Source organism: Ricinus communis, chromosome 4, assembly GCF_019578655.1.
Source record: "Ricinus communis isolate WT05 ecotype wild-type chromosome 4, ASM1957865v1, whole genome shotgun sequence".
Taxonomy (NCBI): domain Eukaryota; kingdom Viridiplantae; phylum Streptophyta; class Magnoliopsida; order Malpighiales; family Euphorbiaceae; genus Ricinus; species Ricinus communis.
The window spans coordinates 10,023,339-10,095,427 of record NC_063259.1 but is presented as its reverse complement, the minus strand read 5'-3'; the positions used below and the strand labels follow the sequence as shown (position 1 = coordinate 10,095,427).

General features: G+C 32.7%; 1 protein-coding gene and 1 non-coding gene across 2 annotated transcripts; one reads left to right on the top strand and one right to left on the bottom strand.

Annotated features, from left to right (window-relative positions):
- Nucleotides 1–32,855: 32,855 nt before the first annotated feature.
- LOC112536335 lies at nucleotides 32,856–32,961 on the top strand. Its single transcript, XR_003080375.1, has one exon. It is a non-coding gene; the product is annotated as a small nucleolar RNA R71 (small nucleolar RNA).
- A 15,834-nt stretch (nucleotides 32,962–48,795) lies between these two features.
- LOC8265353 (exocyst complex component EXO70I) lies at nucleotides 48,796–51,095 on the bottom strand. The gene has a single exon (XM_002528247.4). The coding sequence runs from the start codon at nucleotides 51,006–51,008 to the stop codon at nucleotides 48,978–48,980; it is 2,031 nt and encodes a 676-aa protein (XP_002528293.2). The 5' UTR covers nucleotides 51,009–51,095; the 3' UTR covers nucleotides 48,796–48,977.
- Nucleotides 51,096–72,089: the final 20,994 nt, after the last annotated feature.

The window sequence follows — 72,089 nt, the reverse complement described above, 5'->3', positions numbered from 1 at the left end:
CACTTTATCAAGTGAAGATGAGGAAGTGGCCAACCTATGCTTCATGGCACAAGAAGATGAACCAAATGAGATATATTCTATATCTCATTCTTGTGATGACCATGAGTGTGAAAATGATTTTTATTGCATGGATGATGATGATTTGCTTGAACTCAAGAATTTAAAATGCAAAAATATGTTGTTTGAAAATGAAGGTTTATAAAGAAAAATGCTCAAATTTGAGCAAGATCTAAATGATCTTCAAAAAAAATTTCTATATTAAATCTTTCAAATGTTGACCTTAAGAAATCTTTGAATGAGCTCTCATCTCAGACCAGCTCCTTAAAATCTCTTTCAAAGGAGAATGATTCTTTAAAGGTGGAGGTTGAAGAATTAAGAAGCTCCATGTCAAAGTTTCATAAGGGAAATGAAGCTTTGGACACTTTAGTTATATCTCAAAGACCTCTTGTGATAAAATATGGATTAGGCTTTAATGGTGCATCATCATCATCTACCTTATCTCCTTTTACTTCTAAATTCATCAAGGCCTCAACACCACAAACCTCTTTAATTGAGGGTGTTGATATAAAGGCAAAAGACACGAAAGCTACACCTTCCAAAAGGAAGAAAAAAGCTTTACAAGTTTCAAAGGCTAAGCCTAAAAGAACTAATCATGCAAACATTATAGCAATTTAGTAAAAGATTTTTCTATCAATTTATACTATAAATATCAATAATGTGAATGCGAAAGTATGTGTGTTTTCCCTATAATCAAGTTTCTTATATTCTTTCCATTTATTTTCTTTATCGAAGCATTAATTTCCAAATTCTTGATCGTAGCTTGATTGCTTCCCTTAAGATTTTTATAGCCGTTAAATGGAGATTGAAAGAGATGCATGTTTTTTTTCTTGCTTTGTTGTATAATTAAGGTTTCTACGAAATCACTGCATTAGTATTTTAAGTGTAGTTAAAATAAATGAAAGTGTCCAGTCCAATACTTAGTTTGACAGTAAGTATATATTTAAATTGAATAAGATTTTAATTTCGAGTTTTAATAAAGAAAAATGTAAGCACCTACTTCCGAATTTAGATATCGAGAAAATTGTAAAAAATTCGATAATGAAAGTTGTTGTTCCTCCCGAATCTCACCGAGTTGAGGAAAGTTAGAATCTTGGTTAGGGTTACAAGTAATTAAGCCAAAGGATTATTTCTTGAAATCAAATTGGACTAAATTGACTAAAATAATTAAGTTTTGGGGTCAAAATTAGTCAAATTACCAAATATAGGAACTAAATTGCAGAAGCTTTTGAAATTTGCAAACTAAAGAGCCAATCGCCTTTGCATACAGCCAATCAACTGTACATAGTGCCAGTTGATCCATAACTCGGATTCTCGCATTCTCTCTTTCATGTTTTTCGATTTTAAACATCAATAATTATTAAAATGTACTTTCTAGAAGGTTTTATTCATAATTATCTAGCTTTTAATTTTTTTTTAATTAAATAAATTTTATTAATGGTTATTCCAAATATTTTAAAAGTCTGATTTATCGATCAAAAAAGATTTTCATAAATCGCTTTAATTATCATTGATTCTTTAGAATTCTCGATAATTAAAGGGATAATTATCCTGGTCTTTAGGATTTTCTCCACATTCTCTTTAGATAGAAAAGGAAACTTTAACCCAAAGGGTTAGCAATTTTTGGCAGGTAGAATGATTGGATACTGTGATTTAAGAAAAAACAAACACAAAATGTACTAAACACTCTGGATTCTTGTCGTATCTGCTAAATAAGGTAACAGCCTGAGGGTTTCTAAAACTCATATATCTCATCATTTTTCTATTATTTTATTCTTATGTAGCTTGACAACATGTTTAGGGTTTATCTTTTCTGATTTCAATACATAGATATAGGGCTGAATGTTTATGTGAATCTTGCTTTAAAACAATTCATGTGCTTAGAATTTTGAATCAGATGGCTTATATCAATGATTAAATAGATATGCATTGTTAGGATTTTGAATTTGATAACTTTTATAAGCTTGCATGTTTTTTGCTAGAATTATATGATTAGGTCTTAAAATTGTTGTTCTCTTAATATTTTGGATAAAGTAGCCATGTTTTGCTGATTATCTCTTAAAATCTACCTTTTATGTTAATTGCTTGTTGTTCAATTGTGTAAAGCTTGTTGATATTATTTATACTTATAAGTATTAGCTAATCTCTTTATTTTGAATTATTTTTCATATATTATTAATGTCTTGTGCTTATTTCTATATGTATATTGATTTCATGAGAGTTTTGGAGTTACTATCTACCTAAAGCTTGAATCGGCTTAGAGCTGATCGGCTTGCCCTACAACCAATCAACTATTTGTCCTTCATTCACCCGTTTTTACAGTTTTTGATGGATTTTCGCCATGATTGTATATTTCGCCAGTTTTTACCTATTCCACTAGTTGTTATTAGTTTTTGCTTATATTTATTTTTAGATATGTAATTTGTTATTTTTCTTGCCTTTTTTTGCTTTCCAGTTTTGTATATATGTAATCAGTAAAATAGTGGACAAATATCTGCTTGTTTGATTGCTAATAAAAATAATTCATATTTGACTTAGGCTTAAAAATTAGATTTTGGCATGTAATCTGTACTTTATTAGGTTAAAAAGATAGTAAATTGAGCCTAATATTAAAGCCTAATTAGACCTAGGTGGGCTTTGCCTTGTATAATTAATGAACTAACCCATTTAGACTTAGAAAATTATAACAGGCTTTTAGCATGTAAGATGTAGCTTATTAGGATTAAAGGTTGGTAAATTTGCACTTAATAAATAAAACTGGGCTAGACTAAGTGGGTCTTTTGCATGTATTTGAATAGCTAACCATGATAATCAATAAAGAGGGGTTTGGGTCAGGCTTAATAAATTGGCTAGAACTAGGAAAATCTATGCCATGCTGTATTAACTGAGTGTAGAAAATATTTTTATAATTATAAGGAATAAACTATTAGCTAATAGAATTAAAGGTTAGAATACATAATTAAGGAAGTTGTTTTCGAATTTATCTCTAGATGTGGCGATGCTTCCTTAAGGAATCTAGTTACGCCACTCAATTAGAAGAAGTGTCCCGATGATTTACTAGGGTGGTGACTCCCTTTCTTCGAGCTAGTCTCTGTGACTAGTTAACATATTTCCGATTAGGTTGAAAAGCCTTGTAGTGCTATAGTCACTAGAGACACTTGGGTGCATTCCCAAAATCGTCGCCTATAATGGTGACTCCGCTAAGGATAACCCATATGGTAATGACAGTAAAAATCTCCACTAGGTACCTAACTGCTTACTGTTTGAGGTATTTCCCTTATAAGAGTTTGGAGCCCACATCTTGGAAGGCCTTACCCCAAAACATGTAGGCTTTGCCCTTATAATGGAAAATTATCCACCTTGTTCATTTAAAATGCTTTGAGAGCTATTGGCATGCGCGTCGGTACTTACTATCCGTTATTGATAGTAAGCCTAAACTAGAAATTCTAGGAAAGAAAGACTCACCTTGAAACGTGTGCTAGAGTAATAAGGTCGGAAGGAATGATTGTACTATACCTTGTGTTTGCCTTATTTATTCTTGTTAACATTTTATTCCTGTTGTGCATTTCACCTGCATCAATCGTACCATGCATTTCATGCATCGCTCTAACTCTCTATTTTGAAGCCATATAGATTCTCCTTTGGGTTGGAAGAGATAAAAGAGTGGTAGGCTGGAGAGAGTTCCGATATCACCAAGAATCCGATCAGTGTAGGAATACTTAGAAAGACCAAGGAGTCAGATGTCTTAAACTGAGACTATGACTGAAACTGCAATTGAGACTGAAATGGCTAATGAAAGGGCTAATAAACAAGATGTTAACATCCTCAAGAACATTGACATTGATGACTGAGGGGTGTGATATGGGAAGAGCTCAAGCAACTCTTGGCTGAAATGGCTGCAAACCAAGCTCTTCTACCTACTCCAATATCCCCTGCAACACCTAATCCTCCTATTACTGTTGATCCCATTATTGATATTGCTGTTGAAAATATTACTGCCACTGCCACTGCTACTACTGCTGCTACCAATACTATTACAATGACCCCACTAAAAGAGGGGTGCCCAGGAACTTTTGGGAATTTAATGAGTTTATACTAAACCAAGCCAAGAAAGAAACTATTCTTGCTAGTAATGAAGCTCTGAGTGGCTTAAGTGCAAGATTGGACAAGATGCAAGGGATGCTGTGAGTCAAAGGTTTGGACCTAACTTATAATTTTAACAAGTTAGTCTTGAATAAGGATGACAAGTTGCCTTCGAAGTTTAGAATGTCCGAGATGAGCAAGTTCAATGGAACTACGGATCTGAAGGTCCATCTGAAATGATAATACGCTATCATGGGAACTACTCAACTATGTAAATCCTAAATTGTAAAGTTGTTTGTATTGTCCTTGGAAGGACCTGCTATAAACTGGTACCAAGGTTTAGAAAGATCTAAAACAGCCGAGTGGTGAGATTTGTGTAATTCTTTTGAAATGCAATATGACTATAATACATATCTCAAAGTTTCAATTAGAGATCTTAAGTCCACTAAGTAAAAATCGAAAAAGTCATTTTCCAACTTTCTAACCAGATGGAAGAATAAGGCTGGACTGATGAGGAACAAGCCTTCTTAAAAGGACCAAGTTTGTATAGCGGTCTGAAATGTACTTTTATCTTAGGTTGAGAGGTTTCAGATGATGAACCCTAAGATATTCATGGACTTGTACGATGATGGACTGCAAGTTGAAGAGATTGAGAAGGATAAGAGCAAGAATGTTCGTAATGTTGGAAGAATGAATTACCAGGCTGGAAGGAGTAGAATTGTTGATGTGAATGTTGTCTAGTAACTGAGAAGGCTCTCTAACTTATGCATCCTCTCTCAAAGATCTTCGAGAGGCAGGTACAACATGACCTACTGTAATTCACCACTCTTAGAAACCTGCCAAACCCTAGCGCACCCGGATATAAGCCAGATGCCTACTGCAAATACCACCAATCCCTAGGCCACCACACTAACACCTGTATTTGCCTCAAACAAAAAATCCAAGACCTAATCAACGCTAGGAAACTAACTAACCCTGACTAGTCCAGTACAAAAAGGAACCCTATATCAAACTACAATAATGCACCACCTCCAAATCAAGTTTTTGTGATCAATCTTGATTTCAGTGAGGAGGAGATCATGATTTCCTTCCAAGAAATAACTAACTTGAACAAACACCTGAACCGACATTCGAACCTGAACTTGAACTAAAATGCCTACCTCACAAATAGCCACAAAGAAATTTATTGAGCTGGGAGCACCATTATTTGTGGTGTTTGAACACTTAGTGAGAAGCATGAAGCTTATGCCTTTGACGTTGAGACATAGCCCACCTTTTAATGATTAGTATTGCAAGTTTCATCAAATCTTTGGACATGCCACTTGTCAGCACCCATTTTCCAAACCTAAACATCGAGGGAATTACAGAAAGCCGGATGATGAAAGTTACTACCTTTCTCGAGTCTCGAAGATTGAGAAAGGGTGGATCCGAGAGAAGACTGGGAATAATCGGATTTAAAATTACTTTTCTAGAATCAATTTGGACCCAATTGACAGAAAAGATAAATTTTAAGGAGTAAAAAGGCAATTTTCACAAGTTTAGGGACTAAATTGTCAAAATTTTTAGAACTCTTGCTCCTAAGAGCCAATTGGCTCTATGCATCACCGAATCGGATCTACACAGAGCTGATCGGCTTAGCATATAGTCGAACTGGCTCTTTGTAAAGCCAATTGGCTCTACACAGGGTTGACTAGCTATTTTTCAAATTTGACGTCGTTTTATGTGTATTTTTGACCTAAAACGCCAAAAATTGGTAAAAATAAGTTTTTAGAAGGTATTTATAGTAATTATTGAGATTTTTTAATGATAATTATTTAAAAATAAAAGATTAAATCCTTTTTATTTGATATTAACCTAATAAAGGGGAGGGATAATTACAGCTTATTTTTTAAATAATTAAATAATTATCAGTATCTTCTAGGGTTTCCTAACCTTCTATAAATAGAATAGTATGGCCTAAGTCTAGGATTAGTAGAGCTGAGCACAACAACTAGAGCAAAGATTTACATCAACATATACAAAGAAGAAACCCTTAGTAAGCCACTAAGAAAGAACTACCAAACTAGGAAACCCATTAAAAAATGTTAAATTTTTTTTTTGAAAAACTGGAAAGGTAGAACTAGATTATCATTGCTTCTTCGATTCAACACCTTTCTCATCTCTTGAGACTCACAGAACAACAACTAACAGTGATAACCTGAGGTTTTTCCTACATCAACATCATCAACATCTCTTCTCTTATTGCTTCAATTTTTTATTTTTATTTATAAAAACATATTAGAAACGTTCTTTAATTATTCTACATAATTCACATGATTAAATTAGAATTCTTTTCAGTTTAAAATGCTTATTTTATTAGATTTTGAATCTGATAATAAAAACACCTAGGGTTTTAAATCTGATTTAATTAGAATTTTGAATTTAACTGGTTAATAATAGATATATTAGGTTATATTTCTATTTTCTTATTAATTATATATTTTTTAACTAAATTTTTCTTCTGTTGTGCATGTAAAAGATCATTTCTAGGCGTAAAAATTGAAGAAAAATCGTAGAAAGCCACTTCAAGCCTCTAGAGCCGATCGACTCCTCATTCTGAGCCAATCGGCTGCGTACAAATATTAGGCTAATTTTCAATTTTTTGATGTATTTTGGCAATTTCATGCAGTGTAACATAGTTTTATGGGTTTCTTTATGTTTTCTTTTAATTGTAGGTGGGTTATAATAGCTAGGTCTATTTTCTGCTCTTTATTTTTGCTTGTATCTGTGATGGATGACAAATATATGTTGTATGACTGCCTAATTAAAATTGGTTAGACAGAGTTAGTCCTTAAAATTGGACCTGACATGTAAACTGTAGTCCAATAGCTTAATTAAGATGGTCATTAGGCTTTAACCTAAGATCCATATAGACTTAATGGGCTGTGCCATACTTTAGTTAGGTTAAGCTGGGGCATATTAGAATTAAGAGCACTAAATTGGACCTCTTCATAAAAAGTAGTCAATTAGGCTTAAAGGCTGGAAATTAAAGCATAATTTGTAATTGGGCTAGACTAGGTTGGTCTTCTACATAATTAATTAGCAAGTTAGGTTAATAACTTTGAGTATGGATTGGGTTTTAATAAAAATGGGCTAGACTTAGATGGATCTCACATGCTGTAGTGCTAGATATGTAGAAAAACTTATGCTGCATTTATAAGGAATAGCCCCTTAAACAATAAAATTAAAGACAAATATACATAGATAAAGAAGTTGGCTTCTAGATCCATCTCTGGATTTGTGATGTAAGCTTCCTTATAGAATCGAGAAACGTCACTCATTAGTAAAAGGGCCCCGGTTACCTGGGGGGCGAATCCCATCTTTGTTCTACTCTTTGTGGCTAGTTAGCCTGTTTCTGATTAGGTTAAAAAGCCTTGCAGTGCCGTAGTTGCTAAAGACACTTAAGTGCATGCCAGAAGCCATTGCCCATACCACTGATCAGTTCAATCGCATAAGGCACAAGATTCAAGACCTAATAGATTGTGGCGAATGTTAAGTAGCATAACTTTCTTAAAATACTGAAGCATTTGAATGTGAAAACTTATTGGGGCAACCATCTAGGACGTTTTATTACAAGGTTTTCTATTCTAAGCATCCTTCAGCTGACGTCTGAATTGAGGATATTATATTGAGCGAATGAGGTTTGGATAATGATAAGCACCTAGTTGGTGACTTTTGTATCATGGAAGTGTGGAAGCAAAGGGAAAGGAAGTTAGTCTTGGCTATTGACATCTGATATAGTTTCGAGGATGAGTGAGCTTCAAGATAATACTGCCAAGGATATTTAAGGTGATAGTGATTTTGATAAAGAGACTGGGCAAGAAGCCAAGAGCTGTGATAAAGGTTCACAAAATTTAAAATAAGTAGAGAAAGGCTAAAAAGAAGAGTCTTCAAAAGATAATGAGCTACTAGAAGAACTGAAGAAGAACAAGACGACTGTAAACATTTAAAAATTGATGATGCACTCACTAGATCAAGAAAGGTGCTGATTCAAGCCTTGTTTAGTATCACTATAAGTACATCATCAACCCTTAAGGAAATGATCAAGAGTGTAATGAACCAGACCAGTGGGATTATCACTTTCTCGGATGAAGACCCGCCATTAGAGGGAAGAGACCATAACAAGACTCTGTACATCTAAGCTGAAGTGAAAAGGAAAAGGGTTCCCTATATAATGGTAGATGATGGGTTAGCAATCGATATTTGTCCTTCTCACATCCTTACTAAACTTGGAATGATGGCAAAGGATTTGAGGCCTTTAGAAATGATTATAAGGGCCTATGATAAAATGAAAAGAGATGTGGAAGGAACATTATCAACTTTGGTGAAAGCTAGTCCCATCGAGTCGTAGGCCGAGTTCATAGTCTTGAACATCCTAGTGACTTTTGTATTGTTATTGGGTAGGCCATGGTTCCATGCTCTAGGAGTGCCCTCTACGATGCACCAAAAGGTCAAATTCCCTCATGAAGGAGAGACAGTCACAATTAATGCTGAGGGTACTAACGTCATTTCGAGCATCAAAGAGGCTGCCAAAGAACTTAATGCCTCGATTGAGTTTTAGGTTGTTGTGCTTTATGAGGATTACATGGATCATAAAGGGGCTAGCATGTTCAAGAAGATGAACTTCATGCTTGGAATGGGGATGGAAAAGGGCAGAAGGCTCGAAATAGCTTGGTTTGTAACAGAGAAGAAGATGAGAAAAAATCGAAGGGTAAGACCCTGAAGGAGGTCTTTGTCAAGGAATACAAGTCTTATTCTAGTGAGCCTGAGCTAGTCACTATAGCTGGGACCAAGGTGCCTAGTTTTAAAATTTTTAAGAGCTCGATCATCAACAGGATGGTTGAGCTGAGCATCAAGGATGCCAGAAAGAAGGTCACCACCAAGGTTGAAGAGCTAAAGCTAGAAGATTTCATTAGCCTACCCAAAGACTGGAGCCCTTGGAGCTTAGTTGCTTACTTGATATCTTTTATGAGGAAACTGATGTAATAATATTCGAACTTTATGAGGACGATGACATTTTTAATTCTAAGATCAATGATAAAAATTCTGATTTTACTTGTGTGATGTTCTTTCTAATGATAGTGTGTATTTTAATAACCATGACATGTGCATATTTGACATTAACTCTATACAAATTGATTTATTTAATTTAGGCACAAATAAAAATTGTAGGAACATCTTTGTTGCTCATGATATAACTCCTGAAGAAAGGAGAGAATCTATAAGAATATTTAAGAAAAAAATTACTATTTGCTTAGTTATATGATGATATGCCATGACATGTGCATATTTGACATTAACTCTATACAAATTGATTTATTTAATTTAGGCACAAATAAAAATTGCAGGAACATCTCTGTTGCTCATGATATAACTCCTGGAGAAAGGAGAGAATCTGTAAGAATATTTAAGAAAATAATTACTATTTGCTTGGTTGTATGATGATATGCCAAGGTTAGATAAAAAAAATCAGAACAACATATCCCGACCTACTTGCACATCAAGCCTATTAAGTAGAAGATGAGAAGGATGAGGCTGAAATAAGAAGAAAAAATAAGAGAAGAGGTTGCTAAGCAAGTGCAGACTAAGTTTCTTGGTATAGTCAACTATCCTGAGTGGTTGGCGTACATTGTTCTTGTCTCGAATAAGGACAAAAAGGTTAAGAATGTGTGTGGATTATAAGAACTTGAACAAGGCTTGGTCTAAGGATAATTCTTCACCATCTCAGATTGATGTGATAGTCAACAGTGCAATATACTCTTTCATAGAAAGATTTCCACATACAACCAAATCATGATGGCAGTAGTGATAAAGTTAAAGACGGCGTTCATCATAGAATATAGGACATATTGCTATAAGGTTATGCCATTTGGGTTAAAGAATGCAGGAGTGACCTATTAGAGGGTAGCCACCACCTTGTTTCATGATATGATGCATAAGGAAGTCAAGGTGCATGTAGACGATATGATGGTTAAGTCAGAACCAAGAGAAGGACACTTTTCAGTTTTAGATAGGTTTCTCGGATAAGTGGGATGGTATAATCTGAGGTTGAACACTAAGAAGAGCGCGTTCAAGTTAATATCAAGAAAGCTGCTAGGGCATATTGTGAGTCAAAGAGGAATCGAGATCAATCTAGACAAGATTAAAGCGATTCAAGAGATGCCAGCACCGAAGATAAAGAAAGATGTCAAAGGGTTTTTAAGACACCTACAATACATCAATCAATTCATCTCTAAGCTTATGATGGTTTGTGATCCTATCTTTAAGCTTCTAAGAAAACATCAACCCATTGTATGGGATGAACATAGTCGAAAAACCTTTAATAGAATTAAAGAGTATCTAATGAAGTCGGCTGTGGTAAAATCGCCAACGAATAAAAGGCTGTTAGTTCTCTACTTAGCTCTGGAAGAGGAAGCAATAGCGGTAATGGTAGCACAGTGTAGGCCCAATGACGTGGCGCATGCGGTTTATTACCTTAGTAAGAAATTAATATTTTATGAGTTAAAGTACAATCTTGTAGAGAAGACTTGTCTAGCTATGATATAGGCTACGAGAAAGTTGAGACATTACTTCCAATCTTACAAGGTTCAAGCAATTTCAGAAATAGATCCACTGAAGTATTTGTTCGAAGCTATGTCTTTTATAGGTACGTTGGCTAGATGGCTAGTACTTCTGATAGAATTTGATATCGAGTATGCCATGAAGAAAGTGGTTAAAGGAAGAGTCCTAGCGGAATTCTTAGCACAGAACACAATCGAGGGAGACGATCCTTAGCATTTGGAGTTTTCTAATGAGAATCTAGAGGCAATCATATCCGAAATGGAGGTTGTACTTCGATAGAGCGGTAAATACAAAAGTTGCAAGGTTACGCGTAGTCTTTATTACACTAGAAGGTGAGATGTTGCCAATGGCCAAGATGTTGGACTTCAAAGTCATAAAAAATATGGAAGAGTATGAAGCGTGTTTGTATAGGCTAGAAGAAGCTATGATAGGAGAAGGAATAGAACTAATGGTCTACGAGGACTCCATGCATGTAATTCAATTGTTAGAGTATGCCCTAAAGACAAGGAGTTGTCAGATGATCTGTGTTAATTTATACATTATATTGATGGCATGAAATTAAACCAAATGCATTGTTCAACTCTTAATTGTACGAGTAGTTATGGTATTATCAAGGAATAATCCAGACCGTTAGAGATGAATACCATGGAATGTAAAAATAAATGTAAGAGAAATTATTAAGCGAGTTAATAATAATGAGGTTCTCATTACATACGTTTCTAAGCTTTGTTCATAATCGATGTTTGATTAAGAATTAGATATTAATCGTTGGATATTAATCAAATGCTTGAGACTGCCATAATGTGTAATCAATATAAAGTAAGCAATTTGTCTCAAAAGGTTGAGGAATAGTGATTCTGAGACAAGCATATCGATGCTTGTTACAAGAATAAGTTCATTAAATACGACCCTATTGCGTAGTCCATATGAAATTTAGCCCAAGTATCTATGGACAATACGTGTGGGGGAAGGATTTCTAGTGTTTTATTATTTATTTTTGTCTATTGGTAACTAATTTTTCTTTCAAGCTTATTGAATTTTTAAAATATTTTTATGACTTATTCTCTCTCAAATGTTAAAGATAATATGGGTAATCATTCATTAAATTGTAATTTAGTTGGTTTAGTCTTGATTTGAGAATTGAACTTAACTCTCTTGCTAGAGTTTTTAATTGGTAATTGTTGCTTGATTATTTTACATCTTAAACTTTAGTTATGTTTATGCGCTTTATTTTTTGAATTTTTCTTCATTTTATTGAAGTAGACAGTTTATTATCCCTTTGTACTTTCTTATTCTTTTGTGTTGTTAAAAAGTATATTAAAAAAAATCAATCAAGTCATTTGCCCTCTATTCCTCTTTTCTCTAAAAGGGTCCAATAAAGAAAGAAGTGATAAATCAAAAGGAAATCCGAGAATATGAATAGTATTTTGGAATTGTGACTCAAGTTGAGTGACCGGGGGTTGGCATCATAAATGTCTATACTCGTGTCAAAAAATTAGAATTACAATTTCAAATATGCTCAAACTTCTCAGAAATTATAATGGAAAATAATAAGTACTTGTGCTTCATAAAGAATTTGTGTTGTGCTTAGGGAAAAAGTACTTAATTCTATTTCTTCAAAATCTTGAGTTGTTTGGAAAGAATGCTCATTTTTCTAACTTTAGGTGTCAATCTTTTTTTATTTTCTTTGTTTCCTATTATGAGAATACCCTAGTTTGTGGTTTATTGTTCGAGAATCAATTTTTAGCTAATGATTTTATGTTGTGTTATCATAAATGATTAACCATTAAATTATTTGATGTCTAAGTGTTGAGGAGAGAGTTTATCATTTCAATTTCTTGATGTTATTCAATTTTCTTAAGAACAAGCAATTGCTGAAGTATGGGAGAATTTGAGAAAGTGCTAAAAGCACTTACTATTGAGCTATATTTTATATTAATTTTACTTTTAATTGAGTTTAATTTATTTGTTTGAAGCTTGGTTTTCAGTTCTTTTAGACATTTTGAAGATATTATATATCAAGAAGGTGACTGGAATCGAAAAGCATGAGAATCAGGCAAAAAAAGTACAACTTTATTAAAGTTTAGAGTCTCACAAGGGTATGACATGGGAAGACACTTGCCCATCTTACAATTTGGAGCGAAAAGATTAAAGTGGTAAATTTTTTTCATCCTGACACTAGAAGCACACGACCATGTGGCTTGCTCGTGTTGATTGATCAAAATGGCAAATTGTGAAGGAGCTTACACAAGAAGGTGGCACGCCCATGTGTCTTCCCGTGTCGCCTAGTCAAGACTGGCAGATTATGCATAAGGCTCACACAGGTAGCTCACATGCCTGTGTGACCCAGAAGATGGATTTAGCTATGAAAATACTCAGAACATGACAGGGTCATGTGGTCCCCGTGTCAATCGTAAAAATTAATTATTTAAGGATTTATGGTTGTTTTGAGGAATGGGCAATAGTCATTATTTTCATTTCTAGAGAGAGAAACACTTAGAGAACTTGCTTTACTTTCATTTCTTAAGATTTTATTAGTTATTTTTCAAGGAAGAACATCATTTCCATCAATGTTCCAAGATTGAAGATTTTCATCTCTAATCATCCATGGAGAGTTTGAGATCTTATTTTCCTAATCTTTATTTCTTTATTGTAATGTTTAGGAACTAATCTACTTGGTATTTAGGTGTTCAACTTAAGTGTCTAACTAAGAGAGAAGCACAAGCAGTGATGGAAGAAATGCACAAAGGGGTGTGTGGCCTGACATGAATGGCATAATACTGACTAGGAAAATCATTCGTCAGGGCTATTATTGGATGACGAAGGAAATAATTGTACAGCCTTGGTAAGAGAATGCCATGAGTATCAGGTGTATAGTAACCTAAATCATCTGCTTTCGATAGAGCTTTATAATTTGATATTTCGATGGCCTTTTGCATCTTGAGAAATATATATTGTCAAAGAAATAAAGCCTCCTTAAAAAAATCATAGATATATAGTCATAGTTATCGATTACTTCTCGAAGTGGGTTGAAGTTGAATCATTCACTACCAACAAAGAAAATGGCCAGATTTATAGATAGAAACCTAATTATACGAGGTCCTGTATCATGTTGTGACAGATAATGGGTTACAATTTATAGGTGAGACAATGGATATACTCGAAGAATATAAGATCAAACATTGTAGGTCTTCCTCGTATAATCCTCAAGCGAATACTGCAGCCGAAGCGGCTAATAAGAATCTGAAGAAGATACTTTCGAAGATAGCATGAAATTATAAGGATTGGTCATTTTGTCTCCCTTTTGCACTCTAAGGATATCAGACCACTGAATGAGCATCGATGGGGCAAACCTTGTACTCTGTGATTTATGGGACTAAAGCAGTTCTACCAGTTGAGCTAGAGTTGAAGTCCCTAAGGATTGTGCTGGAAGCCGACATACTAGAATATCAGTGGGTTGAGTAGAGGTATGTGCAGTTGGCTCTGATCGATAAAAAAAAAGGATAAAGACCCTGTATCACATGCATTTGTACTAGAAGATGGTAGCCATATCAATCATTAAGTGAAGCAGAAAAGAATTAGAGTTGGTGATCTGGTGCTGAAGCACACAAAGCCTGCTGCATTCAAACCTAGAAGGAAGTTTAAGCCCAATTAGGAAGGCCCATACCTCGTCAAGAAAATTCTGCCTAAGGGGGCTGCTAAGATTTTAAACCTTGATGGAAATGAGTTAGAGAGTCTATTAATCTGGATTGTCTCAAGAAATATTATGTTTAAAAAAAAATAATAGATAAATAAAAAAGGGACCCGCTAATCAGAAAACTTAAATAGGCTGGTTAGGAAAATATAAAAGAAATAAAAGAGAGAAAATATTCAGCTTGAGAATCCAAAAGGACTGGCTGATAACAGGAGTTGTATCATGAGACTTGTTTGGGCCTTTATTGAATGAATAAAATTGCCTAGAGCTTTTATCAAATTTGCATATGAATGCTATTACTTTAAGCACTACTAAAAGAAAAACAAAATATAAATCCAAGGAAATCTATGAGATCTAAAATAATAAAAGCATTTCATTTTCTCGTCTTTGCACATGCATTCTTTGACTCAATAGATAGCTTTCGGGTCCTTTTATCCCATATGAATACAGGTGCAGTAGTAGTGTGAAGCAGAACTCAAGCTTTGAAGTTAACATCAGTGGTCGGGTCACCTTTAGCATCGATGTCGCGCTTTATAGTGCAGCGAGGCCACAACCTCTCACTCTTGTCTAGGAAATTTTGTCTCATTTGGAAACCTTCAAACTCATGAGGATATTCTAGAATTAGTTTCTTTTCCCTATCTGCTGATAAAGTCTGGAGAAAGTGTGAAAAGTGGTCTCTCGAAGTCCGAGCAAAGGGATACAAGCCCTGTATACTAGAAGCGTGACATTTTGAATCTTCTACCAAGGGCAGGTCCAATGAGTAAGAGTATTAGGCATTCATCCAGCTATCCTAACCTTTATGACCTCGAGGTATGGCTATACAGCAAACATGCACATGCTTCAACTCATAATTAGCAATGTCGCTTGGAACAGTCAACATCTGAAACTTCTTGCACAACCAAATCTAAAATAAGTGAAAAATAGAAAAAAAAATAATAAAGAAAAGGAGAAATAAAAAAAGGAAAATAAAGAAAAATAATAAAAGAAAAGAAAATGCTAAGTTGAAAACTCGAAAGGACGGCTTAGGAAAAAATTAAGACATAAACTAGAGAGAACAAAATGAAATTTGGTTGCATACCTATAAGAGGACAAGGCTACCAGCAAACTTTTGATAGGTTTTGTACTTATCTAACCTAATGATGGTTTCAACAAGGATCATTAGAATTAGATTAGCATTGCGCTCTACCTAGTTAATAATGCCACTAATCCGAATATCCCCCCCCCCCCCCCGAGGAGAAACTAGCAAGACTCGGGAATAAAGGTAGAAGCTCGTTATCCTAACCTAAACATATATATCCCTCTCTTTCTTGTCACAATAGGCAATCAGAGATATAATAGTGACATATTCACCAATAGTATGGAAAAGTACCTCAACTAAGGGCATGTTGAACAACTCCACAAGTTTTCCAAAAAAAGGATCATCAAAGCTTGGCAAGGCAATGAAATAGGTAGAATTACTAGGACCTCCAAGAATGGCGGTGAACTCTTTAATTATCGGGCATAGTTTCTAGTAATTGATATGGAAAACATGATATCTTAGGCACCAAAAGCTAGCAGCTAAATGAAGAAACCTATAGTCAAGCTTGATATATTGTAAAGCCTTAAAAATAGAAAGGCGGAATTTCCCAAGCTTGATCCATTCATCACCAGTTAGGGTTTTGAAGGCTTTTGCATTATATTGAGTCATATTTTCAGAGCTAGGATGAAGAGAATCATGTTTGGAGAAGCCATGGGTGTGCATGCATATTTATAAGACCAAAATTCAAGTCACAATCAGACTCGACAACTGCAAAGCCGATTGGCTCAGCTCTACAGCCGATCAGTGTATAATGTGGCCCAGTCTCGAAATTCTATTTTTGATGTATTTTTCTACTCTAATACTTGTACAAGTCATATATGTGTAAAAATCGACTTAGAACAATGAAAATATGCATCAAATTGAATTTAACATCAAAATCCAGTGTTATATAACCAACAGAAAGTGTAGTAACAAGTATCAGTGCAAAGCATGTCCTAAAAACAGACAAAGCTACAAAGTCAAAGGAAATCACTGAGGCCCTCCCCGGAATCATCCATCCCCTCATCTGAGTCGATCTCTAAGCTCTAGGTCCAAAGAGCAGATAGCTAGAGTGTTAAAGTCTCAATTCGCTGCTGTTGAGCATCAACATGCCCCTCCAAGCCCTTGTGGTACCTCTGCATGAACCCAAAGGATTAGACATGCATTGCATAACATAATATACATAACATACATATCATACATATTTTTAACTTACTCTCTAATCTTCATCAATGTTATCTCCTAGTAGTAGCAGCGAGCCAGTTTACGTGCTCAAACTAATCTCTTTGAATTTGTAAGATTATGTACATACATGTGTCACTAATATTTCAAGAAAGCAAAAGTAATAGGAAACAGCAAAAGGAAAAGCTACTCACATGAGTGCATCCACTCAAAGTGAACTTTGGAGGAAGGCTCGACTCGAGGGCTAGCTGGTGGTCTACAATACCATATGGACTCTAGTATGAAATAGTTGGTTATACGAGGAACAAAATGCTCCCAAAAATCACATTGACATCATTGTGGGAGGTGCCTTAGAAGTGCCGATAATAGATTAGCTGGAATCACGAGTACTACTAGGACGATAAGTAGGCCGCCGCTCCTCTGACTCTAACACCCTAGGAGCACTGGGCTGGAAGAACTGAATGCAACAAAGGAGATGTTTAAAGTATTGCATAATAGAATAGTGACAAAGTAGAGAAAAGCAATATGAAGTACTTGTGTAATAGTATCTCTATCCAAGGGCACGAACCCCAATAATTAAGTCATAAAGGACATATAATTATCCTCGACTTGATCGCAAGCTTCTTGAGGTCGTCATAACCCTCGAGGCACTCCTCAAGCTCCTTATCTGAAGGGTTATTTGTTTAAAACATGGATAGTGGAGGCGACCTAGGCAAACGTCGAAGAGTAGGCCTCTCTCCTAGCCATAGATACGCTCACCAAATACCATATGAGAAAAGCAGGCCCAGCAAGGAGTATCCTCCTATGCTCAATGTTAGTAGCAGACAACATATATGGATCCTAGCTCCTCCTATCTCTTCAATACAATGTCAGTTTGAAAAGACATAGAAAACCAAGTTCGATACATTTTACATACATCAAAGTCAAAATGAGGTACAAAAATGAATTTTTTCAAGGTTCGGGCCATATTTTAGTATGTGCAGTGTTGATCCGGCTTGTGTAGAGACGATCGACACTATATATAGCTGATCGATTTCTCATCTTAGGACAACTGATATATCTTTAATTTTTTGTAAATTTTCAATATTTTATGTGTTTTTTGAGTATATAAGGAGAAAATACCTCATTAGTGGCCAAAAAAGCCCGATGCATGCTCAATTTGGCAAAAAAGAGGAATTTCCTCCTCTTTCACCAAATCCAGGTCATTTTGGTGTAAAATCGGCAGTAAAACTTCTAGTCTTTGGCAAATGGGGTACGTCCCAAAGATTTTGATGAACCTGACACTTTGAGATAAATTTGTACGGATTTGGTCAAGGAACGAGAGAGAAATCAAAGAAAGAAGGTAGATAGACGTTAGAGAATGAGAAAAGAAAGGAGAAAAGTACAAGATATATGTTCTAAAACAGCAAATTACCATTTTGGTCCCTGACTGTCAAATTATATTTTGGCCCATGGTTGGCAAAATTACCAGTTTGGTTCTTGTAGTTGGAAAACCACTCTTCTTCATCCTAAAGCAAAAGTTATACAAGAAAGCAAATCACTTACCAGTTCAATAACCGGAAGTGGGAAATTTACAAAATCATAACCCAAAGTGAAAATTGTAACTCTTTGCTTCCTGAAGTAGAAGTAACAAAGAAAACTCCAGAAAATCAGCGGTGAAAGTGTCCACCCACCTAGAAATTCAAAGAAACATGCAAAGTCCCTAAATCAAAGCCAGATATAAAATCTGCATCATACCGGTTTTAGAAGAAAAAATTGCAAAGCTAGAGGGAAGTCTATGTATTTATCTTAAGAGGAGATCTTCCAGATGTGATGGGCGAAGTTCCTAATACAAGCCAAATAGAAAATGTGCACTAGAAAGCCAGAGATATTCTTAACACATAATTTGATCGTAGGAAGGTGCTCAAGATATTACGGGCTACTAAGTGAATCTTCTATAGCTCTTGGATATATTTTTATCGTATCTTTGATGTTTATGATTTTTCTCGATTTATTTAATCATGAATATGTTTATAAATCCCGATATATCAAGAGAAAATTGTAACCACCTGTTTTTCGAATCTAGATATCGAGGGAATTACAGAAAATTCGATGATGAAAGTTGTTCCTTCTGAGTCTCATGGAGTTGAGAAAAGTCAAATTCTTGATTAGGGTGACGAGTAATTGAGCCAAGGAATTGTTTCTCAAAATCAAATTGGATTAAGTCGACCAAAATCTTTAAGTTTTGGGTTGAAATCAGTCAAATTACCAAGTATAGGGACTAAATTGCAAAAACTTTAAAATTTGCAAACCAAAGAGCCAATCAGCTCCATACGAAGTCGATTGGCTCTGCATCGTGCCGATTTGCCCAAAAGTCAGATTTTCCGTCATTTTTTTGGTGTTTTCTGATTTTAAATATCAATAATTATTAAAATAAACTTTCTATAAGGTTTTATTGATAATTATCTAGCTTTCAATTAATATTTATAATTAAATAAATTTTTATTAATAATTATTCCAAATATTTTAAAAGTCTAATTTATCGACCAAAAAGGGTTTTGATAAATTCCTTTAATTATCAATAATTCCTTGGAATTATCAATAATTACAGGAATAATTATCCTAACCTCTCGGGTTTCCTCCACCATCTCTATAAATAGAAAAAAAATCCTAAGCCAGGGGATTGGAAATTTTTGGCAGACAGAACAATTAGCAAGTCTTTGAAGAATGTACTTTAATTTAAAAGAAAAAAACAAGCACAAAACCTACTAAATGTTGTAGATCCCTAGCCCAACTTTGGATCAGCTTTCTCCTCTACTCCTAAGATTCAATGATTTGCTCAATACGATGACAACTTGAGGGTTCCTAAAACTCATATATCTCATGATTTTCTTCTATGATTTTATTTTTATGTGTTTTAGCAACATGTTTAGGATTTATCTTTTCTGATTTCAATACATAGATCTAGGTTTGAATGTTTATATGAATCTTGCTTTAGATAAATTCATGTGTTTAGAATTTTGAACCAGATGGCCTATATCAATATTGAATAAATCTACATGTTAGGGTTTTGAATCTGATAACTTTTATGAGCTTCCATAATTAGATCTAAGTTTTTCCATGTTTCTTGCTAGAATTACAAGATTAGGCTTTAAAAATGTCATCTCTTAATATTTTGCATAAAGTTTCCATATTTGTTTGATTATCTATTCAAAAATCTAGCTTTTGTGGTAATTGCTTGTTATCCATCTGTGTAAGGCTTGTTGATATTCTTTCTATTTTAAATATTAGCTACTCTCTTTATTTTGCTTTATTTTTCATATATTAATGAATTTTTTATGCTTATTTGTAATGTATATCGATTTTATGGGAATTCTGGAGTTACTATCTACCTAAAGCTCGAATCGGCTTAGGAATCAGGCATATCTGTGTACAGTCGATCAGTTGTACATAGAGCCAATCAGCTTTGCCTTATAGTCGATTGGCTGTTTGTCCTTCATTTGCCCATTTTCGCAATTTCTAATGGATTTTCGCCCGTAATAGCAGATTTTGCCAGTTTTTGCCTATTTCACTCGTTTTTTTTAATTAGTTTTTGCTTATTTTTATTTTTAGAATGTAATTTCTTATTTTTCTTTCTTTTTTGTCTTTCAATTTTATATATCTATAATTTGTAAAATAATGGACAAATATCTACTTGTTTAATTGCTAACTAAAGCCAATTTATAGACTTAGGCTTAAAAATTGGAATTTGACATGTAATCTGTAGTCCATTAGATTAAAAAAAATGGTAAATTAGGTTTAATCATAAAACCTAATTAGACCTATGTGGGTTTTTCCATGTATAATTGATGAACTGACCTATTTAAACTTGAAAATTAAAACAGGCTTTTGGCATGTAAAATGTAGCATATTAGGATTAAAGGTTGGTAAACTTAGACTTAACAAATAAAATTGGGATAAACTAAGTGGGCTTTTTGCATATAATTGAGTAGTTAACCAAGATAATCAATAAAGAAAGGATTGGACCAAGTTTAATAAATGGGCTAGAACTAGGAAAATTTATGACATGCTGTATTGATTGAGTGCAGAAAATAATATTTATATATTTATAAGAAATAGACTATTAATTAATAAAATAAAAGATTAGAATATACAATTTTTAATTTCCGAATCCATCTACGGTTGTGTTGATGCTTCCTTAAGAAATCTAGTTACAACATTAAATTAGAAAAAGTGTCCTAGTAATTTACCCGAGTGGCGACTCATTTTCTCTGTACTAGTCCCTATGATTAATTAGTATATTTCTGACTAAGTTAAAAAAATTTGCAATGTTGTAAATGCTAGAGATAGTTGGATGCACGTTCAAAATCGCCGCCGAAAAATAATAATAATAATAATAAATGTTATGTAAACTAAGAAGGTTTAGGTTATTAGCATTAGCGCCATCCGATCACCGGAATCTAGCTTGGTGACTGGTGGCTTTAACACGCGATTATTCTCAAGTTTGAGATCCATCGCTTCTGAATTTAAGTGAATTGTTTCGATTTCTGTATGATCAAATTAATTACAACGAAAATAAAAATAAATTATTAAAATCATTTGTAGATTACCAATTATAACTAACACTTGTTACTCCTATAGCAGCAAACTAATTATGCGACATCATTCAGAATGAACAGAAAAATATTAAAATAATTTCTAAATGCTTGAGATCTCAATCTCAAGTTTGAATCCAAATCAAACTAATTAAAAAAAATTAATGAAATGTTAAGCATTGACTCGGACTAGAGTTTAAATTAAAAACTAATCTTTTCTTTTATTTTTTTCAGTAAAAGACAATAGCTCAAACTCGTTAAAATGTAATATATTTATCAAAAAGAAAAATGTAATATATTTATCAAAAAGAAACAGAAAGAGAAAGAGTTTGAAAAACATTGAAGAATGATGGAAAGGATTAAGCAGGAAAATGCTGCACTCAGGTATGTTTATATAAGAAAGAAATATAGATAATTATAAAACCACCTTTAGGTTTAGCCTAATAATTTGAAATACTTCAGCCCCTATTATTTTAAATTAATAAATTGGGTCCTTATAAAATTGCACAATCTGAGGGTTTAAAGTATCTAATAATATAATAATTTTTGAATACATAAATGACCTCCTGAATTTGTTCTATTTTTATAATTGGCCTCATGAACTCAATTTTAATTATTTAATTAGACCTCTTAATTTTACGGTTTGTAATTTTTAACCCCATCAATCATATACATTATACACATGTGCTTTACACCATTTAAAATGCATAAATTTGAATAAAATAATAAAATATTTAAATATAAAATAATGGCTCTGATCGGTCCAAATAATGTATAGATATTTAAGGGTATTTTAGAGCTTTAATGATATATTTCTATATATAAAATGGTAAAAATATGTACTTTTACCTCACTTTAAGTTTAATTGTCTACTTTCAGGAATATTAGCTAAAAGAGAAAAATATGGAGCTAAAAGAAGCTTAATAGGACATGTTCATGTTAAGGCCCAAGATTAAGACGCATTGACTGCTAATTATAAGGCCCAAGGGATATTTTAGTTATTTTGTATAATTATTAGGATTTATATTAAGAGTTATTTATGGGATAGTATTTGGTGGAGATTAAGATCCTTTAAGTCTTATCTATTAGATAGACTTATATTAATATACTTATCTCTAGAGATTTATTTAGAGGATGACTTTCCTCTATATATATCTCTGCAAGAAAACCTAATGGAAAAAGGAAGGAAGAAGGAGAGGAGTTTTCTCCTACCTGCTCTCTACACCTGCCACCATTATTCTCTCCATAATTCTCTACAGTTTTTCCATAAACATATAGTTTTAGTTTTTATTACTCTTTTTAGGATCTAAGGAGCTTTTCAAGAAATGGAGAGTGAGGATCAATCTTCTTTCTACTTGAAGAAATTCTTGATCTAGAGGGAATTTTTACTTTTTTATGTCTTTCTATTTAATACCATGATCATTGGATTAAATATGTTAGGCTAGTTTTCATAAGTGTTTAGTTTAGTCTTTTTACTTTTGTATGAACTTTGTTATTTATTTACTTAATGAATGATTTCTTTACCTTCATATCTTTATTAATTTCAGTTATTATTATTAGTTAACCATCATATTAATTTAGTAATAGTAATTGTTATAAAAATCTTTAGGTTTAAAAGTATTAGAAACATCATCTCTACTTTAATCTATGTTGGTATAAGAAAACTAGGTTGCATCATTAGCTTGAGTGACTTAGGGAAAAAGGCACATCATCATCTCATTTATTAGATCTAGGCTTAAAGTAAAACAAAGATATTACTAAGTAAATGACTAGACTAAATACTATTTTTAGCACATAGTTTTAGATCATAAGCATTTGCATTTACATTGCATATTTATTTGTTGTTTAGTTACTTTATTTTATGAACATTATTCTCTCAAACATACTGATTTAGAGTGTTTAGATTTACTTTTATTATTTTGTATTGATAATTAGTCTTTATAATAAGTGGCATCATAGTTCCTCGAGAGATCGACCTCGTGGTGAACTTACCCTTACTATAGGAACGGTTCACACACTTCGGAGTACTAAAGAAGACACATCAGGCTCGTGAAGGGTTTAAATACAAATGTTTATGAAGGATTTAAATATAAAAGCTCTTGAAGTTCATATGTCCAATTAAATCAAGATTGAGTTTAGAAAATCAATTACAAAAATAGGACAAGTTTAAAAGCTCAATTATGTATTTTATCTATAGTAATCAACAACTAAAAAATAAGTAAATTTTGAAATTAATAAAACTGAACATTATTCCTAATCAATAACTTAAAATTAGCCAATAAATTAAGAATAATTCAAATTGAATTTATGTGATAAGTTCATGAGCCAAATTAAACTGAATTTATGTGTTGTAACTTTTTTCAAATTAGCAGAAGTAATAACAAAGATAATAGAAGTTGATTGGTTCAAAGTCAAAAATGAAAATTGGGAATGAAAATAGAAATAGAAAGGAATGGGAATAAGAATGATTATCTTTTATATGTTATTTGGTTCAATATGGTATGTGTAGAAGATTTGATTTGTTATCTGTCTCTTTAACAGTATATATCTTATGTATCTATCTCATTCCATATAACTTCCTATTCTTTAGGTTCCTAAGTCGTACTAAAATAGGATTCTTGTAAATAAAAGTCTATATAAGTCCTTGTACCTAAGATATTCTAGATTATGAATGAATGAGTTGAATCAAGTTTCTTCATGGTATCAAAGCCTAGTTTCATAAAAGTTTTTAGTAAAAAAGGATCTTGAAACTCTAAGCTTTCAATTCAAACCCAGGGCCATTCCATTATAAAAAAATATCTTTCTCTCCATCCGAAACCCCCACTAAATCAACCACCATACAATCGCCACAAATTATCCATGTCAACTCTGAAAATTATAGCTTTAAACCTAGAATGAGCCTCACTGAAACCAATTATGATGCATGGTCTCAAACCATGGAGATGCATATCACTAGGCGTGAAAAATTGGATTATATTATAGGAGATTCTCCTCAACCCTAATTAACTGATTCGTTTTACTCCAATTGGAATGTTGAAAACTAGAAAGTTAAAACCCGGTTACTCATATCAATGACACTAGAACTCATGAAATGGTATCTTTATATCCGTACAATCGGTGAAACTTAAAGTGGTATTTCAAAAGCATTATATGATGAATCAGACGAAACTCAGATTTTTGCTCTTAATTAATGACATTCCTAAGTCGGCAGTCTAGCAGATCAGTTTTGACCTACTATGGCAAGCTAGTTTAGATATTCCAAGAACTTGATCATCGGGATAAATAAGAATGAAATATCCTGAGGACATTATTATATATAAAGTAGTTGTAGAGAAGTTAAGAATCCACATCTTCTTAAACGGATGCTGAGTTTGAACAAGTGAGCGGAGAAATCCTTCTAATGGATTCGAGTTTAGACCTTCAACGAACATATGCATATGTTCGCTAAGAAGCAAATTGGAAAAAATCTTGACTGGAGAAATGGCTTCCTCGGAGTCAGCTGCATTGCTAGCCAAAAAAACTAACTCGTCACCTCGGGATAATACTACTCATAGCTTTGATATTAGTAATAAATAGACCAATTCAATAAAGCAATATACACATTGTAGTGCGATAGGTCATACTCAAAGCAGATGTTATAATATGATTGGATATCCTGAATGGTGGGATCCTTCTAGAGCCCCGAAAAGAAAGTAAAAACTGGAAAAACTACATTAGTATCAACAATTGTAGCTGAACAAACTTCCTTGCTAGATGTTGTTGCCTTACACATATCTTTAGAATCACCTGGTAACTCTTTTTGTAATGCTGCCACTATTAGATCGTATACATGGATTATTGATTATGGATCAACTGATCATATGTCTTTTAACACACCTATCGAGCTAAAAAAATTGAACAATCCATTATATCTACAGCCAATGGTCTAGAAGCTAGTGTTACTTCTAAAGGGTCATTCACACCTGACAACCCAAATTTAGAATCTGTTTTAGTTGTTCCATCTCTAAATTTCAATTTAATATTTGTATCTCAACTAACCACCTTTTTGAATTGTGTAGTAATTCTTTGACTTGATTATTGTGTTTTTAAGGACATCAAGACAAAGAGGACGATTGGTTGTGATACTAGAAAAGGAAAGCTCTATTATCTTGACCTTGCACCATCTAGCTTAAGTGCCTTGACTGAATCAAGTTCGGGAAATAGTAACTCGGTATCGACAAGTATAGAAGATATGATCTGGTTATGGCATAAGCGCCTTGGTCATGCATCATTTGGATATTTAAAGTATTTTTTTCCTAAGTTGTTTTTAAAGCATCTACTTTAAACTTCAAATGCAAAACTTGTGAACTAGCAAAAAGCCATCGTGTCTCTTCTCTAACTATTTATTTAAATAAAAGTCCAGCAACATTTATGATCATACACTTTGATGTTTAGGGATCTGCAAAGGTACCAACCTTGAATAGAGCTCGGTGGTCTATTCCTTTTATTGATGATTATATTTGTATGACATAGATGTACTTAATGAAAAGTAAGCAGAAGGTTTGCTCATTATTCAAGAAGTTCTATTTGATGGTGCAAACTCAATATAAAACTTCAGTTCAAGTACTATGGACGGATAATGGAAGTGAATTTATTAATCATGAACTCACACAATTCCTTCAACAACATGGTGTAATCCATCAAACCACGTGCCTTTATTCTCCTCAATAAAATGGGATTGCAGAAAGAAAAAACTTGACATCTCTTGGAAATGGTACGAGCTATTATATTTGAAGCCAACATGCCTCTCTAATATTAGGGAGAAACTTTATCCTCAGCATCTTACCTGATAAACCGAATTGCATCTCATACCCTAGACTTTCATATCCCATGTGATACATTAAATAAAAGCCTTACTTCACCAGCATTACCAAACTTACTTCCTAAAGTCTTTGATTGCACAACTTTTGTTCACCTTCTTCACCACACAGGCTACAAGCTCCAATCTCATGCTATTTGTTGTATCTTTGTCGGATATGGTATTCATAAAAAAGGATATAGGTGTTATTATCCTCTAACTCAATGAATGTATGTCAGTATGGATGTCCAATTTCATGAATATCATACGTACTTCCCTAATGCAAGTCAGGGGAAGAGAAACATTAACTTGAAGCTCGACCTTCAAAGGAAACCCGACCTTGAATATTTTAACAACCTTCAAAGACAACCCAATCTTCCAACAAAGATTCCCGACCTTCTAACTGAAACTCTCAACGAGTCAAAACAAGCTGAGCATTATTCTCCCGACCTTGGATCAGCCGATCATTGCGAACTTGATATTCGAGGTCAAGGTAATAGAGTTAAGCTTGAGGCACCGTAAACAGTCTCACCTTTACTTGATGACTCATCCTAAGCTAAATCTTAAGTAACTCGTGAATCCTCTATTAGAATACTCCCAAATTGAATTACCCGAGGAAAGCCTAAATCAAGTTATGAACCTATGATGAACTCTGAGCCTAAATATCTAATAAATAATTATGTTTCGTACCATAGGCTGTCAAAGACATGTGAATCATTTGTAAATAAATTATCTTCTATACATGTACCTAATAGTATGCAAGAAGCCATAAAAGACTCGAGGTGGAAAGAAGCAATGGACAAAGAAATAAAGTCTCTTCGAAAGTGAAACCTAGCAGATTTGTTGATCTACCAAATGAAAAAAGAAAACCTGTTGAGTGTAGGTGGATCTATACTGTTGTTAAATTCAAGGCAGATGAAAGTGTGGAGAGATACAAAGCTAAGCTTGCTGCGAAAGAATATAGTCAAACATATGGGATAGAATATGTGGAAACCTTTTGCTCATATGGCCAAGATAAATACTGCCAGAATTCAGCTATCCTTGGCTGTGAATTTAAATTGGTCTCTATATTAATTCAATGTAAAGAATGTTTTTCTTCATGGCAATCTCCAAGAGAAAGTGTACATGGAACTACCTCTAGGATGTAGACTTCAGGTTGAAGGAAGTAAGCAAGTCTGTAAATTGAAGAAGTTTCTATATGGATTAAGAAAATCTCCGAGAGCTTGGTTTGGAAGGTTTACAAACTCAATGAAGGCCTTTGGCTATAAATAGAGTAGTTCCGGTCATACTCTTTTCATAAAACATAAGGAGGGAAGAACAACTATTCTTATTATATATGTTGATGATATAATTGTAACAGGAGATGAGGATGATGAAAAGATAGCCTTACAAAACTATCTTTCTAAAGAGATTGAAATGAAAGAACTTGGTGATCTCAAGTATTTCTTAGGGATTAAGGTACTATGAACTAAGCAAGGTATATTCTTATCTCAATGAAAGTACACTTTGGACTTACTTAAAGAGGTCAGTATGCTAGCTTGCAAACCAGTTGATACTCCTACTAGTGAACATACGAAGCCCAGCATATTTCCCGAGCAAGTACTTACAAATAAAGAAAGATACTAGAGACTTGTAGGTTAGTTAATGTATCTTGCTCATACTCGGCCGGATTTGGCGTATTCTCTAAGTGTAGTAAGTCAATTCATGCACTCTCCAAGTAAAAATCATATGAACGTCGTTCTTCGAATCTTGCAATACTTGAAATTCTCTCCAAGAAAAGGCATTATGTTCATCAAAAGGACAACTTTGTCTATTGAAGTTATACTAATGCGGATCGAGCTGGTTCTATTGATGATAGGCTATCTACAGTAGGTTACTTAACCTTTGTTGTAGGAAACCTTATTGCCTGGAGAAGTAAGAAGCAAAGTGTTGTATCTCGGTCCAGTGCAGAAGCCGACTATAGAGGAATGGCTCAAGGTGTTTGTGAGTTACTTTAAATCAAAAATTTACTACATGAGCTTCGAGTTTCACATATTTTTCCTATGATACTATCTTATGATAATAAAGTTGCATACGATATAGCTCATAATCGAGTTCAACATGGTCGGATGAAATATGTAGAAATAGACAAACACTTTATTAAGGAACAGTTAAAAGCTAAGATAATTAAAGTGAATCATGTCCGATCTGAAGATCAGCTCGCCGATATCCTTACCAAACCATTATCAAGGAAAATTTTTACAGAGCATTACACAAGTTGGGCATGCGAAATCCCTATACACTAACTTGAGGGAGAGTTAGAAGATTTAATTTGTTATTTGTCTCCTAAACAGTATATATCTCATGTACCTATCTCCTTCGATATATGTTCCTATTCTTTAGGTTCCTAATTTGTATTAAAATAGGAGTCTTGTAAATAAGAGTCTATATAAGTCCTTGTACTTAAGATATTCAAGATTATGAATGGATGAATTGAATCAAGTTTTTTAAGTATCAAATTCAAGTTCTATTTATTTTTTACACTAATAACAGTATTTAATTATTATAAAAAAAATTAATTATGCAATAAATATATAAAAATAAATTGCAAGGTATTAATTATTTTACTTGTTTGACTATTTATAATTGATTTGACTTGATTATTATAGGAATGAAAAGTTTGTTGCCTACGGGGAAGGGAGAAGGGGTAATTCCCATTGATGAGGGAATTGTTAGAAAAATTCCAATTAACTATTAATAAGAGTACAACATAACAAAAGTCAAATTAAAATTAATTTAAGGTTCCAGATCCTAAAACATATAGTATATCAGAACACTTGCATATATTAGATTAGACTATGAGATCCAAGAACATCATGGTATAGAGCCTTTTTTTTTCTTTCCTTCTTTCATTTCATCTAATTCATTTGCATCTCATATCTTCTTTTATGATTTTAAAGTTATTTTTTTATTTTGTTTTATTGTTTTTAGCTCTCCTTTTGTGATTGTAATCTTACATCTCTTATCATTAATGAAGTTATTGTTCTTTTTTCTATACTATCTTTGTGTTCTTTCTCTATTGTTGTCTCTTTTGCTCTTTTCAATATTGACAAAGGGGGAGAGATGAGTAAGAGAGATGACCAAGGGGGAGAGATTATTCTAATGGAGAAATTAGTTAAAGAAAATAAAATATATGCAAAGATTAAGTGGGAGCAAGAATTTAGGGGGAGTATAAATATATAACCTCTAAAAAGTAATTTTAGAAGCCTTTCAAAATTTTAAGTCTAAGTAACATTTACTTTATGTCTTTTCTCCTTTCACTCAATTTATTTGTCAAATTTAAAAAGGGGGAGATTGTTAGCCTACATGTTTAGTCATATGGCTAAAGTCTCTAATTTTGATCTCAACACTCAAATTGAATCTTGATCTACTAATATTTCAAGTGTTGTTTATGTAGCATTGAACAAGGTCAAAAATCCAAGTCTTCTTGAAAATCATGACTGCACCCTCTAAGGCGCAACTATGAAAAGCATAAATTTATGAACATAAGCTTTTAAAAATTTAAGAATAAAAATCATGACTGCACCTCGAAAGGCACAACCATGAAAATGAAAACTTCTAAAGCAGAAACAAAAACGTTTCCAAAGTTGAGAATTGCAACCGCATCCATAAAAGGTGCAATCGTAAAATTCATAAAAATTTATGACTGTTACAAACTGCCACCAGTTACTTTTGAAATGGTCAATGTCTCCTTTCCATGTCAGACCACCATTGGAGGCTTTTTAAGATTCACGACCACGAAGCAAGAAGTGTAGCCGCAAATGCACTCTGACAATGCATTTAATGCACTGTCTTAAAGCAAGAATTGGTGAAGTTTTTGAGAAAGAATGAGCAACGGATCCTTGAGGTTAGTAGAGTATATAAGGGCAAACAATAAAATTAACATCTTTAGCAAGCAAGTTAGTTAAAGGGCGAGCATTTTAGAGAAGACTATAATTAATCACCTATAGAAACTTGTATGGCCAAGAAAACTTCTAATACCTTCACCAAAGTGGGTGGTGGCAATTTAGCAATCAAATCAATTTTTGCCTTATAGACTTCAACACTTTTGTTAAAAACCTCATGTCCTAACATAATACCATATTTAACCATATATTGACTTTTTTCCAATTCAAAGTTAAATTGCATTAAGTGCATCTCTAAAGTACATGAGTTAAATTACTAAGACCATAAAAATCATCCATAAATACCTTGATGTAGCCTTCTAACATATTAGAGAAAATAGAAAGCATACATCTCTAAAATATTGTAGGTGTGTTACAAAGCCCAAATGAAATCCTTCTAAATGTAAAAGTAGTCTTATTTTTATGTTATGGCAATGTGTACCTGATAATAACCTGAAAGACCACAAAAAAATTGTAAAATCCATGTCTAGCTAAACACTAAGAAATTTAATCAATAAAAGAAAGGGAAAAATGATCCTTCTTTGTTGTTATATTTAACTTTTTGTAATAAATGCACATTTGCCATGATGTAGTCATCCTTGTGGGAACTAACTCTCCCTTATCATTTTTTACTATTATAATATCCAACTTTGTATGAGAATTAAGCCTTATTTGAATGTCTCTAATAGCTTTGGTATTGTCCTCTAAAATTATTTTATGCATACATATAGTCAAACTAATACCTTTGATATTAGACATTTCCCTAACCAATGACTTTTTATAAGCCTTTTTAACTTCTTAATGGTAGCTTCTTCTTTAGAAATGGAAAGATTGAATGCTACAATTATTGTGTATGTATTTTTCTCTCCTAGAAAAACATATTTAAGTGTTGAATGAAGTTTCTTAAGCTCAAGTTTAGATGGTTCATGAGTAACTTCTAACTAACTTTTAATGGGCAATTCTAAACTATCACCAGAGCTTTCGTCAAATGACATGGAAAATGCATCATCTAATTAATCATGAAAGTTTAAGATTTCATCATCTAAATCCTCATCTATCCTTTCTAATGTCAAAGCCACCTTAAACTTGTCTTCTTTTCCCTTTAAATAAGTGTCATAAATGAGACAATCTAAACAATCAATATATGAACATTGATCAATTGAAGCATTATGAGACAAAGTTAGAGGATCAAACACTTTAAATTCCAAAGTCTCTCCCAAGGCTGTCATTGTCAATTTCCCATTATACACATCAATAATTGTGTCTGTAGTTGCCATTAAAAGGTCTATCAATAAGTATAGTTTGTTCTTTATCTCTTATCGATGTGCTCTCCATATTAAGCACTAGAAAATCAGTATGGATAATCAACTTTCCTACTTGAATGAGGAATTCCTTCACTATGCCTCTAGGATACTATATTGATCTATCATCAAGTTAGAGATGATGATTGACTTTAACTCTCCCAAGCTAAGTTGCACATAAATCGAATGAGGCATCAAGTTGATGCTCATTCCTAAATCCAATATTGCTTTTGCAACTCTCTTGTCACGCATTATAATATCAATAGTGAAGCACCCAAGATCTTTTATCTTTAGGGGAAGTGGATGTTGAAGCACAATACTTGTTATTTTAGAAACCATCACTTTTTCATTATTCACATATCTCATTTTGTTAGAATTCAGCTCCTTGAAAAATTTTGCATGAGCTAGCATATTTCTAACATTATCCAATAACAGCAAATTAACATTAACCTTTTAAAGTTTTTTAAAAATATCAAAAATTGTTTATCATATTTTCTTTCTTTCAATATGCTTAAGAATGGAATAAAAGACTTGTAAGGCTCGGCTGCCTTATAAAACTCAAGTCCTGAAAATGCTTCATTTTCTTTCTTCTTAAGCCTAAGATTAGGCTCCACTTTTCTTCCTTTTGTATGCCCTTTTCATTAATTTCTATTTCAACTCATCCATTATCTTTAGATGTATCTACAAAAGAAGAATCTTTTTTAATTTGCGTCTTAACTTTATTATCAAATAACTTACCACCTCGAAGAATTGTGACTGATTTAAATTGTTCAGGTTAACTTGACAATTATTTTTCTTATTTTCTTGCACTGCCTCAACACTTTACCTAATCTGAGCCTTTAAACGCTTCATGAAAGCCTTAATGGGATCCATTTTCTTTTCATTCCTCTCCATCCCATCATTAGTAGCTATTATAAATGATTGAAGTGTCTCTTCCAAACTTCACTTTCTATACATATTAGGTGGAGAGGCTTGTCTTTGATTTTAAAATGAAAGGTTTGAATTTCTTTGAATTAAGACTCTTGATTCTAAGGCTGATTTGTGTTTCTCAATGTTTGTGGTGAGTTTTGGTTATTATTTCTCTAGAAAAAACTTGGATGGTTTCTCTAATCCAAATTATAAGTGTTGGAATAAGGATAATTCCTAAGCTGCCTGGGTTAATAAGATTACATCAAATTTGCTTGTTCATACTCATTTTATGTATAAGTATCAAAATATGAATAAATATTAACACTATCACCATAAATACTACAAACTCCATATACCTTATTACTTGGCATATTTTTTGTAGATGCAAGAATCTGAGATTGCTTAGTCAACTTAACCAATTGCGTAGTTATCTTACTACTAGTTGTTATCTCATTCTCTCCTGCTCGTTTCATCCTCACACTCTTCTGATATTAATTAGCTTCTAACATCTCAAATATGTCATAAACCTCATTAGATGTCTTTTCTAACATACCACCTCCAACTGCTTTATTAACTATATATTTATACTATTGTGTCAAACCATCATAAAAAATTATTGATTGGTTACTGAAAATGGGTATCCATAATGTGGCCATTGATATAAAAATGATTTAAAGCAATCTCATGCTTCATGATAAGATTCAGTATCCTTTTGATAAAAATTAAAAATTTAATCCTTAGTTTTTTGGTCTTTTAATGAGAATAAAATTTACTCATATACCTTCGATATACCTCATCCCATTTTCTCAAAGAATTAGGAGGCAAGGTCATTAATTGATCATTTGCTTTATCTTTTACTGAATAAGGTGAACACCTCATTCGCAATTGATCCTTACTAAGTCTAGATAATGGAGATGTATGAACTATGGCATAAAACTCTATAATAAATATTAATGCATCCTCACTAGGCATATCATAAAAAGAAGGAAACATATTAAAATAAAATATTTTTAATTTTATATTTTCTAGATGCATCACCTAACACTATGCATGAAGTAGTGTTACCAATTATAAGTCTTGCATATTCCTCCATAGCCATTTACCATTTAGCAGCTACTTCTCTAGGTGGATTCTCCATTATCTCAACTTCTTCTTCTAATTCCTTTTCAACTTTTTCTTCAATTTCTTCTTCTACTTTATATGACACAAACTCACTCTCCACTATATCTTCTTCTACCTTTTTCATTATTGATCTCAAATTATAGGGATTATGAGTTTATGAATCACTTGATTTAGTTTTCCTACTAGGCATATAAAATCAATAAAGAAAATTCATATCTAAACTTAAAATAATATTAAAGAAATAATAAAATTAAATGAACACAGAAGCAAAATAAAACATAAAACAAAACAAACTTAATATGAAATTTGACAATCAATCAATATAATAAAGATTTAAGCTCAGTTCCCCAGCAATGATGCCAAAATTTTAATATAGTCAACTTAGTGCTTGTAAATGCATGAATTGTATAATAATATAGCAGAAAAATATCTTGAGGTTGATTTCTCAACAAACTAATAGCAGATTTATTATATAAATTAATTATAAATTCAGTAATACTAAAATAAAGATCTAAACACTCTAATCCAGTTTTGATAAAGATTAAGAATCATATAACCAGACAATAGAAACAAAGATAAAATGCAAAAGCTTTTAGAAAAACTATATGAGATAAATGGTATTTAGCTTCGCTAAATATTTTATACTTCCCTTATTAATATATGATAGATGATTTTTCTTTTTTCCATTTAACTACTCAAACCAATTAAATAATTAAATTCTTAATCAACAAAAGTTATAACATAAATGATGTTTCTGATGCAATAACCTAAATAATGTTCATAAATATTGATGGCCAAATAATAATTATAAATAAAACTAATAAAGACATGTTGAAAAAGAATCATCTATTAAATAAAAAGACAGAAAAATAGAAAAACTTAACTAAATATCCATAAAGATCTAACCTAGTATTTCTAATCTCATGATTATAGTAATTAAAGAATTAAACATAGAAAAGGACAATGAAATAAAAACTCCTTCAAAATTCAAAGAATCTTCAAGGTATATCTTCAAACTTCAACATCAAAGAAACTTCTTTATATTCAAGAGAGAATAATTATAAAGAAATAATAATAACTAACTCAAAAATAAATTGTAAAAACTAATGTGAAAACTAATATAAAAATTAAGATCTCACAAGAGACTGGTCCTTCAAATATATAGATCAGGTCTAGATTTGCAGAGATATTTATAATGAGAGATATATTTTGATATATGTATTTAGATAATATATCTAGATATCTCTATATCTACCTCTTACTGTCTTTAATTAATAACTTAATGTAAATATTAAAATAAAAGTCAAAATGACTAAAAAATCTCTAGGTAAATAGTGAACATCGGCCAGTACAGTAATTCAGTAAGTCCCTTCAATCTCGAGTCTCGAGTCTTGGCATTAAAACTTCAATTGAGTTTTTAACTTCTCTTTTTTTTCGTTATTTTTGCTTCGAATATCTTTTCTTGTCTAATATCACCTAACACTAGACAAATACACTCTAAGTAAAATATTTATATAAATACAGCAAATTATACATAGAAAATATAATATTAAAGCTTCAAAAATCCTAAGTAAACTAATTTCATATATAATATTCTTTAACCTTTCAATAGTAACTTAAAGGGGCAATCAATTTCTATTTACCCCTAACTATATATGATATAATAATAAGTTAAACAGATGAAAATAATTAATACATTCTTACAAAGAAAATAATAAATCTAGGCATAGTAACATATTATAATCTGATAATTTATCTTGCTACTCAATGGAAGTTTTCGAAATTAAGTTGGGCCATGGGAGTTTAGCAGCCACTGAGATCTAATATGTGGCAACGCAGGCTAGCTAGAAAATTGATGGGGTAGATAATAAGTTGGTGGCAGAAAAGTCTGATAAGGAATTGGATGAACTAATTAATTGCTCAGAGTTAAATATAACCAACTCAAATGCCACTTTGTGCTTTCATCATTGAATTTTGTTTTTCAAGTTATATTATATTTGAATAGTAATTGATATGTTTTCGCAGTCATACAATATTAGATTTTCAATTTATACAAGAGTTAAATTTAACATATTCACATATGGTCAATTTTTAAACTACTCGAGATCAACTTAAAAAGTATTCACAATTAATTCGATGTTTATTTATTTGAGCTTGAACTCAACTAAAATAGTTTTGGTGAATCAGGCTTGAACTTTATAATATTGAGGATTTACACCGTCTATCCATTTTCTTATATTCTTTACTTCTACACATTGAGTTTTGAAAATTTATTGTTTTGCTAAATCTTTTTTTTTTTTTTATGCTTTTTACATTTAAATTTTTTATTTTTGCTCTTCAACGTTATCTACACCTTGTTCATCGCGATTTTTATGGGATTACATTCTGCTTATCGTGATTTTTCTTACTTTGATCTCTATTCTTAGTGAGTGTAAATATCATTTTTTTTCATGTTTTTACAGATTTTGATAAAATGCTAGTAAATCATATTACTTGCTTTTGAGATTTCTACATATTCTTTTTCAGTTTTGGGATTTATATTCTATTCATCCTAATTTTTTCTTGTGTTGATCTTCATCACCGGTGAGTATAATTATCCAATCTTTCTTTTGTCTTTATAGATTTTTGATCAAGTGTTAAAGCTTTGACTGTTTGGTTTGATTTTATCTTTTGAAAATTGATGATTTGGTGATTTAGGTTCTCTTTATTATGAAAGGACTCCCAATTGGTTTAACATGCTCAAAGAATTTTTGGAGTCCATTCTCCCCGTTGCTGTTGAAAAGACTAACTTCATTCTTTCTATTTTATTATATATATATATATATATATATATATATATATATATATATATATATATATATATATATATATATATATATATATATATAATGCAAAATAGTTGATTTAAAGATTTTGATTTTGGATTTGTGTTATCGATCAATGCACTCCAAGTATTTGATAAAATGCCAAACAATTATAATAAAAGAAAAAAAAATGTATGTGTAGTTTGAGAGTTTATAAATTGAGAAGGTAAAACAAATATAAAATAGGACAATTGAAAAAGGAGACAAAGAAAATTTTAGTTATTTCTTGTGGGCATTAAGACTTGAACTCCATATTATGCTCTCTATTTTCTTTCTTTTGTTTTATTGTTATTGTTTTGGTCTTAGTTATTATAAAGATAATGGTAGTAGATACTCATTATCTACTGATAATATACTCGAAATATATTATATACTATTAACTGCATTTTTTTATTTTTTATTGTGATTTTAGTCTTTTTTTCGTATTTGCTTGAAAACTATTGTTTAGTCAATTCTAATTATTCGTCAAAAATTGCGGCAAAAAGTCCAGTTTTTTTTCTATTCATGTGATATTATCTTGTTAAATCATGTTAATCCATCCATAGGACAACTAAAGTTTTAAATTTTAAAGAAGTAAAATGTAAATGTTGTTAGTTTATTTTTATTAGATCTTCCAAAAAATCAAAACTTTTAGCTTTTCTTAATTTTATTTTTCTTGCATTTTACTAGTTTTCCTTGTGTATGATTCTTTTTTATGGAAAAAAAATTAGGTGTAACTATGGTTTTTAAACAACAAGCTTACGAATATCGGAAGAAGCCTGCGATCATGTTGTTCTCTTATGTAAAATTTAAGGAAGATGAAGATTTTTGATAATGAGTTTAAATTATATGGCAAACTTAAGGAGGTCGATAGGACAAATAAGATTTAGAGGAGAAATTTGATGTGATTATCATGTAGTTTTTTTGTTGACGCATTGTACATGATGAACAAGTACTTTTATTATATTATTAATAGGAATATCGACTTTGATTCTAAATAGGTATTATTTTCTCATAGATATATTTTAAGTTGTCAATTTTATTTGTTTGAATTTTTATAAATGATTTATTATTTTTTTCAGTCTAAATGAATAAGTGGTTTTTTATTCATCAAAGGCATTTTAGATATATGTCAAATGTAAGTTGGATATTGTTGAACGAATGAATTCTGTAAATGATATATTGTATCATATTCTATCTCTAAAGAAGAGGAAATATATATACATTTACATCTAAGAAATCATGAGCTAAATTAAGAAGCAATTCTATTCTAAGGAAATAACAATCAGCCTATACAGGAAATTATAATCAATGAGCTATTCCGACACTTCCCCCAAACTTGGTGCGTGGATATCTATCATGCCCAACTTGCTAACCATATCATAGAAAATCTTTCCAGACACTGCTTTAGTTAGTATATCAGCTAGGTGCTGTTTTGAGCTGAGAAATGAGAACTGTACAATCTTTTGGTCGAGCTTTTCTTTGATGAAGTGATGATCAACTTCAACATGTTTGGTATGATCCTGTTGTACGGGATTTTAGGCAATCTCAAGGGCAGCCTTGTTATCGCAATAAAGTTTCATTGGACTTGCATTATCTATCCCCAAAGATTGTTGGACACTTTTAATCCAAAATAACTCATATAAACCATATGTCATTCCTCTGAATTCAGTTTTCACACTTGATCGTGCCACAATTTTTTATTTTTTACTTCTCCAAGTAACCAAATTTCCTTCTACAAAAGTAAAGTAGCCTGAAGTAGATCGTCTTGTTGATTGATCACCTACCCAATCAGCATCGGTGTACCCTGCAATGTACGAGCTGCCATTTGTTAAGAATAATAGCCCCGTGCTCGACGTCCCCTTTAGGTATCTCAAGATCCGGTATACTGCGTTCATGTGTTCTTACTAGTTATATGCATGAATTGACTCATAACACTCACAGCATATGCTATATCGGCCTTGTGTGAGTCAAATAGATTAATCTTCCAACCAGTCATTGATAACGTCCCACATCTGTTGGAACTTGTTCGAAGAACAAACTGAGTTTATGATTTACCTCTATCGGTGTTTCAACTGGTTTGCATCAAGCATTTCGATTTCAATCAACAAATCAAGAATGTACTTCCCTTGTAAAAGGAAAACTTCTTTTTCTGATGTTGCTATCTGAATTCCTAAGAAATATTTAAGATGTCCAAGATCCTTCATTGTAAATTCACTAGCCAAATATTCCTGCAACAACTTTATTTCATAAGGATCATCTCTAATCAAGATCATATCATCAACATACATTATTAAAGTTGTTACCTTCCCTTCTTTTTTTATTTGATAAACAAAGTATGGTCAGTATTACTTTGTTTATAACTGAATGTCTTCATTGCTGAAGTGAACCTCCTAAACCAAGCTCAAGGTGATTGTTTAAGCCGTACAATGCCTTTTTCAGCTTACAAACTTCACCTTTATATGAAGTATTATGTGTTTACTCCTGGTGGTAGCTCCATGTAGACCTCCTCTTCTAAATCTCCATTAAGAAAAGCATATTTAACATCAAATTGATGTAAAGGCCAATCTCGATTTGTTGCTATAGAAATTAGAATATGAATTATGTTGAGTTTGGCCACTGGTATGAAAGTCTCTTAATAATCTACTTCGTACTTCTGTGTAAAACCCTTCATGACAAACCTCGCCTTATATCTGTCAATGCTTCCGTCTAATTTGAGTTTGACGGTGTAAACCCATCTACAACTAACCGTCTTTTTTTCTTTGGGTAATGGAACGAGATCCCATGTATGATTCTTTTGTAAAGCCTCCATTTCTTCATTCATTGCTTTTATCCACTTTGGATCTGTTAAGGCATCCTGCATATTACTAGGAATAGATACTTGGGATAATTGATTAGTAACAAGTGCATATGAACTAGACAATCTATATGTCAAAAGGTAATTACTAATCAAATATCTAACATTGGTTCTAAGATCAAGTTCATATTATTTCTTTGGTATACCTTGATTTGATCGTTGTGGATATCTAGAAGGGAAATTTTCAGTAGAGATGTTTATTTCATTAAACTCATCAAATATAGGACCTAGGTTTACCGGCTAGAAGTATTGATATCCAAGACATTCTGAGATGATTCTTCGGCCAATGGTGTTAACATGAACGACTCTTCAGATGGTGATGATTCTATAGAAGATATTGGCAATTGTGAGACTCTAGAAGAAATTAATAACTCTTCATCTCTCTCTTCTTCAGGAACTTATTGTGATAGAGTTTCCTTGTTAAGAATCTCCCCCTAAGACTAAGTATCGACCTTTTCATAATAGTATGGTTTTGATTTGCGAAAGGACACATCCAAGGTCACATGTATTCTTTTCGTGAGTGGATTATAGCAATGATACCCTTTTTGAAAGACCGACCAACAAATACACATGGTTTTGTGCAGGGATCAAGTTTGTTTCGTAGTACCTCCGAAATATGGATATATACTGTATAATCAAATATTCTAGGTTTAAGATTTGGGACATGCGGCAGAGAGAAGAAAGTGGCAGAGAGAAGAAAGTTTACGTCTTTTGTTTAGGAGTTTGAAAATCAATAACTTGAAAAGGAACTCGATTAATTAGATACATAACAGATTTCACGGATTCTCCTCAGTAAAAACGAGGCATCTTCATGTCAAAGAGAGAGGCACGAACAATTTCCATAATCTGTCTATTCGAAGTATAGGTATTCGGGGTATAGGTATTCGAAGTATGATGATGAATCCCTCATTCGTTTAAGAACTTTCCACAAGCAGTATCCAAGAATTCTAATGCATTATCTGTTTGCCAAACACGAATTTGCCTTTGATATTAAGTGCTCATCATATTATGGAATTTTTTAAAAGCTATAGATACATCACTATTCTTATGAGTAAGGATGCCCATGTCATCCTAGTGCATAACAAAATAATATGCTTTAGAAAAAGAAGTAACCTTTGCAGGACCCCATATATCATAGTGTATAATCATAAAAGGTTCAGAATATTTATTCAAACTCGGCAAATAAGAAATACATGGCTTTGGGCTAGTTCACAAACATCACAAACAAAATCTAAAACATTCAAATTCGAAAAATTATGCGGTTGCAATTTCTTTAGATATCCAAATGACACATGTCCCAATCTCCGATGCCATAACCAAATAGCTGCTTGAGCTTTATCTCTACTACTCGTTTGACATGCATGACTAATTTTTTCTTTTCCTTTTTCCGTCAAATCTAAGTAATAGAGTATGTTCCTTTTAACACCATAACTAAGAATCCTCCGAGTCAGAATGTCCTGAAAAACACAAAAAGAAGGCCAGAAAGTTACAGTACAAGCAAGAGGAGATATTATTTAGCTAACTAACAAAAGATTATATTCAAGAGATAGGATAATCAAGACAGTATCTAGAGTAAGGGTAGTAGATAAGATGGCAGATCTTTTGCCAGTGATTGGAGAAGTACCACCATTAGCTATACATACAACTGATTGAGGCAATGGATGAGTGCATTTTAATTGTTCTGAATCTCTAGTCATATGATCAGATGCACCCGTATCAATAATCCAAGTAATATTCTTAGAAGCTATAGAAAAGTATTTTCTTTAGCAACAATACCTGAGTGAGCGACATTTGCTATAGATTGATATTTATTCTCCAGATTTTGTTTGACTTCTTCTATATCTATCATCATAACCTTTGCTGCAATCTTCTTTCTTGGTTTCTTTGAAAAGTCCCACCATTCAGGATACCCAACAATCTCATAGCATTTTGTTTTAAATGTCATGTTTCACCATAATGACTATAAACAAAAAATTAGACTTAGCACTTCAATTTTTTACTAAGCCAGGTGACACTGCTAGTTGAGTTCTCTTAGAAACCATAGCTGAACTTTCAGATATGATTCTAGATTCTCCTATTGTAAGTTTTTGTTAGCAATCTCTTCTGACATACGTATAAGTACTTTATAGATCGAGTTTGGGATCCTTTCGTAGAATTTCTCCATGAACTTAATCAAAATTAGGATCAAACCCACTCAAAAAGATATGGACCCGAAGCCTAGACATTGCAGAATGCATTTGGACCAGCCCTTCAACTGTTCCTTCTTGAGAGATCATTCGATGATCTATTTTCTGAAAAGAGCAACAAGTTTGTTACAGTATGTGGACAGTGGTCTACCATTTTGTGTAGTAGAGAAAGACTTCATGTTCAATTCAAAAAGACAAGTCTCATCTGATCCGTCATAGAAGGTCTTGGCTACTGCTTCCTAGATTTCTTTAGCGGTTGAGAGACGAATGAACCACTGCATCAATAATGGATTCGTTGATTCAATAAGCCAGCTTTTCACTTGTGATTTTCGGTGATCCATGTTGCATAACTAGGATCTTCGAATGGTGGTTTCTTCATTTCTCCAGTGAGATATCTAGCCTTATTTCGGGACCCAATACGCATCTCCATGAGTTGAGACCATAGTGGGCAGTCTGTTTCATCAAGTATAATACTGATAGGGAATGCAAAATTATGTTGGTGGATGATTATCGGTAGTGTTTGGTTTGTTGGCATAGCTGGAATAATGGAATTGGTGGTAATCTCAGCCATTTAGATTACTGAGTTTTTTTCAGGTAAGAAAGAAAAAAGATGGTGGTAGTTTCAAGATACAACATTCAGGAACAAACACTGCTCTGATACCATGTTGAACGAATGAATTCTATAAATGATATATTGTATCGTATTCTATCTCTAAAGAAGAAAAAATACATACACATTTACATCCAAGAAATCATGAGTTAAATTATGAAGCAATTATATTCTAAAGAAATAACAATCAACCTATACAGGAAACTATAATCAATCGATAATCAAGGCCAATAATCAAGGGATTTATTCTATAATCAAGAAGCTAATTCCAACAGATATATTCAGAATATACTACGAAAATATCCTTTGTATACTCAAAATAGACTTATAATATATTTTGATGATACCATTTATATACTAGAAATAAATTTGGTGTAAACTATATACTTATAATATACTCAGAATATATTATGTATTATTAACCATGAGGTTTAGAAAGTTATTATCTTTCGATATGCCAAAGTCCATTACATCAAAGCTTATATACCTCATATTTTCTTACCAATATCTATTATGGTAAAGAAAAGTAAGAATTATGGCAATATTTAAATTTTAGAAAATATATAAAATATGATTTTAAAATTTGAATGGAGAAAATTCAGTAAGAATTAGAGTATCACATACCTAAAATAAACTCGTTATAGACTTACTATATACTGTTTACTATATTCATTTAGGTCAATAATAACAATAGCAAAAAAATTATTTGGTTCTTTCCATACATGTATTTTATTAAACATCTAAGTTGCAATATCTAATTAACAAAAACAATTACATTTTCATAATTTGATAATTTTGAGTTCATGAAATATAATGAGAAAAATTCAATAAGAATCAAATATCATATATCTGAAATATACTTGTTGTATACTTATTATGAGTAATCAAAGTTATTCATTAGAATGTATACTACTTATGCAATAAATATATATAAATATTTTAATGAACTCAGAAATAGTAGTAGATACTTATTATATACTCACAATATACTCGAAGTATACCATATGTTGTTAAGTTTATAAGACTGTTGTAATATAAGTTGAATATACTCGTAATATACTCGACAATATCCTTTATATACTCGAAATACATTTGGTGTCAATTATTTTTCGCAATATTCATATTTTACTTCTCCAAATTTGTTCAACAACTTTTTTATTATTAGATTTGCATAGTCAACATAATCTGAAATAATTTTAATTTGTTTAGAGATTTTTCAAAAATTATTTTTGATTATTTATTAGAATCTATAGTACTTATGCACTAAATATATATATTTTACTGAATCAGAAACAGTATTATATACTCATAATATACTCGAGGTATAATATATATTATCAAGTTTAGAAGTCTGTTTCAATATAATTTGAATATACCCAAATATATTTTGATTATCTATTGTATACTCGAAATAAACTTGGTTTAATCTATTTATTGTTACTTCTCTTTATCCACTTATTTTATATATTTTAATGTTGTTGTTTTACATAATTTGTAATATATATATACAAGTCTATTTTTTATATTCTTTGATGTTTTTATGAACCACTTAATATTCTCATCCAAGCAATGCAAATAGTATTGCCTTTGGCGATATTTGGTTATCTTATATTAGAAGTGGTTGTTGATGTATAAAAACTTATGGCAGATTTCAAGGTCCCTTTGCTTGTATAAACTTGGCCAGGTTCAACTTGTTTAGGCTTTGGATTGGTTATGATTGATTTCACATCGTGCTTTTCCAATTTGTTCAACAATAGTTTTCATTATTAGACTTGCGTTGTCTTTTATTTATAATGGTGGCTAACCGTTTTTAGCTTGATATTGAATTTTCATTTTTGTTTACTCCATTTTGATTTTGATTTGTTGTGATATTATTTCCATGAGATTTGTAAAGTTGTTGTTTGGTATTAAATGTCCTTTGCATCAAAATTTTACATATCTAATGTTTTCTTTCCAATAGCCATTATGATAAAGAAAAATAAGTATTATATTCATATATGTTTATAAAAAAATATATATAAAAAATGATTTAAAAATCTGAACTGAAAAAAATCAATAAAAATTAAAATATCATAAGATAAACTTGTTATCTATACAATACCGTTTACTGTATACTTTAAAAAAAATTATTATTTTGTTAAGAAATTATATTTTTATAATATATAATTAATGAATCCTTTTATTTATTTATATTCATATTTATGGTTGAATCTTTGCACTAGTTGTACACAAAGAGCATTTAATAAAGTTACATTCTATCGACTTCAAACTCTAAATAGATTAAAAGGCTTGCATTGTCTTCTATTTGTAGTCGTGGATAATCATGTTTGACTTAATATCGAATTACATTTTTGTTTTTTTTGTTTTAATTTCTTGATTAATTTTTTAATATTATTTTCATGAGATTTTTAAAGTTATTGTCCTTTGGTATTAGAATGTCATTTACGTTAAAGTTTAGGTATATATCTCTTGTTTTCTTCCTAATGACTATTATAATAAAGAAAAATAGGTATTACATACCATATTTATTTATAAAAAAATATAAAAGATGATTTTAAAATCTAAACAAAGAAAAATAAGTAAGAATCTGAGTATCATATACCTTAATAAACTAGTTACATACTTAGTATATATTGTTTACTGTATACTTATATTTTATTAAACAATATTTTTATATATTGTATAATTGATAATTCCTTTTATTTATTTATATTTGTAAAATTGTCAATATATAAGAATTTCGCAAGATGTATGTCATACACATATAATTAAAACATAAATTTTAAAAATATATGCTTATGATATACATCTATATATTCTATATATATACTATTTACTGTGTTTTTTGTAAAATATATCTAATTTCTTAGTTTTCTATAGATCTGAGTTTTAAAACCTAATATCCACCTTTCACAATTTTTAAATCTTCAAAAACACATATAATATGGTGATGTTTGAAAAATTTTAATGTAATGAAATTTAAATTAATACAAAATCAACTAAATATATGTATGAAATTGGATTACCTCTTATGAAATTTGTCACGACCCCACCCGTGGGCCCGTGACCGGCACTAGGGAATGGGTAGGCTTAAGGCCACCGAAATCCGTAGTAAGCCTGACACTCACTGATTTAAACAAATCTCATCTCAAATTAATATTATTAAAACCACAAATTATCTTAATAGTTACACTTTACAAAATTTAATCGGTCTGCCAGAAGAACTAGGCGAGACCTGAAACTCAGAAAATTTACAACTGATACATTTACTATTATTACTGCGGAGAATCTAAGATTTACCAATTTACATACCAAATCAAATACATCACCCGATGATGAAGGAGTTCTTGAATAAGAGTCGCGGGAGAACTAAATACAAATCAAAAATAAAAATGAGGACTCGGGCCTCGAGAGTGAGTTAAAATCAAATAATCTAGGGACTATTGCTTCTTCTCAGAAAACATAGATTATTCAAATCATTATATCAAACCATACTATAATCATACCCTACTATTTCCTTCACATAAAATATTAATCATTCGAATCAATATATCAACCATGCACGTAAATACAATCCATATTATAATCATACCATAATAAATAAATAAATGAATAAATAAAAATATATTTTTATTTTTACGGGACGAGTGGCTCAGTAGAACCCTAACCCCAAATTCTAATAGCCTTTCGGCTCTCTTAATCCAACAGGTCTGGCGCCCAGAGAGCAAGCTCGATCAGGGACCTTAACTCCGCATCAATCAACTCAGAGCAATGCTCGATCGGGGGCGCATAAATCCATAATAATCTTATATCCATGATCATTACCGGTAAGACGCCGTCCCGATGTAACCCATCGAGCGGCATGTTCTACAAGCCACATTTCCCAAATCGCAATCACCACATTTAATAAATATCATTATCTGATGAACTCATCCAACACATATCGAAATAAAGATTAAAGATTTAAGATAAAACAACGTGTAATTTGTGAGGGGAAAAATAATAACGTTTGTCTTATTATGACATACTAATAATAATATTTATATTATTTCAAATATTAATAATCAAGTGAAATCATTTATCTTGCGATACTAATAATCATATTAAGCACAAATTCTAAATAGCATATTAAAATCAGACTAGCAATAGCGCAAAGATTAAATGACTTTAACTCACAGGATTGGGCGACCTCCTAGCTCTGCTCCGGTGCCTCGGTTGGAGCGAGCCGAACAGACAGATCATCTAATCACGGAAAACAATTTATCAAAACGATGAAACAATTACAATAGATCCTAGGTCTAGACTCCTAGGACTGACTGTCTAAGAATCTCGACTCGGGAGAATTCTACCGAACATCCGGCAGAACCTCCCCTACAACACGAACATTACCCCCCGTAAAAACGGGTCCAGGACCTGCCAGAAGGACACTTCCAATATCCAACAATTTAAACAACGGGAGTCGGGTCCCCAAACTTCACTATTTCCCGACCCCGCCACACAGCACAAAATACGAGGCAGACAAACTGACAGACAAATATTTATGACTCACAAATATCATCAAGTACTCAATATAATCCAATAGACACAATTAAACCAAGAATTTCTAAAATTAACGGGCCAAAGATAATTACCGAGACGCTCGATCGCTCGGTCGACTCGCCTCCAGCCGCCGGAGTCCGATCGACGATCCGAACACACCATCGGACTCACAACGACGCGCTGATGACGATCCCCGCTTCCGATTTTCCGATCTGACACCCGATCATCCGGAGAGATTTGCGAACGATCTCGACCGTCGATTCGCAAACGAAGCCCGATTGCCACGAAACCAGTGCCATCGCGAAGCTTGAGCAGAGGAGAGTCGGGATATGTCCTCCGATCATCCATCCTCCGCCGGAGCTCGCCGGAAAAGCCCAAAAACGCCGGCTGCCACCATTATCTCTCTCCACCGGATCTTCCGTCTCCGGCCACCACAGCGCCAAAGAAAGCTCGCCGTAGAGGAGCCGATCGCCACCTAACTCAAATGAAGCCGCCACACGCGCGATTCTCGCCGCCTCATGCTGGGCTTCCAACAGCCGCCTCCGGGCCACGCCCTACTTCGCGCCGCCTTCCTCCCCTTCTTCTTCGGCCATCGCCCTCTCTCTCTCTCTCTCCCGATCTACTCTCCCCGATTTCTTTCCCTTCAATATCGACATTTGACCCCTGAACGTTTCCTTATTACAATTTGGTCCCTCAACTTTCTTAATTACTTACAATATCATCCTGCATAATTCCAATTTGACCCCCAAACTTCTTTTTAGCCTTTCAATTAAGCCCCTAGCTATTTAATTTGGGCCAAATCCGAATTATTAAAAATACACAATTACAAAAATACCCCTGACCGACATATTTATTTACAAAAATACCAAGCTCACAAATTTCCATTAAAACCCCATAAAAATAACATTATACTTTCAATCCTTATTCCAAAATAAATTTCCAATTTAGTCCTAACACATAATTAAATTAAATAATCAATTTCCAACTTAAAATTTAATACTACTAATCAATTATAATACCAATTTTCCCAAAATTCTTTTATTAAAACATCCTTTATAATTTCTTCCAAAATTTTTCAATATATAATTTTACTTATATAAATGTGCATTTGGGAAAATTTGAATAACCAAAATATAATCATTTCTCAAATAATTTACTTGAATAATTTCTTAAAATTTCAAACTAATTGGGTATAGAAAATAACTCATTTATTTTATTAATATTAAATTTTTCATTAAATCATTTCAAATTAAACCCAATAATAATGAAGCTAAAATTAACTTAAATAAAAACTCATTATTAAATATATAAAAAAAAAAATTCCGGGTGTTACAAAATTGATTGATGAATCTATCTTTAAAAAGTTTCTAATATATCATTTTACTATTTGTTGTTATCTATTTATGATTTATTGATGAGAGCACTTTTTAATTTGGTACAATTTTATTAACATTTGGTGTTGCGATTATTTGGCTTTTAAATTGGATGATTTGCAGAAAAAAAAAAAAAACACTTGTCCTTTTAATACTGAATAAAAATAGTTAGTTTGTATCCTATAAATGTATTTTTGTTAAACTTTAGAGTTTTTAATATAAAAGTTAGTGGATTCAGTTTCCTAAGTATTTCTGTGAAAAATTCCCTACAATATTCATCTTGATAGACTCGTAAAATGAGTCAAGTGTTTATCTTTTTATTGTTTTACCTTTTTATATATTGAGTAAGTTTGAAAAAAAAAAAAGAAAAGATAAAACAAAACTGAATTTCATATTTTACAATTTTTATTCTTTTTCTTGTAGAGTAATCAGATTGAGCATAATACAACTCCGGTGTATCATCAAATTGGACTCAAGTCAAAAAAAAGAGTTGGATGAATTGGAATTAAAATTTAAATATTGAGTTTCAAATCAAATCGAGCTTAAGTTGATAAGATTTTTATTTGACTCAGCTTGAATACCCAATGCCAACACATGTCCACCCATATTATTAATACTCATTCCATGTCTAAGTTATCTGTTAAAAGAACAAGAATTTTAACTTATAACTTCAAATTAGTCAATAACATGAAAAGGTAATGTGATTTTTAACTTATAACTTCATTAGAATTTTTTTTCCTTCTCTTTTTGAGTGGTAACTTTATACCTAAAATCATTATTGTGTTGGATTGTGGAGTACTAGAAAAGGAAAAAAGTAAAGTAAATATATCAGAATATTGTCTATTCGGTACAAATTTCTCAACAAGTTTGCCTTTTGAAGTAAGATTAAGATTGTATAGCCAAACTATAGCAACTTCATTTTCAGGTCGGACTTTTAAGGAACCCTCAACCACTAACAACCAATATGCATTTATTTTAGGCACAAACAAGCATCAAGGTATCGACCAAAAAAACAAAAAGAAAAAAAGAAAAACAAGAACCAAGGCAATTCAATTCCAACTAGCATAACGAATTGGGATAACTAAATTGATCTGGAAATTAATGATGAAAGTACATTATTATTAGTTACAAATGATAAGAAAGAGATTTGAGTTTAAGACTTTGCTGGAATTGCAATATGTCCCTAAGTCATATGTACCTACCGTCACGGTAAGTCTATGGGTGCAAGAGTTACGCAGCCATAAGAGTAAAATGATCTACCTCTACAATTTTCACTTCGTCAATCCAATGTGATTGTTTGGTGCCACCATACATCCTTATCTTTGGCTGAAACAGTGAGCTTAGCATACTTTCCAATCCTTGTGCTGTATATCTCACATCTTCTTGGTCTAAATCCATAAAATTCTGCAAGTAGCTTCTATACACCGGAACAAAAGCCTGGACAGCCACCCTGCACATCTTTAACCTCAACTCCTCATCGGGAACAGCCCAGTTGGATTGCTTCTCATACATTCCGTCCAAGGCTTCATTGAATGCCTTCAAAATGTTCTTCACAGAATCAGTTGTAGGTGAAGATAAGTACTTGTTTTGCTGTTGGTCTTCGTTAAGAAGACCAAGAATCCTTCCCCAGGTTTCTTTTAAGTAGAGTGTCATGTAATAGTCCTTGTATTGCTGATGACCTCTTACCCAAGAAATACCCATCAATTCTCCTACTTTTGTGCCTTTCAAATTGCAGAAATGAGAATGATTATTCATCATGAATAGGAAGGAAAGAGCCTTATCTTCATATGTCTGTGACCATGTATCCAAGTTTAGGCAAAGTTCCTTTATTATGAGGTTTATCTGGTTGCTAAGTGTCTCTTGGTGCTTCTCATTTTTCCAGCTCTGGTAAATCGTTAGAACCTTGATCAAAAATGAATTATAATCCTCGCTAAGAAGATGATTGCAATATTCTGTCACAAATCTTACCAGCCTTGGAACACTGCCATCTGAAGGAGGAGACCGTTCCCTTTGTAGCTCCACTTGAAATGGGAGTTCCCACAAAATCTCACAAGCACCACAAATAACTTTCTTGACCAGATTCTTTGTCAGGTTTTGGATTTTTTGACATGCTTCGCCTGTAAAAAGCCTGTTGAAAACTGCTCTTATGTTGTCTAAACATGAAAACATGTCTAATAGCTTCAACAGCTTGACAGGGTCTTTCTTACATTCTGTAACTCTTGTTCCAAAACTGAGAAAAGAAAGAATTCCAGATTGAGTAGCAATCTTCGCAAAGCAACCCATCCAAACGTTGGACTCGACCTTGTCAAAAACCTTATTGCAGAGTTCGTACTCTATCTTGAAAACATGCTTCACTGCGAACTCCAGATGCTCACACCATAAATATATAAAGCCCTCTATGTCTTGCACATCATCCGATTCTGTCACTGACTTGTTAAGGTAATTCAAATCAAGAGCTTCTAAACTTCTTCTTGCATTCCTACTCCGAACTTCTGCGTACGCTGATAAGCACCAATCAAGCCTGTCACGGTCACTTAGTTTGCCAACAATGGCCTGAAGCTTCTGGGTAACAGCTACTGACAAAGGTGATGGAGCAATGCAAGCTTGTTTGTCATTGAATGATGGGAAAGCAACAGGGATGGAGTTATCTGCAAGAAGCTGCTTGAATTCAATTTTAAGTTTGTCAAATGCTAAACCGAGAATCCCACCACTGACACGAGCTCGCGCTTCAGTTGCTTGAAACTCTTGTAGAATAGTCAGAGACATCTCGACTCTGAAGACATACAAGCCATTGGCAACCTTTTCTTCTTCAAGAAATTGAAGAATTCCCTCCAACCATTGAATTGCTAGGCTGCAGTTGTCACTCAGAAATTTCAATGCCTGTTCAAACTGTGTGATCAACAAGAGATAAGCGGAAAGATCAGGACGTGGGCTGTCTGAGATGAGTGACTTCTCGAGCTCCTGAATAGCCTTGCAGACCTTTAGTACGGCCATGGCGGGATAAACAGCACGATCAATGTGGTCTTTGATTGCAGAAAATCTGCACTTCTGCAAAAGGGTATTGCGTGCAGCTTCAAGAGATGGTAACCTTTGCCTCATCTCCTCCAATCTTTTCCCAGTTTTATCCAGATCAGAGGCCATAGCTCTTGAATTCTGTAAATTGGTCGTCAAGAGGGTCCTAGCAGCCACAAGATTATCAATGGCCTTCACTTCAGCCATTTCTAGATGCAACAATAATTCGCTGGCCTTCAATAAGATCATGAATCCATTTTTATTGGTTTCTTTTTTGCCACACGTCTTAGTTTTTCTCTTACCAAACTCACCAAATCAAGTAAAGATGACGAGTGACCATATTCAAACCAAACCTCACTTGCAATACAAACATCTCTCGTCAGAAATTTCAACTACTATGCAATAGAGTTTGTTAGTTATGGACTGGGCTTTCAGAAAATGAAAAGGATACATGGCCTTAAAAGTTAGGCAACTTGTATCATCAAACTCGTTACAATAACGCAGCGCAAGACCCTATTCCTATAGCTTTACAGATCTAGGCGCCATTTTATTGAAGTTTGATGCTAATGGACGCGTTAGACGTTGATAAAATATTTTATGTTGATTAATTTTATATTAAATATTTATTATCTTATGTTCATTAAATATATGTTGAATATTTATTATTTAAATATAAAATATTTATTATTTGTTAATTTAACTTTATTAAAAAAACATTATATACTATAGTATAAATACTTATAATATAACTTTAGTTTGATTTTTTTTTTTGTTTACTAATTGTTTAAAGATGATTTATATTATATCTATATTATATATTTTCATTTGAATAAATTAGTGGGAATTATTTTCATTAGTGACAAATATTCATTGACAGACAAATAAATATTATGCCTATAAATAATGAATGTTTATATCAATTATAAAAAAATTTCAATATGTATCACGAAAATAATAAAAGCTTTCATAAGTAATCAATATTTTTATTTGAAAATATTGATAAACATTATATATAAAGACAATGAATATTGTAGCAACAGATAATGAACATTAATATTAACACTAATGAACAATACATAAAAAAAATGAATATAAATATTAACCGTAATGAATATTAAGTTCATAGATAATGAATATTTTAATATAAAAAAATAATTATTATAAAATATTACATATAATTAGATATTATATATATAGAAAATCAACATTTTAGTACATGTAAATGAACAAAAGAATATTAATATGTATCCGGTCTAATAAAAATATTTTGACATATGTCACTGTATTCCGACATACATGATTTTTAATTTTAACACGTGTACTTACTATTGACACGTAGAATTCAAGTTTATGTATAATTTTATAGTTTTTCTATTAATTTGTTGATAATTTTTATATTATTGTATTAATAAAATATAAAAATATAAAAATTAATAAAGATATTAAAATTTTGAATTTATTATTATTTTTAAGTATTTAAAATAATTATAAAATATTAAAAAATTCATTTAATTTTATATATAATTTAATTTATATTACTATTTATAATTAAAATAATTATAATGATTGTACAAGGGTAAACAACTAACTTTCATTAATATATTAAAAATTTATTTAAGATATTATTTTTAATATAATATTAATTTTAAATTCATTTTATTATAATTTATTAAAATTTAAATTTTATGTGTCAAAAATAAATACACATATCAAAAAAAAATTTTAAAATAATGATAGTAAAATAATTATAACCATAGTATAACATACAAATAAATGACTAGTTTTTATAAATATATAAAGAATTTATTTAATTTTAATAATAATATTTTATATTAATATATTATTATAATTTAAAAAATTATAAACAGTATAATTTTAAAAAGTGAAAGAAGCCGGGACAAAAGTTTCCGTTTTATGCAATTTGAAAAGAATTGCAGAAATGTTTTACTCTCCTTCTTCACACACATATAAATTTATAGACTCCAGTCCATATTGAATCATGGACTGGAATTCATGTTATAAGTATTGCAATAAATTCGACTCTAAAATATCTAAATTTTATTAAAATAGATAGCAAAAAGGTGCATAGCCTTAACATTTAGATCGAGAGACAGATTGGCTAGTAATCTAATTTTGAGAGCAAACAACAGAAAAATTTATACTCTTACATCATTTTAGCACCTTATTAAATGAAAAAATAAAATCTCCGTTAACCATATAAAAAATGTGATAATTTTTTTTTACTTTTCATTAAAAGTAGAACCCAGTGCGGGTGCCACGTCAATCAAATATTCATTCCTCCTCCTTCTCATCCCTTCTCTATCTCATCCTAAAAGCTAACATCTGAAAAAAAAAAAAAAAAATTTTGAAACCAAAGGAGAAACTTAATGCTAGTGATTCTTCTTGGACAGTGGGATTTCTCATTCGACTCGAGAAAAGAAGATTACTAATCTGATTGAGAGAATAACTAAAAAAGTTAAACATGAGTGATTAACAATCTTTTATTCATCAATTTTGAGATACTTTATAACAAAATAATATTTAAAAGGATTGTTTGAGGTTAGTGGTTTTTCCTTTTTATTATTATTATTTTTTTAAAGTTATTCTTTATAATTTAATCTTTTTCCTCAATTTTATGGGCCACTTTCATGTTTTCCCATTTGGCGTCCTTTCTGCAAATGCTGGAAGAGTTTAGTACAATAGAGTTTGATGAATTACTAAGATTTACAGATTTTACTTGCAAATTCTTTTCAAATCATTCTTTTTGTAAACCCTGCATTTGTTCATTTTTTTTATCATTAATCATTATGTTGATATGCTAAAAAATGATAAAAGTTGGTAAAAGTTGTATGGAAGCATCCTTTGTCCGAACAAATTTTTCTTTTGTTATTGTAACTATAAGTTGTGAAAGTAATTGGAGCATTAATCTTATTAACAACAATTAACTTAAATGATACGAATCAAACTAGCAAGTGAATTATACTCCAACAAAGAGTTTTGATGATTTGATTCCCACTAGCTTAAGGAATTCTAATTCAATAAAGAGTTCTAACTCAACTAAAAATCTTAATCCAATAAAGAGTCCTAACTCAACTAAGATTCCTAATTCAGCAAAGAGTCCTCGTGATATTAGAAATTCAAATGATGAAAGGAATCATAATTCAACTAAGAGTCTTAGTTCGATTCAAATTATAAGTTAATGGACTAATCCAAAATATTTGGCCTATGAACACATTAAAGCTTGAGAATTGGATTTTAAGTTCAAGACTCATTAATCTAATTCAGTTTATTTGTCTTTATGTTATTGTGTAGAATGCATATTTAAATAGATTGATCATTTTCTTGTAGAATATTTCAAAATTTAAATTTAGGAACAAGTTTTCTAAATTTTAATTTTTTATCATTCTTTTAAATAATTTATTTTCTAACCTTTTTAGTGGTTGAATTGAATTGATTTTTAAAATTTTTATATTAATGTGTTAGGTGCTCGCAGTCCAAATGGAGTTCTCAAACTTATTTATATTTTATATCACTAAATGATCTGAAAAGAAAGGAATTGGAAGAGATGGAGAAAAAAGCCGTAATTGTTTGGAACTTCAGTGTGGCCTTAGTATCAGGGAGAGAGAGAGGAAGAGGAAGAGAAAGAGAAAGAGAAAGAGAAAGAGAAAGATAGGGAGGATGAATGAATATTTGATTGATGTGGCAGCTGTAATGGGTTCTACTTCTAACAAAAAAATTTAAAAATTGTCACATAATATATAATTAAAGAATGTTTATTTTTCCATTTAATTAGTTACGAGATAATATAAAAATATAAATTTTTTCTATTATTTATTACAAAAAATATATTAGAGGTCAATCCGTTCCTCAACGTAAATATTAGAGGCCAAAATACATTTTTTTTCAAATATATATATATATATATATATATATATATATATATATATATATATATATATATATATATGCATGAACTTTAACTCCTGAACCACGTTTTCCTTTTTTGCTTTTTTTGTTAATTTTAATTAATCTTTAGTATTCAAAATATAACGAAAACTATATTAATTTTTCTAAGAAAATAATGACATTAAATTCAATTCTTCTATCATGAACATAAATTGAAAAATAGAGAATTAAATTTTTATTTTGTATAAAAAAATTTAATATAATTTTTGTTTATATATTTTAGCATTTTTATGGATAATTTTTTAAATAGCTTTTAAAGATAATTTTACAATCTTATAAAATATCATTTTTATTTTTTATATGACATTAAATTTTTTACTATCATACATATGTTCATATATGAAAAATTATAGATTTATTAAACATAAAATGTAAATTCATTAGTATGGTGTAGATTGACTCATATACCCAAAGGCAAAGTATTTTTCTTCACTTCTTTTTTTCTTAAATTTGAATATACTGCTAATCCATTTTATACATGGTGTAATTTAATGTGGGCTAAACAAATGTTTTGCAGGGGCTTTTAGATGGAGGATTGGAAATGGTGTTTCGATAAAAATCTATAAGGATCAATGGTTGCCCCTTCCATATGGATTTTGAATTGCTTCCATATTAGGCCGAGGGGCCTAATATGATGAGAATTGCAGGAATAGTAGATTTGATAAAAGGAGTTCAACTCAACAACTTTATAGTAAAGAATTATGGATAAAGCTATTAAGTATTGGTGAGAGTGGTAGAAATCTCGAGAAACTATACCCATCAAACATATGCTACCTCAATAGAACAATTCAATGTTCCTTGAATTATGCAATAAAATTACCTATAATCTATAATATCAGTTGGTGGAAACTAAAATGATTTATAAGAGAGAAAGATACCACGTAGAGAAACGCTCGAATTTTTGTCCTAAATGACAAGTAGCTATATATGGGCATTGGTAAATTAGAGTAGCCTCTATCTCTCTTTCTTTCTATCTCAATGATATGCATAATCAAATATACTTATGTCTGAGGTGAAGGCTGCAAATTTTCATTCGATTTAATTCTATAGGTGCCATTCTTTTCTATTGACACGTGTCCCCAGGACAATGGATATTTTAGTATATTGAACTAATAATTGGTAGTTTTTCTTGACTTTCTTCCCCAACAAGAAATTACATGTTTCACATTATACTTTACTACTTGCCTTGGTATCGGAATTATGTTTTAATAAATGAGTACCTCCTCGAGGGGTTGAACAACTCCTCAATCATGAGAGTTAAGCTCGCTCTAGCCCATCACCGGTATAGGGTCTAAGAGCCGAAAAAGAGCATAGAACAGTCTTTGAGGTGGAACTTGGAGTAGTAGTGGTTTCGAACATCACGCTATAGCAATTGATGAATTAGTATAAATTAATCTCCTAGATTAAAGGTAATAAGCAAAAAAACCTTATCAAAATTTCACTTTTAAAATTTTCTAATGGAAAAAGGAGGTATTGCTAAAGTCGTAACTCCTTTTGCTTAGTGTAATTGGCCGGCCTTTTTATTTTTTATTCAAGATCCCTTTCTTTTCATGTTCTTTGGAAGTTAGTACACCATAAAGGCCCTTTGTTTCTCCGTCTAATTATTAATCTATTTTTCCCACTAATATGTATGCTTTCATATTTTGTATCTCATTATGCTACCAACTTGGGTCTTTAATGAATTAATTCTTCTCTTCAAAAAAGGGATTATAAATTAAAGTCCTTAAGGATATAGCTGTTTGGCAAAGAGTGATTGGCAAGAGAAAAGGATATACCTTTTGGCAAAGAGTAGTTGGCAAGAGAAAAGGATATACCTTTTGGTAAAGAGTGGTTGGCAAAAGAACACTAGTGTAAAAGAAATAATTCTTATTTGAAAGAGAAGCGGAAAGAGATGAACTCGAGGTAGCTCTCGCATCTATTTATTTAGTTTAGCCTTTTCAGAAGTAAATGAAGCATTAAGGATTAGATCTGGATATCGTAAGGCATATGCAACAAGATGAAAAGCATAAAAAATGGGGGATGTAACCATGAAGAGGTTGGACTGGTTTTGAGCTGCCCTTAGACCGATTCTCTCTTTCGGTAGCAAATACCAAGATAGGCTAGGCTAGAGTTTTGAGTAATGAACAAGGATTCTTTACTGCCGGTCTTAACCATATAGTTTAGTGGCAAGATTTGACCTTTACTCACCTTTTACTTACTATTCTATATTTGACTTCTCTTTACGAGATTTTGTCCATCAATCAGAATCCAATTTCATAGCCAATTTTGGATTCATCTTTCTTACTAAGCACTTTACTTTCAGTCCGCGATACTAACATTGTCTTCCTTATGACACGAGAATCAAATTAGTTTACCAACATCAAATCCAGCTGACTTGATTGTTCGAGTCCCGATAGAAGAGATAGAGCCTAATTTTCAATCCGCTTATGGGTTATCGAGACTAAGAATAATGGTAAGACCTAAGAGAGATTATCTGACCCACCCCCAAACCGATTTTTCCACTTCTACTTTTCTCCTAAGAAAATGATTTATGCCAGAGAGTAGGATCGGGACTAAGATACCAAACCTTTTCATCTCCTCCTATCCTCAAACTCTTCTTAAATCGAGGAGTTCAAGCTCCACTAGGACAATATCGAGTAGGGAGAGGAACCATCTTAAGCCAGTGTTTGTTAGCATCCTTTGGAACAACTGGTCTATCTATAGGAATAACTGGTCTATCTATAAGAACAATTGGCATAGGTTCTTCCTTAGCACATAAAGTACTAAGCTCTTCTAACCTTACTTTAGTCTATATGACTAACACATACCTATCGGTGATAGTTGAATATTTCATTCCTCAAGCAGGATGCTTAGTAAAAAAAAGCTTTCCTTTTAACATCCTTATCAATCTCGTCACATGTTGTTAGGGAGCTTAACTGTTTGCATTGTATACACAGGAGTAGGTTCAACCTGCTAGTGATAACTGGTCAGCCTTCCAACCATTTAGCCATTGCTTGATCTTATCAACCACCCCCTTTATAATGTAAAATTGGATGGTTCCTCTAATTCTCCTTGCTAGCAATGCTCACTTGAAAACTAGTAGATTATGCTTGTACAAATGCATGTGCTTGATGTGTTCATACTTCACCTTTAGGTAGAAAAGAGAATTATAGGGCATATGTATCATGTTGGAAGTGGCACAACAAGTATCAAAATTACTGGGAAAAAAAAGAGAAAAAATAACGTTGAAACCTAAGCTAGCTATATAGCTAAATAAAGTAATGGAAAGGATATAGAAAGAATTATGCAATAATAAGGAAACGAGTAATATAGGATGAGAATATCCTCAATGGGTTCTACCGAGTAAGATCTGTCTCCCAATTGCTAAAGACGTGTTGTGTTCTCAATGCTATAAGTTATGAAATTTGAGATTTTTCTTCACTGAACTAGGACATGGGAATTCTATTTGTTAATTATCACCTTTAAATTCAACAATGAATAAAGCAAATACGATATAGGACAAATTCTTAGGGTCTATGTGACTGGCCTAAATACCACTCTTAGCAAGAATGAGGTGGATTCTTAGAATACAGCTGAAGAAAGGCAACTGGGATCGATGCCACAAAATCCACAATTGTTGACTCAGTTGTGCATTCCTCTTTTTAGGTACTTGTTCCGCTCCTCTTCCTCTTCTTACCTGAAGTAGAGTGGTGAACTTCTAGTTGGGGCAACTAGGTCAAACGACATTGATAACAAATATGAGACAAGTCACACAGACTAAGAAAGGACTTTGTTAAAAACTCCCGCAAAGGAGTCAAAGACACGAAAGACTCGATGACTCCGATCGATGCCTTTCCAACACCCCATGGGCAAAGAGATGGACATATGCTCTTGGAAAAGGCCGACGTGAACACTGAAGAGAGACTGAAAGTATGATCCTCCCTCGGGATTAAGAGTCCTAAGGACGCTCCCTCCCTAGATTAAGTCCTTTACGCTTAACACATTCTTCATAATATCCATGTGACCCATGCCATCGAGATCTATTACATAGAGGAGAACTTGGCGATTCCTTCTATAAGGACACCGTGGTTGACCTTTTGGACCCGACCTCTAAGTGTCCATGGGACAAGGAGAGAGGCCTCATTCACGACCTTCCTGATACCTGCCCTAGGGTCAGTCCTTTCATCCTATTAGTTGTATCGTTGGTCCTTAATAGGAAAATATGATTTACACATCATGTCTTGGGGAATCCTTCATCGAAGAGAGCATGCGGGTTGTTTCCCTTGCACACCAACTTTATCTCTGCCTTCATGCTGGAGGCCCTTAAAGGTACATGGAAAGAGGATGCCCCCGTAATAGGTACACTTTACTCCCCTCTTTGTGGGGATCCCTATGGTCCTTTCAAGGGAGGAGCACCTTTTCGATTCCCTATTATGGCATGTTACACCTTTCCTTCTCTTCCATCTCTCATATGGAAGAAAGGGAAGGGACATGAAAAGAAGGACATGATAAATGAAGGTGTCCTTATAACAGGCACTATCGATTTCCCCTCTATGCATCGAAGGTAGAGGATGTACGAACATGGCCCGATGGGGCAAACAACATGACATGGACATGACAACAAAAAGTCTCATAGTCTTTATTTCTAAAAAGATTGTGTCCTTTCTACATATATTTTGAGTCTTTCACCTTCCTTTATCGAATTAGCTGTGGCTAATCTACTATAGTAGAGCTAATCATAAGTTTAACTATAGCGATTGGAAGAGGCACAACCTCAATTCAAGTCGAGCAGCAGCTTTTCTACACTCAAAGGGAACTCGAAATCCCCTTAATTAATATTTCCTATGCATAGCTGTAGCCTTTCGTCATTACCCTTTAGGTACGTAGTGCCTCCACCAACTACTAGGCTATAATCTTCTTGTTTCCAAACTAAATTGAGGGTCTATGCGGCTCTTTTAATAAGATGTGCACTGTAGTCTATTTGAAGCGTTCATGCCCTTTCTTATCTTGAATCATACAGAATTGAATAACCCTGTATAGCAGATAGCATGGACTAATTGAAATAGCATACTTGTACAATAGATCTCGTTTATCGTTCATATGTTAAATGTTTGTGTAGTGAATTCATGGCTAGAGATAATACATTCTAGGTCGATCAAGGAAGGTAGTGTATACAAGTACTTGGGATTGAATAGAGCATAGGTTCAATAACCAGGCTTGGAAAAGAGAATGAGAATCTCGTTCAGTAAGAGGTTGGGTTTTTTGTCAATATACAAAAAAAGTGCCACTCCTTTAGTTAGTACTCAAAACTTGTTGGTTCGAAGTAATGCTCCTTTTATTTAGCTATGACCTATATTCTTTGGTTAAAGTGTTATGCAGCTTCCACTTATATTCCTCTTATAAGGGATGCAACCCCCTCCAAGTCGTTTCAAAGTAGCATTTGTGGGTAAACGAGGGTTAAGCCGCATCAGTGCGGTTGGGATCGCTCGACACTTGAGAGGCAGAAGAATCCTTATAAGAAGATCGAGCCAATCTTTGTGGAAAGTCTTTTTTTTAATATTTGTTAGTGTCCCTTTCCGCTTTTTATGTACCTAGTCTATGAACCTGGCCTAATCTAATAGGCCTTCAAGGCTCTAAAAAGACCGATGTAGCATGGTTTCGTGGATGGCTCTTACCTTTACCGGAACTTCTTCACTCAATTATAAGGATTAAATCTACTTTCTGCTTTTTCTCGCCGATGGCTGCGCCTTTTCTCTTTTTACGTCCCCAAGACCAGTACTATTCTGATTGAAGCTATAGGCCTCTTTCTTTAGTCGAGCTTATTCATCATTAAGTCTGCATACTTTATTACTCATAGTGAATTGCTCTGTCCTCCTGTGTAGATGTAGATATAGAGGCACCTTTTTTATTCCGTATGGTCTGTCTATCACCACAATCCTAGTGATCTCACTTCCAAGAAGACGCAGAGCTAATTCCTTTCTTTTTTTTGATCGGCCAAATCATTCAATCAATGGTTTTGGGAAGCCTCTTAATAATACATCGAGGGCAATAACTTCTTCTTCTTTCTTTTAACAGAAAAGCATGAGTGAACAGTCGATTCAACAAAAAAGACAAGAGCTTCCCCTCAGGTTCCTTCACTGGGTGACTTCACTTCCTTTCGAGTAGGGGTAGGCCTTTTCCCAATGCCTATTTAGTCTAACGGTGGTAATAAAGTCTAATGCTGAGTAGGGGATTATTCTCAACAATTGTTTTCCTTATTACTGCCTTTATCAACTCTATAATAGCTGCAAACTCAACAGATTTAATTGCATCATTTATTCCTATTCCGATAAAACTAGCTGTTGACTCAACATCTAAAGCTAGGGTCGGTAAAGAAGATTCATCTGTAATAGACCTTGCTAGTTACTTGCTTACTTGAAGGCCTACCTTCTTGTTATCTTGTTAAGGGACAATAAATTGGAAGTCTTAGCCTACTGTTCTGATACTAAGAATTAAAGATTTGTTATAAGTCTGAATCCATTAGAAGATCAACAAACACTTGTAGAGGTAAACCTGATGAAAATGAATAAATAGGGTAGGCAAATAGAGATGTTACAACGTAAACTATTTGTTTGATTGCTAGTTCTTAGGTTGTTTAACTCACTAGTGGTTGTTCAAGCAAAGTTAGTGCTAGATGAAAGAGACTCAGGCATAGAGGAAAGTTATTTAGTTAGAGCAAAGGCAAAGGAAGTTAAAGATTAAGCTTCAACTCCTAGTTCTTCCCTTGTAGCTGCAAAGGCCAAAATAGAGGAAGGAGTGAATTGAATCAAGTACTTTCCCTTTTCTTGCTACTAGTGATTGAAGAAAGTAATTGCCTTGTTTGTTTTACCTAATCCACTTCTTCCAAATAGAATCTCTAAGGATGAGCCTAATGGGATGGTCCTAATGGGTCGGTTTCAGGATAAAATAAAGTAATTCACAAAGCTTGTTAAACTTTCATCAAGTAATTCCCCCTCTTTACAATGGTCGGAATAAAGTCAAAAAGGAACTTCCTATTTAATAAGATAGAATTTCCTAATGTTCTTGCTCTTACAATATATTTATCATAATAAAGAGAAGGGGTCTAGTTCTTTGAACGGGGACTGTCTGTAGCAAACCAAAGTCATAATTTTCTCTTCTTATAAAAGAATAAGCTTAGTCAGTACTAGATTCACTTTCATCTAGAAACTATGCTTAAGAGAGAATGCTACTATTAATAAGATTAGTGATGATAAAGATAATAAAGGTTAGAAAACCCTAATGAACATGAGGGCGGAACCCTCACTTGCTTAGGGCTCGTAACCCTAAACTTGGCTTTTTTAATCTTTAGTCCCTTCCCGAATGTAGACTTACATCTTTTTCTAGTCACACAGGTCCGTAATCTGTCTAAGCTAAACTCAATAGGAAAGGCACTGCGTAAGATGCTCCTAATGGATATAGGAATTTGAAGGGAATCGTTTCAAATAAAAGGAATCTGATTTCATACCTTAAGAGGGAAAGAAGATTAAGTCTAGCAGTTCACTTTACCATCTTTGATTGAGGACAAAATCATATGAACTTCTTACATAATCTGCCTAAAGGTAAAGTACAGAAGAGAAAGGGCATCTTGCTCATACTTTATCTTGTTAGAAGAAGTTGTGGAAGATTCATCCTATTAGGAAGTAAGTGGGGGAGAAAGACAGTCTTCTAAATTAATAGAAAGACTAGATTAGGAAGAATCAACTAGTAAAAGAAGAAGAAATGCTGGCTTTGCCTCACTTTTACCTTAGGAATCCGAAGAGTCTTGAAACAAGTATATAGTTTAAAGATAGAGAAAGTATTCCTTTTCCATAGTTCCAAAGGGACCAAAGGGGATGAATAAGTAACTATTATAGTCATAACTTTCAAGCTAGTCCTTGCTTGAAGGCACATCAGACTCATCAAGAAGGAACTAAGTCAGTTGAAAGAGAAGAGTAAGGCAGGGAGGAAGGGGAGGTTACTCTATCTTGAAAGCAAAGAAAGTTGAAGAAGATACAGTTCGAAAGAATCTAATTTGGATTCAAGTCCTAGTTCTTAGTAAGGATTGAAGCCCTGTTGAGTTGAATATCTGTATCCTTAAGCAGATAAAGACTAGATTTGTTAGGTTAGGAAGGTTAGGAATCCACCAATTAGGTAGAAGGCAAAGGCAAAAAGGGAAGGCGCATCCTCAGCAAAGGAACCACACCCAAATACATTATGATAATCAGTCCACTTCATAGTGGATATATGAAAGAAAAAACTTATGCGGAGCCCAGAATAAAGGTATGATAGTACCATACAACAAAGATCTCAAAAGAGAGTAATGGGTGAATGATATCTCTCTTAATGATAAAAAATGATATGGAGAAAAATGGCTACGAGCATAGTATGAAGGATACACAAGAGAGCCTTTTCTTGACTGAGTATATCATTTCATCGACAGCCAGAAGACCTCAGTCGCAGCACAACAAGAGTCAGAATGGATAGTCACTGAAGGAAGGATAACTGATATCCAACCTTATAACTGACTATCCAACCTTCCTCCCGTTCACGATGCAAGCATACAGAGAAGTCACTACATGTAGTCAGATTTATCGGTAACTCCGACAAAGAACCGACCATCAAAAATCCAAAATTGACTAGTGCAATACCTGAGGCAGCAGATTTCAAGCTGCATGTCCAAATTCCTAAGATCATCTTCAAAGGAAAATTTGTATAAGACCAGCTAGAGGAAATATAGGAAGTGAGGGGGATAACAAAGGAAGGAGACTGACCTCGGACCTTACCAGCCCAAGCTCAGTAAGCGAAAGATGTGGGAAGTACAGTGAGTGTCGAAATCCGCCTATAAGGGAACTATCCTAGCCAATTGCAATGGTAGAGCTAGAGAGTTAGTAGCAAAAGGTAGCAATGAGACTGTGAGGGGAAGAGCCAATGAGGGGAAGAAAGTCAAATGCCCATCCACTCGAGCTAAGCAAGGTGTACAGTGGGAGGGAAAGATGACCGCATCCAAAAAGTGCAAAGATCAATCCACCTGTCGATTTGTCTCTTATACGTCGAAGGGGTCAGGCTTGTATAATTGAAGGAGAAGCAAGACATAGTAGGGGCTACGTTAAGCCAATCCTACAGGATATAACACATCCTAATGAGGGATGTCCTTCTATGCTAAATAGCCTCAAGTAGGATTGGGAGAAGGCCTACCAATTTACGGTAACGGAAATACTAGAAAAGACAATAGTGCTAGTATAGAGAGAGGTGAAATCCGCCCGTAGATAAGGAAGCATAACGCCTAGAAGCTAGCCTGTCAATAGAGAAAGCTGTGAAGAGAACGGGTGACTGATCTATGTGGATAACTGTTGGTATCCTAGCTGCACCTTCCTTAAGACCCCGAAGTCTAAGCAGGGTCACCATCCTTCGGTCATCCCGAGGCTGCCTGTAATCGGCTCTAAAACTAAACTTCAATACTATTCAAAACAAGAGCAAACCATTGGAAAGATATCACGCTGAGTCAATGATGGTGTATGCCTCTCACTTGAGGAAGCAAAGGTAACCAGACTGGGCGGTAGAGGGTGCCAGCCGTACTTGGAAGCCTTTCAATTCCTTCATATTAGTAGGAAATGGCATCCCAAGTATGTCTTTTATTTTGGCAGGATACACCTTAATCCCATCCTTTTATACTATGAATCCGAGGAAGTTCCTTGATAATACTCAGAAGAAGCACTTTAGAGCGTTCATCTTTAAGTTATGTTACCTAAGCCTAAGGAAGAATTTTCATAAATCTACCAAGTGGTGACTCTTTTATGGCTTTTTATGGCTAGGTCATCTATGTAGCATTCTATGGTTTTATACAACATCTCTCTTAAGATTTTCATCGTAGACTGTACTCTATATCCTGCATTTTTTTAACCTGAAGAGCATGACTATATAAGGTAAGAGTCAATACCGAAAGGGTGCCGAATGGGCAAATTTGTAGAGGTCGTCTGTATGCCTCCCTACCTAATAAAATAAAGTCGATGTTGCAAACCTTCTACACTTCTTTATCTATCTTTTCCATGAATAGAGGGTGGAAATTTCTCTTTCCTTATTTATTCAGCTTTGCATCTTCCCAAATTTTAAGCTCATGGACGGCAACATATTTTTTCCCTGGCATCTTTGCATAGCAGAATGAAAACATATCAAGGATCTCTTAGAGATGTTGGGTATACTGCATCACTTCTTCAGGAGCAAGGTGGGAATTGATGAATATCGGGCATGGTTCATCATTTGTGCTAAATGGATCTGCTTGACTTCGTCTTCTGTGGGAGGAGCTTTACATAATAGAGGGCTTCTCTCTTTCTGACACTGCACCTATTAAGGCTTGGAGTTTGTTTTCATCTTTCTCGCCTTATTCATTACTATCGGAGCTCTATTAGTAAATTAGGACTGTTGTAAAGTTTATTGCTACTGCTAGAGAAAGGAAATCATCCAGTTCAACTTCAAGGTCTCAGCCTTCTATAATGGACGACTCATAAGCTTTGGATTCCGACCATCTCTCCTTTCATAATTTGGGATGTACCCTAGGACGTACATCAAAAAGCTGTGAGCCTAACCTTCTTCTAATGTCTACTTTTGTGCCTTCGTCAAGCCCTTTCTCCTTAATCCCCTTCCCATTTTTTACTCTAACAGGATTTTCCAAGTCACAGCCCATTTTTGGCATTATCTTCTTAGCAATAAGGCCATAGTTGGAAAAGTCTGGCCTCCCTTCTTTCTGTAGCAATAGGCTCCACCTTCAAAGCATATGTTTAAGTTACCTTATTTTATATAATGGGCCCCTGACCCTAGCCATTGGTACCACGAAGATAGCCCTCCCAGGTTTCTCAATTGACGAGTGGCACACTAGAGGTGATAGTGAAAGACTTATGCCTACACGCCTGTTTACCCTATTTTGCCTCTTCTTCACTATCAGATGTGCCGCTAAAAATGACCATATTAGATGAGCTTTTCCTATTTTAAGCTCGAAATAACCGGGGGCCTAAATCTCAGTGTTATGAGAAATTTGGAAGGTATTTTAATTTTAATTGTGGAAGGAATAAAAACCTTAGGCTTCTCGGATCCTTTATCGCTACTTGGTGCCGAGATCACCTCTTCTTCTGAACTAGAGTCATCATCTGAGGCCGGGTTATAAAGCTTAGAATCTGCACAACAAGCTTCGACGCCAGCTTCTAATTTGCGAAGATTGTTTTGTTTGTACTTTTTTGTCCACGTCGACATATTTTAAGCATTGATAAAAGATGGATGGAACAATAAAGTTCCCATGAATCCAAGGCCTTCCCAGTAGCAGATTGTAGGATGTGTCATTCTCAATCACATAACACGTGATTTCAAACTTCAAGTCTGCCAATTGACACTTAAGGCGAATCTTACCAATCGCCCTTAAGGAGTCCTAAATTCTTTCCTTGGATGGTCATCTTAGTGTGACTTAATTTACTGGTAGGGATTCCTGGTGAGCTAGAGCACAAAGAGGCATTCTATTTCTGGTAGACCCCAGGACTATTCGGTTGCCATACATTCAATGGTAAATCAGTTGTTTCAAATGCAACGGTAAATCAATTGTTTCATATGAATGGTTCATGGGATTGAGACTTAATTCAAAGTTGTTTTTACTTTTATGAAGCGAAAGTTACCAAGGCCCCGTTTCTTAATTCCAATTTCTTATGGCATTTGAAGTTACCTCTAAAATTCAGAATATTCCTATGGAGGTTACATGGTTTAGTGACGAATTTAGTCCCTTACTAGTAGCGACGACATTGAGAGGGATTTACAATAGAAATGGGTGAGGCGAAGGACAAGGAAAATAGCGAGGGACTGCTACAGAATGGCAATAGATATTAGCAAAAAATCAAAATAGTCACTAGATATGTTGCTATAGTTGGCGACAACATGTGGTGTCAAAGTTAGCAAGGTATTAGGATGGATCAAGTATTGATAAATTTTGATCTATCGCTACAATGGCGAGGAAAAGCTTTGGTTCTAAAGTTGGTGATGATTTTTGATCCATCGCTAAGCACATTAGTAACAGGAAAGAAAAAGATAACAGAAGAAAGTACAGTGTTTTATCTTTAAGAAGAAGAAGAATGAAAATGAAATTCTTTCTAAAAATTACAAAGAATAAGCTTATAGAATGCAAAACTCTACTTGGAAGTAACTTCTGTCTTTTCTTACTTCATTTTCCTCCTTTTATAGATGTTGTGGTGTGTTTGTCCCTAGGAAAAAGGTGGATACCAGCTTAGAGTCACATGGAGAGGAGTCTATCTTTAAGTGCTGTGGATAATGGATATCAGTCCATGAGTGGAGCGGTGCTTGTCTTCTAGCGTCGGTAGGAGTTTTTCTTATTCTTTTTATTTTTATTTTTCCTTTTTCCTTTTTCTTTTTCTTTTTCTAAGGCCTATTGGATTTTCAATCTTTATAGACCCATTTAGTCTGATACAAGTCTTACAATGGGCCAGTTTGGCCATATAAGGTTTTACAAAGTTTTAGAAGCCCATTAAGTTATATCATATTTTACAAGGTTTTATCAATTGGTAGAAAAATTCTAAAACAATTGTCCTCATTATCATCTCCCAAACTTATTATTGGTTTGGATGATGATGATGCTTTCAGAATGACTGGATTTTGATTTGTTTTGCAATATTTGGGACATTATTGCAAAGTATTCTTCTTTATTTTAACTGCTACAAGTAAAGCACTTGCATGAAAATTTTATGCTAGGAATACTGAGGTGAAATGATTTGTCTTCATGCACCCCTAACTAATAAGCTATTACTTTACAACTGGTATTAGGATTTTTTTTCTGAGACATTGAAGGAGTCCTACCATTTTACCTTGAATTCTTGAATAAGGGTGATTATATCATAGCTTTCAGTATAGTCATAGTCCCACTGCATTACCCAGAGTAAGAAGAATTTTGAATTGAATAGAAATAAAGGGGTTAACCTAGATTCTGATTCATGAAATTTATAATGGGTTTTGAAAAGATCATATGGCTCTTTTACATTTGGTAGAAGAAGATCAGACACTAAACCAAAGTAATTCCACTATTGGGAGGTGAACCATAAGGGGAGTTTTGGATTTTAGTTTAGTGTCTATGTAAAAAAGCTAGGAATGGGATTATTTTTTATTTTAGGTGAGAAAGGTGTTAAACCATGCCTACTGGTAATTCCAGTAGTTATAAGTTAGGCAGTGGTTGATTTTGTTTTAGAAGGAGATAGGAAAGGCTTTAGGGTTTTACAAATCTTGTCCCCATTCCAAAGGTTGGAGAACCTTTAAAATATGACAAGTGGAATATGCGGAATTAAATTTTGTATCTTCATTGATGAAGTGTTTAAATTTCACCGAGGTAGTATGTTGAAAACTGGCCTTATAGTAAGGTTGGAACTTTAAAAGATTTTAGAGTTTAAACTGCCAATATTTTGGGAAAAATTTTGATATTATTATCAATAGATTTTTATTGAAAGAACCTTCTTCCATCGTAACAATATTTAGGAATTTTTTTTATAAAAATACTCAAAATCTATTTTTTAATTGAGAAAGAACAATCTGAGTATTTGGAGAAATCATTTTAATCATGTGTTGAGAATCTTCTTGAGAAAGAAGGTTTTGGAAAAGTTCTTTCTCTAATTTTGGAATAACACTGCGTTCAGAGGTTACACTTGATGCCTATTGCAACGCATGCATGAGCTCTGGTTGTTCTATAAGGTATTCAAGCCATGTTTGGATTTGTTGTCATTTTGGTGAGGAGGAGGAGGCATTGATTTGTGTGCCTTCCTATTTTGCCACCACTTCAATCCATGAAGTTATTGATTGGGCAGATAAAATGGATTTTATTTTTGGGATTTTAGGTTTTTCTAGTTCAATTTGAATCATTTTTTCTTTATCTTTTCCAACCATTTATCTGTCTTACAAAAATTCTCGAGTTAGAAAATCTAGAACTGAATTCTTTTCTCCTTTGATAAATTCTATTTCAAAATCAAAGGTTGAAAGAATAGCTTGCCACCTGGCAAATATCTATTTTGGTGCAATGTTTTAGACATCTTTTTGCAAAATTTCTTTAGTAGATTTACAATCAATTTGGAGTAAAGATTTATGATTGAGTAAATCACTTTGAAATTTCTAGATGCACATGACTATGCTTAAATTTCTTTTTTCAATGGTGGAATAATTTTTTTGACAATTATTCCAATACGCAGAAGTGAATTGTATGATGCACTCATGTCCATTCTGTATTTGTATTAAGAATTCCCACACCCTACATCTGAAGCATCTATCTCTACTATTTTTGGTAGAGCAAAGTCTGCTAAGTGAAGGCAAGGGATTTCTAAAACTAGGGTTTTAATTTTTTTGAACTATTTTAGTGTGCTCACTGTCCATGGTTTGGCTAGGAGGTTTATATTAGAGCAAAAGTTGATGACATAATTTAAACTCCCTTGAAATCTTTGCATTTGCTTTTTATCAAGAATCTTATTGGGGAACTTATTTGCAAACTTTAGAGATCTCTCTATTAGAGTTATTGTTCCCTAAGTAATATAATATCCTAAGAATCTTATTCTTGTTTGGAATAAGACCATTTTAGGTTTTAAAACCACCAGAGCATTCTTCTTTATTATATATAAGAAAGTTTCTAAGTGTTTAAAGTGTTGTTCTATAGACTCTAAAAATATTAGAACGTCGTCTATATAAACCAAGTAAAATTTTAAATGAGGTTCAAAAATGTTATTCATTTTTAAACCGAAAAGCATTACATTCCATTTGAATTGTCTGAATGGTACTGTAAATACAGTTTTATATCTATCTTTGGGTTTTAGTTGGATTTGCTGGAATCCTGATTTCAAATCAAATTTTAAAAATAAAAAAGTCTTGCAGAGCTTTACTAGGATGTCTTTTTTATTTGGAATATTATACCTTATCCATTTTAATGCCTTGTTTAAGGTTTATAATATATTATTAACTTGGGAGTTCCCCTCTCAATTTTTTTGAGTTTTTGTTTACATAAAATGCTGCACAAGACCAATGTGATCTTGATTTCGAGATTAAGCCCTTTTATAACAGTTCACCAATCTCTTCCCTACAATGTTGTTTCTAATTCATCGTTCATCTAGATAGATGTACCTTTAGTAGGGATATTCTTTTTGATCAAAATTAATATCATATGGTAAATCCACCATAAGTTGTTTTCTACTCCAAAAAGCATTTGATAAATTAGCACAAATTTCATTCTCGATGTTCTTTTGGAAATTAGAAATTTTCTTTTTTACCAAGTTATTATGGAGATGTTGTTCAATTCTATGAAAGGACACATTTTATTTTAAATGAAATAACTAGTTTTTTTCCCTTTTACCAGCAAATTAGTCTCATTTTCATTAATAGAATATGCTTTTAGAATGTTGAGATTCCTAGTTTGTGGTTTTTCTATGAAAGGGAAAAATATCTTTTCTTTTTTGGTTTTGAAATATATATTTTCATAGTTCACATAATAAGGAGTTATCAGGTTTGTAAATGGTGTTTTCAAAATTATACTGTGATGAATATTGAAAACAATGACAAAGTTGGTTTTAATTTTATAACATTTATTTTCCATATAGGCTTCAGTTTTATATTTTATATCCATTTTGGAGCTATTCATTGCAGACAATTTTTCTTTTGTTTTCTAAAAATTTTCACAGGACAAGACTTTCTTTGATGTAGTTGAGATTTGCTCATGTACTAAACAAAGCAATTGTGTCTATTCTGAAATATTTTTAAAAAACAAGAGTGATTTTAATCAAATATTTTCTAGAGATTATTTGTTTTAGCATGCAAAGAAAATCTTTCGGAATGATTTCAATATTTTTGATGTTTTGGTTTTCTTAACTTTCATCATCCTCTGATATTTTAGAAGGTTCATCTTACTATCTCCTTCTTATTTTTTTTTTATTTCATATTTTAATTCTTTAATCTCTTTATGTAACTCTTGAATGGATGTCACTCGGTTTTCTTTTCTTCTTGCAAGGATTTTTATGAGATTATAAGTGTTGATTTTAGGTTGAGGTATTCTAGAAGTGGTTGCCTCATGCTTACCCTCTAAGGATTTTAGCAGTTTATCCATATATTTTTTCTGGACTTTTGTTTTTTTTCAATTAATTGTATAACTTCAAGGACTGTTTCTTGGTCCTTTTCAAAACATTTACTTAGTTTTTGTTGTCACTTTGTTCACTACTAGAAACATGGTCATCATTTTGGATTTCTTTATTAGAAAATTCTAATGTAGAAGTTTGAACAAGGAAAGCTTTAATTTTGCTAAAGTTTCTTCTTTTAGGTTTAAAATATATATATATATATATATATATATTAAAGTTATTAAAACAGAACTCAAAGAATTAAAAGAAAAATAACAAAATAATTCTGTTTTACTTTAAAGCATGATTTTAAAGCAAAACAGTGAATCAGATTCTCATGAAGAAAATGATTTTCAAAATCTTGAGGTTTCTCAAAGTGTTCCAGAAAATTTCATAAATGTTCTAAAACAAATAACCTCAAGAAAATATCTGATTCAAATAAACTTATTTTTTGTGATGATTTTCAAATAGAAACTATAGCATTGTTTGACACTGGAGCAGATCTTAAATGTATCAATTATGAGTTAGTTCCTAGAAGTTATCATCAAGAGACAAATGAAAAACTCACTTCTACTAACAATTCAAAGATTAAAATTGTCAGAACAACTGAAGCTATAATTTTAAGTAAAGATGTTGCTTTAAAAAAATATTTTCATTCTTACAAAGGGTTTATATCAAGCGGTTATTTTGGGGACTCCTTTCATTAATTTGATTACTTCCTTTTAAGTAACTACAGATGGTATCATTTTCAAAGCTAAGAATTTAAAAGTTATTTTTTCTTTTCTAGAGAAACCTAAGAAAAGAAATTTTAATCTTATAAAGGCTCATTCGATTTATAATTTTGAGATAAATGCTTTAATTAAAGGAAAGCAAGCCCAGCTACTCCATTTGAAGCAAGATATGGATTTACAAAGAATTCAAAGCCAATTACAAAGTGATTTTATCAAAAAAAGATTTCTGATTTTCAAAGAAAAATTGAAAGAGAAGTTTGTTCAGATCTTCCAAATGCTTTCTAGAAAAGAAAACAACATATGGTAGATTTACCATATGAAAAAGAATTTAGTGAAAGACAAATTCCTACCAAAGCCAGCCCTATTCAAATGAACGAGGCCTTAGAAAACCATTGTAGGATAGAAATCCAAGACTTAGAAAAAAAAAGTTTAATTACCAAATCATGTCAATAAAAATAGTGAAATAGAAAGAGGCACCCCTAGGTTAGTAATTAACTATAAACCTTTAAATA

Coding starts and splice junctions, on each gene's coding strand:
- LOC8265353 (XM_002528247.4), bottom strand. CDS start 51,008: ATGATCTTATTGAAGGCCAGCGAATTATTGTTGCATCTAGAAATGGCT.